We start from the raw sequence: 71,076 nt of genomic DNA, 5'->3' as shown, positions 1-71,076 counted from the left end.
CAATAATTAAGTAAGCCTCACCTCTTTGTTCGAGCTTGAACCATCTTCCGCTATATTATCAAGCACATCAAGTCTTGAACTATAATAACTGTTTATCATGCCAAGAAGTGTATAATAGTGTGAGCCCCATCGAGTGTCACCAGATCGTTTAAGACTAGTCTCTTGATTCAACTCTTTACCACTTGAAATTTCTCCGCTTTGTAAGGCTGCAACAACTCTAGCCTTCATTGCTTCGCGTAACATATCTCATCGCTTACATGATGCTCCAACAGTATTTACCACATTAGAGAGAACACTAAAAAGGTTAGCAATTGACTCATGGTTCTTTGCAACTGATACAAGGGTTAACTGAAGCTGATAAGCGAAACAATGAACATAAAATGCAAACTCATTCTCTTTCATTATAAGTGTTTTTAGGCCATTCAAATCACCTTGCATATTGCTGGCCCCATCATACCCTTGTCCACGCAGTCTAGATATACTTAACCCATACTTAGAGAACAACTTATCAATTGCCTTTTTAAGTGTTACTGCACTAGTTTCCTTAACATGCACAACTCCAAAAAATCTCTCAATCACGTAACCTTTCTTGTCGACATAACGCAAAACAACTGTCATTTGCTTTTTAATTGATATATCACGTGCTTCATCGACTAAAATAGCAAATAATGAATTTCCATAATCCTTTAAAATAGCATTTGTAGTTTCCACAGTAGCTGCATTCACAATCTTTTTTTGTATATCAGGCGAGGTCAATTTTTGATTTTTAGAAGCATTATCAAGAACGTTCTTAATGACTTCGTTATGATCTTTCAAAAATCGTATAAGTTCAAGAAAATTGCCTTTACTGATCGATTCCTCTGATTCATCATGGCCACGGAAAGCTAAACCTTGTTTCAAAAGAAACCTAATACAATCAGTTATTGCAGTTAGATGTATTCGATAATCCCTTCGAACTTGGTCAGATTGTCTATAAAGAAATGTTTCGATATGCTGCTCTTGATTTAGCAATGCCCCGCTGCCTCAGTAAAGCAATATTATGAGCACTATTTGGTCCTCCAACATGCTCTTTTAATTTGGTTTTCCTTTCCCAATTAGTAAACCCCTTGTAAGAAAAAACATCTCCGCCTCCTTGTGCCCCCTGATCAGATTTAAAAAGATAACAATAGTGACAAAACGCGGCATCTTTGTGAATGCTATATTCCAACCAACTAAACTTTCCATACCACTCTTTTCGAAAGCGACGGTTCCTCTTGCCTATTGTCCTTGGAGGAAAAGTATGATTAGGCTGGCAAGGACCCCTAAGCAAATATGTTCTTCTCACTGAGTCACGATCATTAGGATGATAATCTGAAATCTTGTTCCTCAATCCAGGGTCTCCCGGAAGACTAGACAAGTCAAGTTCTTCACGATTTCCATGTTGAACCCGCTTTGATGTAGGTTGTTCAACACCACCATCCTCAGTTTCTTGGTGACTTCACTTTGAAGAGGATCCTACTTCAACACTAACAACATGATCTGTGTTACTAGTTGGTTAAGCGGGCAACGACTTTTCTTTGATCAAATACTTTAGCATAGCTATTTAAACAATTAAAATAAACCACCAATCAATTTAATTGAAATTGCACGAATTAAAATAAACCACCAATAATATTCACAAAATAAAATAATAATCACAAACATATAAAAAATCTAAATAATATGATTTATGAATCAGTAAAAGACGACAAAAAATTAAATAATATAAGGGTTACCTAGTTACCTCCACAAAACCGGTAGGTGTAAGGTTATTTGTTTGGGTAGAAAAGTAGAAGACTTAAATTTTAATATAGAGTAATATAGAATGGAGGAGAAAAGAAGTAGAGTATGTAAAGGGGTTTTTTTCTTTCTATTTTTTTTAATAGATACAAGATGGTTTCTGTTTGGGTTTATATATGGGTGGATAAATACGAGATAAAGAGGAACACAAGTAGTATTGGTTTTCTATTTGCTTTTTTGGTACTATTTGCTTTAACTGAATCAAATTTGTACATCAAGTACATCACATGACATCAGCATATCTCTTTTGTTTCCTCTCTCATGACTCATGAGCACATGCCGCACTTTTCTTTTTCTTTTTTGTCTTTTACTTACCACTTAGCAGTTAGCACTTCTGCAGTTGCACCATAACTTTTTTTTTTGGGTCAGGTGAGGGTATGCCATGGTGTATGATGGGCCCCCTGGCTCCGCCACTGATTGTTTGTACTAGAAGAAAGACGTTAGGTGGGTTGTATGTATGCTACATAACGTATGGTGTTTGTAAAGGTTTGGTGTGTTTACTGGACAACGACCTAATGATTTGCATGATAGGAAATGGCTGCACTCTTCTTGGGATAAGAGTTGCCTACATATCAAGTTTCTTGGGGTAAACTCGAATCAAGCCTTACGTAGTTTGCGGATGGTGATAAACTCCAAGTACTGTAGTCCCTCATGCACATTTGATGTTTGCGGATGATATTTTTCTTTTCTGCAATGCAAACATGAGATGTATTAAGCAAGTTGTGAAGGTTCTTAACATGTATCAAGACACCTCAGGACAGCTCATAAATAAGGAGAAATGCAAGATTTTTCTAAGCCCAATGCAAAGCAGAAAGAAGGATTTGATTCAGGAAACAATGGGAATCAAAGAGGGGAGCTTACCAGAGAAATATCTTGGAGTACCATTGATCATGGGTAGAGTAACAAAGGCGGCACTAGCACCGCTAGTAGACAAGATTAGGAAAAGAGCGGCAGGATGGGCGGGGAAAATGCTATCATTTCAAGGAAGGGTTGTTTTAGCGAGACATGTTCTAAATAGTATTCCAGTCCACAATATGGCGATCTACAGATGGCCACAATCAGTGATCAAAGAATGTGAGAGAATCATCAGGAATTTCATATGGAGTGGTAACCCGGCTGAGAGGAAATCTTTTACGGTGTCTTGGGAAAAAACTTGCAAACCTTTAGAGGAAGGTGGACTAGGCATTCAGAGACTAAAAGATATCAACCTCTCCATGCTCATGAAACAAGCGTGGGGAATTTGGCTACTGAGAGGAGAATGACTGGTCGAAGTTTATGAGAGGAAAATACACAAATCGATCTGGCAACTGGAACAATTACAAGACATCGACAGTTTGGGGGTATCAGATGGGCTCTTAAGGAAATGACCGAACTTCATGGATGGATAGTGGGTAATGGGGCTTCTAATAATAATCTGGCGGTTCTGTGAGAAACCCATTTGCGATTTCTTCCCAGCTGAAAGTAAAGATATCAAGAAATTCCAAGGAAGATTACAGGAGTTCATTCAGGGTCGGTATTGGGAATTCTCAGGTAACTTCTCACAAGTGCTTTAGGCAATCGGTATTAACCTCCTCTCTCTCCAACAACCTGATGACTCTAAGGCAGATGAGAGAGTATGGCTTTCTGATGGCAAGGGTTTATTTTCGGTAGCAGCAGCACACGAGGACATCAGGAAGAAAGCAGTGAAGCATAAGGGCTGCAAGTTCATATGGAGCGCCATGACACTTCCTAAAACACAAGGCATTGCATGGAAGCTAGTAAGAGGGACATCGAGAACAGATGATCGGTTACAAAAAGAGGAAGATCACGACTTGCCCAGCGATCTTTGTATATGTAAGCAGGAAGAAGAAACTCTCGGCCACATTTTGTACCACTGTCCTCTGGCAAAAAGAGTTTGGAATCATGCACGACAAATTTTCAGTATTCGACCATGTATCGAATCTTTCAACGATATTATGCAACAAAGCAAGCATCATAGCGCATTGATCTTGGATATGTGGAAAGCTTGCTCGCTGACTTGCATGGTCAGTTTGTGGAAAAATCGGAACAAGCTGATATATGAACAGAAGAAATCCAGTTTTTCGAATATCTGCTTCCTAGCCAGGAGAGCCATCATTAGAGCCTACCACTGTTCATCAGGTACTATGAATAACTGCATGAAGGACATGAAAGCTCTGCACACCTTCCATCTTCCACATAAGGCCAGAAGAGCTCCTCAAATTATCGAATGCTACTGGCTTCCCCCAACACCGGGATCCTAAAAGTGAATGTAGGCTAAAGCTCGGGGAAATCCGGTATGGCGGTGGGGAATAGTGCTAAGGGACTACAAAGGAGAATTCTTGGGGGTAGCAGCAGGGGGTTTAGGTATTGCTACTAACTATATGGCAGAAACTGTTGCGGTTATTGAAGGAATTCAGAGAGCTCTGGAATTGGACTGGAAATATATATGGGTTGAATCGGATTCTTCCTTAGTGGTTAAAGCCTTTCAAGAGGACACAGTACATTGGAAAGTTAGAACCAAATAGAGGCAGCTGAAGGAGAAAGCCAAATGGATAAATGTAACTGCAACATGGCGAGAAACTAACTTAGGAGCGGACAGTTGTTCGAGACATGGAACAGCACTACAAAGGGGGGAAAGTAAATGGTGGGACACAAGGCCTCTTTTCATGAGAAACTTGGAGAACCATTTCACTACCTATTTTTGATTCTCTTATTGATTTTGGGCTGTAATAGGTGGGTGCACATATGATGTTACTCACACTAGACAACTTTTCTCTACTTATTCTTTTCCTTTGTATCTTTTCAAATTATCTTTTTAATCAATTATCTTTTAAAAAAAAAAAAAAAAAAAAAAAAATCTTACGTAGTTCATCTCTCTCTATTTATAGATGCTTGAGCTGACTTTCCTTATTTACTCCAGGCCGTTATGAAGTATAGATCCACATTGTGTGCTATCTTAATGATTCCTCGTTACTCTGATGTTACAAAGTAAATGACTCCTTAATTGTTAAGTTGACTGAGCTCCAGAATTGCACTAGATGATTTGCTTTCATATATGGCTGTAATTGATGTTGGGGACGACATGGGTTCGGGTTGTTGGTACGTTCTAATAGAGTGGTACAAGTTGATGGAGAACAACCTGGTGTATGAACATATGTACTGTAGTGCAAAACGGAGGGTACTTACACAACCCCCTTTATTTGATCCGTTCTTTGGACAACTGTGATGTAAAAAGGAAGGGTAAAATAAAGTTTTTGAAAACACGTGTCGGACAGCTGGTAGGTTTAATTGGCTTTTGAAAAATGTGTGGGAACTGTTGGGCTGAATTTGTGGGCCCGAAATCACGGCGATTTGTGGGCGAGTGATGATTATGTTATGTGGGAACACGAAACGTTTTGTATTCTCTTGAGGTTTTGGCAACTGAGGGGTTTTGATGTGTTAAGGTGTTTCACTCCCTCATTTCTTTAATCTAGGAAAAAGCAGAGCGAAAGAAAGAAAGAGAGAAAAGAAAAAAAAAAAACTTTTCCAATCTTTGGTATCAGGTGCGTCTTTTGATCTTGCAAAATTTGATCTTTTGTTTATTTTTTTGAACTCATAATATCTGCTACCCATGATAGTTTGAGTGGGGAAGTTAAAGTTGATTAGTGGAGAGAGAGAACTTTGAGTGGAGATAATGTTGAAGTTAGGGTTCATAGTGGAGATGGGGCTTCATCGTCTTCTTCAATGGAGACGGTGGCTGAGGAGGTGGGGCCTAGGTCGCTTTATGCTGATATGAAGGAGGAGTTTGGTTGGGTAGATGCCGACCTGGGTGAGAAGAGGAGGATATATAACAAGGATTATGTTCCTCCGAATGGTGGAGTGGTGGTTTGTTATGGGTAGTTGAAGGCTGGGATGAGGTTGTCGTTTTCCCGTCTTACTGTTGAGGTTTTGAACTATTGTGATGACAAAGGCCCATGCTAGTTCATAGGGAATAGTTGGAGGGTTTTCCATGTGTTGGATTTATTGAATGAGCGGGATTATAATATCCGCTTAGGGGATGTTTTGGAGCATTTTTCTGTGAAGAGATCGTCTGTACTGAACTGTAGTTTGCAGGTCGTAAGGGGGAAGTCATCTGTGATTGTGGGGGTGAGTAAGGAGGAATGGGGGCGTAGGCCGTTGTTGGTTGTGGGTAATTACACCCCCTCTGGGTGTGAGCTGAATACCCGCTCTGTAAAGTGGGCTGGTAGGTAGCTCTATTGTAGGTCGTATGTAAATCTTGTGTTTGATATGTTGTACGTTATGATATTTTTGTTTTCTTTTGTGCAGAGGTTTCCATTCGGGGTCGTTCTCAGCTTGACGTTATAGAAAAGTTTGCTTGCTTGAGTTGGGAGGAGAAACAAGCTTTGTTGGGGGAGGTTGCTCATTATTTTAAGAGGCGTGGTTGTGTGAAGATTAACAAGAAGAAAGCTGAGCAGAAGAAGAAGGCTCGAAAGCTTGTTCTTGATATCTCTGATTCTAGCTCGGATAAGAGGATGGAGAGGGAGAGCCAAAGGAAGGCACCTATTTCTGGAGTGAGAATGGTTAGAGGGGCTGCTGATAGCTGTTCTACTTCGGTGAGGACGTCTGGAGGGGCTGTAGAAAGCCGTTTTGCATCTAAACGCTCCGAAGTGGGTGATGGTGAACATTCTGCATCCAAACGCTTTGAAGTTGGTGATGGTGAACATTCTGTTCACGGTGGTAGGAGTGCTGGTGGTAGTGGTGATGCTCCCACTCAGTTCTGGAGGCCTAATTTGAAAAGGTGCTCTAAAGTGGTTGAGACGGAGGGATCGAAGAAGTCCCGAACTGAATCTGAGGAATGACCTAGTACTGGTGGAGGTCGTTCTTCTGCAGGTCGAGCTCCATTGAAGAGGATGGATTTGAAGGAACTTGCTGTTGATGTGGGGGTTGCTGATACCCGGGGCAAGAAGAAGGCTAGTGAGAATGAGCCTGTTGCCCAGAAGTTGAAGGGATCGAGGAGTACGGCCCCACGTGACAAGAGTGCTGATGACATTCTGGATAGACTTGTCACTTATGAGGACCCAGTGAGTGGGTTGAGTAAGTTTGTGAAGAATGGGGACTGTAGTTTCAAGAACTATTTAGTTGCTGGAGAGCGTTGCCCTAGATGGAGATAGACATCAGTTAGAGACTGGGAAGAACTTAGGGATGAATATTAAAGATATGGATCACTCCCTGTGCTTTGTAAGTGCCTCTCCGACCTAGGTATTATATTGTTTTCCACTTTTACTGCTTTGTGATTTACTCTGTTTGTTGTCAGGTCTTGGCTATGTATAGGAAGCTGAAAGAGATGGCACTTATCTCCGACCTATACAAGAAGGAGTTGGATGCTACCAAGGAGGCTTATGACAAGCTGCTTGTTGTTCAAGAGGTGGAGCGAGCTGAAATGTCTGGGTTGAGGTCGCAGGTCGGAGATCTTGCTTGTAAGGTGGCCTTGTTGCAACCGTCTCTTGATGCTTCAAAGGTGGAAGTGCAGAACTGGATTGGTGAGTGCAGGAATGTGCAGGTTGTTGCTGAAAGGGCTCAGAAGGAATATAACGACCTGGTCGACTTGGTAGAGAGCGATGATACTTACGTTCTGGTGGATGACTTCCTGGAGCTAAAATGTAAGTATAAAACCCTAAAGAGGTTGGTTGAAAGTGGGGCTACAACAGTAGTTGTGGAAAGTACTGTTGCAGATGCTAGTAGACAACCTGATCTACCATCCGACCTTGCTGCTGCTCTAGACATTCACCCAACTGAAGAGGTCTCCACAGAAGTTGTGAATGTGAGTGGTGATTCAACTAGGGGCCCTGTTGGTGAAGAGGATGGCCCACTGGAGGCTTTGAATGTGGAGAATTTTTCTCGTGTCCTCTGACTGTGCCTTTTTACTCTTTGCTATTGATTTGTTTGAATGATGATGAACTATGTTTTCTCACTTGCTTTGGATGATACTGATAACTGATATTGATAACTTTGATTTTTGATGATGGGGGTGCTGAGGTTGTTTTCTCAGGATAACCTGGGGGCCTCTAGTATCCAACCAAAATTTCTAAGTAGTAAAGTATTTAAATTACTTACTTGTTCTGCCTTGATGTTGTCTTTGAATTTTTTGTGGATGTGATTGCTTTTATTGTTGTTTGATTCGTTGTATGACGACCTGTACTGCATAGTGATAGTCCTGATGACTTGTTGTACTATAGTAGATCATCTAATGTCCTGTATGACCTGGTGAGATGATTGTAGCTATCACCTAGGTCGCATTTTGATTGTGCGTTTGATTGGGTCGTTTCTTTTGGGGGAACTCCGATTGCCTAATAACTAGCCTTTGATTGGTAGTTACAATTGAGCCAAGCTTAACCCTGTTCAAAGGCCTTAAGTTGATTGTGGGTCATTTTAGGATATGTTTGAATTTGACTGATAATTGCGTAGAATTTATAGTTGAATCATGCTTAACCCTGGCCATGTGTTGGTGTTAAGTTGATTTAGGGTCCTTTTGGTGGACCTTGGGTTAGATTGATTGATAATTTACCACTGTGTGGTAATTGTAGTTGAGTCATTTTTTACTCCGTCTTTGATGTATGGCCTGACATCGTGATGTCCTAGGTCGGGTTGGGTAGTGCGAGATGCATGGTACTCATGTAATGAAAAAGGTGACATTTGTACTCGAAATGTTGATGAAATTTTATTCATATTGACTGATACATCTGGGGAAAAAAAATTATTGATATAATCGCTTAAGGAGAGCTGTATTCCAAGGTCGGGGAAGCGTATCACCAAGCTATGTTTTGATCCAGTATGCTCCATTTCCAACGACTTTGTCAACGATGTAGGGGCCTTCCCATGTTGGGTCGAGCTTGGCTAGAGCTAGAGTCTTTTTGAGGACTAGGTCACCAGCTTGGAAAGATCTTGAGATGACCTTCTTGTTGTAAGATCGTTGGATTATTTGGTGGTACCGAGCTAGGGATATTGCAGCTGTTTCCCTTCGCTCTTCTAGGAGATCAACTTCTTTTGCGAAGATGGTGTCATTATCTCCTGTTTCGACGATGTCAGAACGTGTGGTTGTGATTGTGAGTTTTGATGGTATGACTGCCTCTGTTCCGAAGCAAAGTGTGAAAGGAGATTCATTGGTACTGACTCTGGTTGTTGTTCTATAAGCCCATAGAATGTTTTCGAGTTGCTCCGGCCATTGGCTTTTCTTGCTCTCCAACTTTTTTTGGAGATTTTCCTTGATTGCTATGTTGGTAGCCTCTGCTTGACCATTGCTTTGTGCATATGTAGGTGTAGAAAATGCTTGAATGATGCGCCATTTTTGCAGAAATACCTTGACTTGTGAGCTAGCAAATTGAGTTTCGTTGTCCATGACAAGGGTGTGGACGAGATCAAATCTTGTAATGATATTGGTCCATATGAAGTTAATGGCGTGGACTTCTTTGACTTGGACTAGTGGGATTGCTTCAACCCATTTGGTGAAGTAATATGTGGCTGCTATGATGTATTTGAGTAATGTTTTCTTTTGTGGGATAAATGGTCCCATGATGTCTAGCCCATACATATGGAAGGGTCATGGGCTGGCTATGTTGATCAACTCTCGTGCTGGACTCAGATGGTTGTGTCCAAATGTTTGACATTGGTGGCATTTGAGAACGTATGTCTTTGCCTCGATGTGTATGCCTGGCTAATAATACCCTTGAGAGATTGCTTTGTGAGCCAGAGATCTTGCTCCTGCATGGCTGCCACATTCGCCTTTGTGAATCTCGTCAAAGATGAGTTGGCCTTCACGTGGAGTTATGCACCTTAAGTGAGGTCCACCTGCGGATTTGCGGAACAATCGTCCGTTGATTATGGTGTATCTGGGAGCTCGAAATTTTATGGCACGAGCGTTCTTTGCTTATGCTGGGAGCTCCCTATGTAGGATAAATTGCAGAAATGGGCCCATCCAAGATTGAGTGATCTCTTCTTCGGATGAGGGCTGAAAGTCTGTGAGGCTGTTGTCACTTTCTTACTGGTATGCAGGCTTCTCTAGGATGTCAATGTTCGTAGACTGTGGTTGGACATGTCTCTTGGGTCTTCGAGGCTAGGAAAGCTAGGCTATCTGCATGTCTATTGTCCTTTCGAGGAATGTGTGCTAATGAGAATGTTTTGAACGAGCTGATGATGTCATTGATGACCTGGGCGTATTTGGCCAAGTTTGCTCTGTTTGTTACATACTATTTGGTGAGCTGCTTGACGATTAGCTGTGAGCTTTGATTTTCTAGACTTGCAGTTGATGTGCCATGCAGAGGCCTATGATTAATGCTTCGCACTCCGCTTCATTGTTGGATGTTACGAAGTCGATCTTAATTGACTTTTGTAGCTGTGTTCCTTCTGGTGAAGTTAACACAACCCCCAGTCCATTATCACTGTTGTTGCATGCTCCATCTACATAGAGGTGACATGTGTCTGGGGTGGATGGTTGATGAAATGAAGTAATTGGCTCGGGTTCCCAATTGACATCTTCGACGGGGAAATCTGCCAAGAAATCAAAGAATGACGACCTTTGCGAAGAGACGTTCGGGGGCTTAAGTCGATGTGATGTTCTCCGAGTTCTTCAGCCCATTTGGCCATGCGAGCTGTTTTGTTGCTAGAACTTAAGACTTGTTTGATGGGTACATCTATGATGACCTTGATGCTGTGAGCCTAGAAGTAAGGTTGGAACTTCCGAACTAAGTACAGTAAAGCTAACATTGTTTTCTCCATTGGGGAGTAATGTTTTTCTAAGTCGGCCAATGTCTTGCTGGTGAAATAGACTGGCTTTTCGATTCCTTCGTGCTCGCGAAAGAGAACCGAGCTGATAGCAAAGTTAGTAGTCGCAAGGTAAATCCCCCGTGTCTCTCCTTCCGTTGGTTTGGACAGGACGGGAGGAGTTGATAGGTAAGCTTTTAGGTCGTTGAAAGCTTTTTGGCATTCATCTATCCATGTGAATGTTGCGCCCTTCTTCAGTATTTGCAGGAACGGTCTGCACTTGTCAGATGCACGTGAGATAAATCTGTTGAGGGCTGAGACCATGCCAGATAACTTGTAGATTTGTTGATTGGGGGCCGGTTCTGGCATCTCGAGGAGAGCTCGTATCTATTTTAGGTTTGCTTTGATGCGCCTTTGTAAGATGAGGTATCCTAGGAACTTCTCTGAAGCTACTCCGAATATGCATTTTGCTAGGTTGAGCTTTATTTTGTTTTGGCGCAGTCGTTCAAAGGCTTCTTGTAGGTGAGAAATGTGATCTCTAGCTTTTTGCGTTTTAGACTACCATATCGTCTATGTAGACTTCCATAGTGTCACTCAGCAAGTCTTTGAACATTTTTGTGACCAGTCTTTGGTAGGTCACGTATGAGTTCTTCAAGCCGAATGGTAGGACGTTGTAGCAAAACGTTCCCTGTTCGCTGATGAAAGACGTCTTTTCCTGGTCTTCCTCTGCCAGTGGTATTTGATTGTATCCACTGTAGGCATCCATGAACGAAAGGAGTTTGTGACCGCATGTTTGATCGACTAGAACGTCAATTCTTGGCAGGGGGAAGCTGTCCTTGAGGCAGTGCTTGTTGACGTTGGTGAAGTCTATGCAAAGTCGTACCTGCTTGTTCTTCTTGGGAACGGCTACGATGTTAGCTAGCCAGGTTGGGTACTCGACTTCTCTGATGAATCCCACATTTTTGAACTTTTTTATCTCTTCATTGATGGCTTTCTGAAATTTGAGAGCCATTTTGTGAGGTCGTTGTTTGATAGGCTTTACTTTTGGATTGACATTTAATTTGTGGGATGCGACCTGTGGGTCGATTCCAGACATATCGATATACGACCAAGCAAAAACATCTTTATTGAGAGATAAAAATTTGACAAGTTGCTCCTTGAGCTTGGGGTCTAAATCTGCCCCGACATAGACAAACTTTGGGTCATCATTTGTGCCCAGATTGACTTTTTCTCCAGGTTCTATTTTTGTTTGTTTCCTTTGAGCTTGTCTACTGCTGCTGGTGGAGGGTGGAAGCTTGAGGATCTTGCTTCTTTGGGACGTCCTTGCTTTCGACGACCTGAGGCTTTGGTGTGGTTGTTGTGCTGATGTGATTGCATCGGTGAGCTTCTAGTTGGTTGTTTCTAAGCTCCATGATGCCTTGGGGTCCGGGGAATCGCAGGACCTGGTGTAGGGTTGATAGAATTTCTTGGATCTTGTGAATCTATCGGCGTCCGAGAATGGCAGTGTAGGACGACTTGACATCGATCACACTGAAGCGTGTTGAAGTTTTGACCATGTCTTCCTTTTCGCCAATGGAGACTGGTAGGATGACGTCTCCAATGGCATCTGTGCGATCTCCGTTGAACCCATAGAGCGGTGCATTTGATTCTATCATCACTGAGTATGGCAGGTATGCCTTGTATGTTTGATAGAAAAGTATGTCACACGAGCTACCTAGATCGATGATGACTCTTTTGACTGTCCACCCATTGATTTTGACGTGCACTACCAGGGCATCATTGTGGGGTAGGCACACCTTGTCTAGATCGTCCTCTATGAATGTTGTGGAGGTCTTTGGCTGAGAGCTGGTAGCAGTGATGACTTCAGCTTTGTGGGAGAGGTGGTAGATCTCCTGAAGCGCTCCTACCCTTCTGTGCTTTTCCCGACCTGAGATTTCGTCGTTGGAGGTATCAGTAATCATGTTGATCACCTTTTCCTCGTCGTTGTCGGAGGAGTGCTGTCTCCTGTTGTGCCTCGACCGACTTGGAGATTTAGATCGTCGGGCTGTTCTGCTCCTGTTTCTGTTGTTAGCATGTCGTTCATGGCTGTAGTTCCTGCTTCTGTGGCGTTTGGCATCCAGTTTATGCCTGAGGTCGCTTTCTGGCAGGAACTCTTTCAATTTGCCCTCCTCAACTAAGTCTTGGAGGTAGTGCTTGAGGCTCCAGCATTCATTGGTGTCATGGTGATGGAGCTTGTGAAAATGGCAGTATGGACGCTCTGGTATGGCGATCACCTTGCTGATGTTGGGTTTAAAGTATAGTGTTGTATAGATCTTCTTTAGGATCTGGCTCAGCGTCCTGGAGAAGTTGGAGAATTCCCTTTTTATGTAAGAGGGGTTGTGGGAGCTGGAGCCCTTGTTGTTGTTGTTGTTGCCCGAGTGGTGTTTGTTTTCTTTGGGTTCTCGCTTGTCGCTTACTGCGAGAACTTTTTTGCCCTTGCGCTGGGCCACCCACTCTTCATACTTGATGTACTTATCAATTCTGTGATACAGGTTGTCTAAGCGTTCTGGTCTGTTGCGCATCAGAGATCCTGCTAGGTCAGAGTCATCCAAGAGAGTATTGGTGAATGCCGAAGTTGCAAAACTATCCTTTAAGCCTGGCTCCATTGAGAGGAGCTCCTTTTTGAAACGTCCTAGGAATACATAGATCGTCTCGCCATGTGCTTGCTTTAGTTGAAACAAGGAGTCTAGGTCGGCTTGTTTCTTCCTGTTGCGGGATCTAACTCGCTGCGAACGCGTCTCGCCTAGCTTTGTCGGGTTGCCGATTGAGTCGAGGGAGTGGCGTGTAGAACCATTCTAAAGCTCCGTCCTCCAGGCCGGCTGGAAAGAGCTTGCACTTCAGGTAGTCGTACTCTAGAGCGCTGTGGAGTGTGAGAGTCTGGCTGAAACAAGCTACGTGTTGGCCTAGACACGAGCTGTTATCGTACAGCGGGAACGTTGGTTGGATGAACTCTGAAGGAGGTTGTTTATCCCTGATTTCAGTTGTGAATGATGACGCTTTGTACGTCTGGAGTATTTTCTAAGCGATCTGGATCGCGCTTGTCTTGTTGTTCGACTTCTCCAACTTTTGTGCTAAGTCTTCTAGCCTTTGATTGGTGGTGGTGGTGAGGGCTGCGACGGCGTTGTTCTTTACTGCGTCTGGAGTGTCGTTGTTGGCGTTGGAGGTGGCCTGCTCGCGCATCGTTTGGTTTTCTTGCTACAAGGTGATGAAAGCTTCTTGGAGTGCCCTCATCTGATCTGCCAACATTTGAAGTGAGGGGTCCATGGTGGTTTTTCTGACCAATTTCGTGGGCTTAAGAAAAGAGTGTGTGTTCTTTTCTTAAGGAAACAAACCGGCAGATGGCGCCAATGTAGAGGTTTGGTGTTTACTGGACAACGACCTGATGATTTGCATGATAGAAAATGGCTGCACTCTTCTTGGGATAAGAGTTGCCTACGTATCAAGTTTCTTGGGGTAAACTCGAATCAAATCTTACGTAGTTCATCTCTCTCTATTTATAGATGTTTGAGTTGACTTTCCTTATTTGCTCCAGGCCGTTATGAAGTGTAGATCCACCTTGTGTGCTATCTTGATGATTCGTCATTACTCTGATATTATAAAATAAATGACTCTTTGATTGTTGAGTTGACTGAGCTCCAGGATTGCGCTAGATGATTTGCTTCCATATATGGCTGGAACTGATGCTGGGGACGACCTGGGTTCGGGTTGTTGGTATGTTCTGATAGAGTGGTACGAATTGATGGAGAACGACCTGGTGTATGGACACGTGTACTGTAGTGCAGAATGGAGGGTACTTACAATGTTGAAGAGATGAAAGCTTTAAGATCCGGATGGGACAAGCACATAAAATGAAGCAGCATTGCGAATTAGAGGTTATTTGTTTCACATTCTTTATACATTTGAACTATTTTCTTGGTTCTCCTCTAGCAGATTTAGAACAGAACATCGATAGATAATTACTTGATGCGTCAGTTGGTTTTTCTTTTTTTACCCGCAGAGCTTCAAGTACTGGTAAACTATATTTGCATGTGTAGTCGGGGGCATAGCTAGTAATTCGCCGAATTATTCACGAATTATTCGCGAATTATAAGGTTTGGCGAATAAAACGAATAATTAATTCGGCGAATTTTTGAATGATACGGTTTAATTCGCAAATTGGTTGGGTCGGGCTTATAATTGCCGAATTATTCACGAATTATAAGGTTTGGAAAGTAAAATGACATTTGTATTATTTTTTTCATGAATAAAATTGTAAAAATAAAAATAAAAACGTTATATACTTATATATCAAAATTTTAAATGTAAAATATATAGCCAAATTTTAAAGAAATATATTCGTATTATACCCGTTTAAAACACGTATATCGTATTTTTACCGTTAGCGTTTTATTGGACCGAATATTTAAAAGTATTATTGTTGAAAATTTCGAATCTTAGGCGAATAATTGACCTATCAAACTTTTGCCGTCCACGAATTTACTAGCTATGGTCGGGGGCAAGGCTGCCAGAGTTTATGTAGCCTACATGGGGGACGCTTCTTTAATTTTTGAGGTGATGAAAGTGTGAAACCTCGTTTTTTGGGATATTGGCTGCTAATCAGTGTTAGTGGATGATATTCCCGTCATTATAATAACACTTACGGAATCAAATGCCCTAGAAAGTAGAAAGCATCATATTCTTGTGAACTTCTGTAGTGCACAAATCTAGGAACTGCAATACAGGCTGTACATTTTTGGCATTTTAATTGCCCGAGTCAAGTTGAGAACTTGAGGTTCATCAAAAATTTGCCAAGATCCACAGGCAGCATCAAGTCCTTCAACCATACACCGTCCTAGTTCTAGTTTCGATTTTTGACATAAATGTGTGTCCCATTCCCATCCCCCCAACACACACACACAACCAAACCTCCACCAGAGTGAATGTCAGAGCCAGTGTCTTCTGAAACACTTTGGGGAGTTCTTTCACCGAGACGGTTGTCTCAGTCGTCCGTCTCCTTAAAGGCTTGAACTATGTCAGCGTCGAGATTATAAACTATGGCTGAAAGGGCTTAAAGTTATCATCTTGATACCACTTCATATGAATGTTGGTCAAGTACATATCATCATGCTTAGTATTCCTATTTTTCACGACCTGTGCGCCCAGGCATAAACTTGGTTCAAGACTAAAAGGTGTGAGTTTTCCAGTACAACTTCGACAAAATGCAAGAGATCGAGCATTCCTCCATATCCAGGATCTAGGACAACTCCGTGATGATGCAAGGCTAAACTCCAATAGTTACCTCCACTCCACAGTTATTCATAAGGATCCTATATACAGATCAAATGTTACGTGAAGGATGAAGCTCCATACAATCCAATGCACATGATGAAAAAGAAAGTCTAAGTGTCTAACCCGTGGAATGGAGTGGATATAGACTACGCTGTTGGTGAATCAATGAGCTAGGAGGTACCTCCCAGAATCATAGTCACAATCTTCAAATGCATATACAACTTTTGGAAGTTTTTTTTGTGCAGTGAACTTAGGCCCTGAACCAGTCTGTTGTATCTTGTATGACATGTAGTAGTTACTATGGAATGAATCCTAGAATCTAAATTAACACGATGGTTGTAGTGAAAATTCATTCAGAGGATGTGGGCTTATAATGTTGTACTATAAAAAATAAAATTAGTAATAACAGTAACAAATCACAACCACGTACAGTCGAAATGTTGTGAGTGGAGTTTACAAAAATATCTGTGGTTACTCAATGTACAGAGTGTTCATCTCAAAGTCATGAACATCGTTATCAAACTTACTGGACAAAAAAATTCCGTGCTCTACTGAATGATCGAATCAAATCACTATCATTCCATGGAAATCTAGAATGGTCTACATGAACCAAATAGGCAATACTAGACAAGCTTAATAACCATAGGAAATTAATCACAAGATTAAGAAGAAAAGAGAATTGGTAAAGAAAATTAAGAACTATAAGAAAACAATCATTTTCATCTACTATGAATTTGATAATAAAAATTGCAATTCATTCTTTCCCCATCAATTACAAATCCTTCCTATCTCTAAAATTTACTTCATAGAATGAGACTTTTACCCACCCTAATAACACTACTACAATTATAACAACTATAATCCTATACTCTTTGAAGACACAAAAGTCGTATTGTATACCGTATACAGTACAGGGACACATTATTATCCCATTTCTTCCCTATACGGTATACCAAAAAAAAAAAATGTAAACCCAAAAATTTTCACCTTCCACCACTACTCTGGCATATTCTCCATCCTCTTCAGTATATTCACAGGTCACAAAAACTGAGTATAACACCCAAATCAATGAGAACCCTTAGATGGCCTCGCGATTGGTCCAGCTGGCGAACGAAACCACCCTGCAGTTATCGGTGGATCATAAACACACAAATGAAACGGAACTGGCCCTCTGCCTTTTGCATTCATACACACTTCACACATTGCCGTAGAAGTACTTCTAAAACTACGCTCTCTACCGTATTTATACTCGTATAAATCCTCAGCCTTTGTATACGGATACGAATTAAGCGACATAAGATAATTTTCTTTCTGCAACTGCAACTCATTCTCGTAATCTCGATACCCTATATTCAAACCAAGATTTCCATACAAATTTTGTTGCTGGGGCTGAACCGGAGAATCGCGACGTAGAAGAAGTTTCTGTGGTGGGTCAATTGAAAATCTGTTTTGAAGATTTTGGACTTGTGGTGGTGATGTGCAATAATCACCTTTTCTTGATTGTTTGAGTGAAGCAAGAAAATAACAATCTCTAAACTGTTGTTGTCCTTGAACTAAAGCTCCGAGATTTACCTTGTCGTTAATCTGAATCTTCCGAGTAGTCAATTTCTTCCGGTAAACTAATGAAACAGTGAGTTGATGAGGAGAAATACCGATTTTCTGAGAAAGAATCGATTGGAGTTTGTTGAAATCAAGTGTGGAGTATATTCCGATATTACCGATATCAATTTCACACTCCCCATCGAAAAATACTACCGGAAAATACACTGTTGGTCTGAATTCCGTCATCTTGTTCGTCGAAATAATTTTGATTGGGAGGAGTAGTTGAGGAATGAAAGGTGTGAAGGGCTTTTTAAATATAGAAAGATATGAGGTTTTTAAGGCGGTGGGATTGTTTTTGGTATACAAAATTTACCTCTGTAACTGAAAAGTAGCTTGACTACTCTTTATTACGTCGTACGACCTAATTGTAGCTTGGGGACCAAGGAATTACTATTTGTTCTTGTGTATGGTGTAAACACTTTTCCTGGTAGAGTTTGTGTCTATAATTAGGCTGTGATTGCAAATGTAAATAAATGACACTATTCATTGACCCATGACAAATTTTTTTTGGATTTGTCACAAGTTGTGATTTGCCATGATTTTGGTGCCAAAATTTTCTCTGGAGGAGTTGAGAAGAGTAAATTTTGCCACAACAAATTTACACAGATTTGCCACCAACCCAAAAAGAAGAAAACAAAAACCCAAAAACATCTCTCTCTGCCTTTGTGAAAACGGTAAAGAACTCTCTGGTATACTAAGCTCGTCTGACTAATTGCATGTTGATTTTGATATCTAGTTAAGCAGTTCCTTTAGTTGGGACTGTGAAATTGGGTCTTTAGTAGCGGAGTAATACTTTCGTTGTAATTTCTGGTGCAAATTTGAATTGCCGATCAATCCAAGAGGCGGAACTTCTCTCACATGGGTTTCAGAATTTTGGTGGTCTTTAAACAGATTGATTGTGTTCTTGGAGTCGGGCTTTAAGTGGTGTACTTGAGGAAATTTGGTAAAGATCATAGCTTTGCCATTTTAATTCAACTACTCGTCTTCATTGTCCATACAGATACAATTTGGTCATGTTTTGATGCTGACAATTTAAGACTATTGAAATTAGTTTTCTGGATGTACCCAGTTGGAAATTAGTAGTTTACTGAGGAGTGTTGTTGTTAGTGGATGTTCTAGCTTTGTTTCTGCTTTGATTGATGCAGGTGGTGATGTTAATGAGAGGGATTCTGATGGGGGGTCAATGTTATCATTTGCAGTTAATTCAGGTAATATTGATGTTGTTAAGGCTTTATTTGATTCGGGTTGTCGTGTGGATGATTGGGGTGACTTGTTTTTACATAATGCTGCAGAAATGAATAGAATTGATTTATTGGAGGTTTTTGTGTGAAAATGGAGATTCTGTTAAGTTAGTTAATTCAGTTGATTCTGTTGGTAGGATGTCGATTCATGTATAGGCGGTTAATGGGAATGTTGAGGCGTTAAGGTTTTATATTGAGATGAATGGGGATCTTGATTGTGTTGATTATAATGGATTGACTCCACTTCATTATGCGGCGGCTGAAGGGCATGAGTGTGTGGAGTTTTTGTTGGAGTGTTGTTTGTATTCTAAATAAGCAATTAATAAAGATGGGAAGACGCCTTATATGGTGGGAAGGAGGAATCACATTTACTTGATTTGCTTCACGTGGGGGATGTTTTACATCGAGCATCGAGTCTGGATGATGTGAATGCGATAAAGAGTTGTATAGCTCAAGGGATGAAGGTGAACGGGAGAGATCAAAATTGTTGGACTCCTCTTCACCGAGTTGCATTCAAAGGTCGATCGGATTGAAAGTGTGAAAGCCTTACTTAGTCATGGAGTTCAAGTTGATCTTGTTGATAATTTGGGGTATACATCACTGCATTGTGCAATAGAAGCTGGGCACACGAAGGTGGCGTTGTCTCTTATTTCATATTCTCATGGAGCAAAGGGGAATTTGAAGAGCATCCAAGGTTTGTCTACTTTGAACTTGGATCCTCTTAAGAACCATGCTGCTTTTGTTTCTCCGTTATGTGGAAATACGGAACAAGTGTAATGTGAGTTAACGATACTTTTTTGCAATTTTTTGTGTTGTTTACTGCTCGGGAATCTGTACATATATAGTTCACATGTATCCATTTGTAATGTATGGTGTTTGTTTTGTTGAAAGGGAGTTGAGAACTGATCTTGTTCCACTCCAACAAGACTGTACTGTACACCATGAAACTTCACGTTCACTCCCATTTGCTTAAAAAGGAAATAGTTTTGAGCTCTCTATTCTGTTCTTCATTGTTACACTAGCTAGTTATTTGTACTTCTTTAGTAATCACCCATTTGTAAACTTTTTCGGTTATAATTATTAAGGTTATCGAACTGATTACAAGATCCATTCAGTAGACTAAATCACTCCTGTGAATTAAATATATATTGCTTGAATCTATTTTACTTGTGATACCATTTGCTGCCACTGTAAGGCACTGCTATCTATCTCAGCTGCATCGGATACAAGTCACAATAAGGAATGACCTTTCTTGCTGTCAACTCCTGCTACTAGTACATATATAACCTCAAAAATTGTTGGACTCCTCTTCACCGAGATGCTCCAAGAACATCAATCCGTTTCTTGAGGACTCATCTTTATCCAGATCTCATCCTTATCATATGGATCTCAAAACTTCTCCTAAAACTAACATGAAACACTAATGGGTGAACAATGTCAACATTATCCAATATATTTATTGATAGTTACGCTCAAGTGCTTTAGATATATGCCTTCTAACATGCATAGCTAGATTCGTGTCTTGAACATGCCACACAAGACATACACTGGAGGGACCGAATCATCAAATGTAGCCTTTAACCAAATTGAACCAGATTTTGGTACATTTTATGTTTTTGTGGCAAGTCTTTATACTTTTTTTTAGTGTGATATAGGTGAAACCATATACAAATAAAATAAATTTACAAATAAGAGTAGCTATCATTTTTAAATCTTAAATATTTTAAAAGCACAAAAAATGAAAAAAAATGAAATATTTGCCGTGTCAAATTTGGACAATCAAACAGTAGCAAACGGTTGCAAATCAGGGCAAATGATATTTACCACAGTATCATCAAACTTAAATTTGCCACAAGTTATTTTCAATTGTCACATTGCAAATTTGTTAGTGGCAAATGGTGACAAAATTTGCATTTGTCATAGCTCCTATCAAACATAGCCTAGTCGTGCACTCATACTATATAGTAATGCTACCTTTCAAAAAAAATCGCTACGTGCAAATTGAAAAATGAAAGAGGAAAACTCTCAGAAGTAAAACACAGTGTTTCAGAAACCTAAAGAATGTTTGCCAAGGTATTATGAATCCTTTGGGAAATAATGTATCCTCACAAATCTTTTTGGATTGCTTTGGAATCGATAAACCTAGCTATAACTAAAGGAAACTTTTCTGTCTTTCATTGTATTTTCATTGCCTGTCAACAATATAAACAGAAATGCAAAATTAAAGTCACTTTCTTTAAGAATTTCATATTTTCATCCAAGGCCCAAAATATCGATATCGATCAATATATCGGTGTACCCAAAAACCGATATATATCGGATATTTCGGATATATCCATTTTTTTAGTAACCAGTTCAAACTATTTAAAATATCGGAAATATCGGATATATATCGGAAATATATTGGAAATATCGGATTTATATTTTAAAATGGTCAAAAAGTCAACCGATATATATCGATTATATCGGAAATATCGATTATATCGGCGATATAAAGTTTCATATCGGAAATTCCGATATATATCGGGAAAAAAAAAGTTCTATATTCGGTGGATATATGTCGGAAATATCGATGTCGGTGTACCAAAATACCAATATATATCGGCGATATATCGGATATATCGGCGATATTTTGGTCCATGTTTTCATCAAGGAATTGAACCCTAAGCCGCACAAGGCCCCATGTTATAAAGGGCCCCAGATACTGTAAAAAGCCAACTCATATTTCCATTCCATTTTCATTATGAAGATGTATCACGTCAGTAGGGTAGAGAATGGTTCGGGTCAGATATGCATAGGGGACAAAACTGAAAAGGGCAAAATTCCGAAATAACGAACTGAAAAACCCACTCTCATTTCAAAAACACTCTCAAAGACAATAGTTGACTTTTGTCCAAAAAAGATAATAGTACCCTAGTATACACAGGTGTCAGTGTATACCAAACATCACAAAGAAAATAGTATGCACAAGTGTTAGTGTATACCACCTCTTGGTATGCGAGGTATGCACAGACATCTGTGCATACCAAACATCACAAGGAAAATGGTATGCACAGGTGTCAGTGCATACCACCTCTTGGTATGCTTGGTATGCACAAACTTCTGTGCATACCAAACATCACAAAGAAAATAGTATGCACAAGTGTCGGTGCATACCACCTCTTGGTATGCGAAGTATGCACAGACGTCAATACATACACCAAACATAGAAGGGTAAAATTGGAAAGAGTAAAAAATTAAAAAGTCGAGTCTGTCCTTATTAATAATTAAAACGTGAAATCTAGTTTTTTTAGTAGTTATAACTTATAAGCCAAAAAATGTCCTTATCAATGGTTTCAAAACCAAGCTGACCTAGACTATAATTAAAATTGGAAATTTGGCATTTTGGCTTATTTTTTGGATATACCAATATGCGAATTCGAATTCGAATTTTTTCATAGTATCCGAACAATAAACCTAATCGGGTAACACTAGAAATGTGTAAAATTACCCAAAATATGTATCCGAATCCGAACCCGAATTATCCATATCCGACCCAAATTTAAATACGGTTAGAGAAATGTATCCGAACCAGACATATTCGGGTCAGATTCAATTCTTATCAACAATATAAACATAAATGCAAAATTAAAGGCACTTTCTTTAAGAAATTTCATATTTTTATCAAGAAATTGAACCTTAAACCGCACAAGGCCCCATGTTATAAAGGGCCAAGATATTGTAAAAAACCAACTCATGTTTCCATTCCATTTTCGTTACGAAGATATATCACGTCAGTAGGGTAGGGAACGGTATTTGAATTCGAATTTGAATTTTTTCATAGTATCCGAACAATAAACCCGATCGGATAACACTAAAGAAATGTGTAAAATTACCCAAAACATGTATCCGAATCCAAATCTGAACCTGAATTATCCGTATCCAACCCGAATTTAAATATGGTTAGAGATCGAAATGTATCTGAACCCGACATATTCAGGTCGAGTTCAATTCCCTACCTTACACGTCAGGATCCGTTACTCAAACCGAATCACACCAAGCAAGAACCATAATGACACATGGAAAATGAATTTATGAGAAGTTTTTTTAAAAAAACAACAACAACTAACTGTGATTTATTTATCTACTTTCGTGTTTTAGCTTTATCTAATTAGGAATTCAACCAAATGAGCCAATAAGTGAGTGCCAACTTTTATGATAAAATAGGAAGCTAATCATATTTAGATATACCCTCCTACTTTGTAGAAAAAAACAGCTATAATTATCAATGTTTTCCATTTTGCACAGGGCCCATTAGATCTCATAGCCGCCCCTTGCAATTCGGTGGGTTGGTACCCCATATGCGAAAACCAAATATTCTTCTAGTAGTGTGATATCTAAGAACCCTTTCTCTCTTATGCTCTAAGATCACACAATTAAAATAAATGTCTAAAACATAATTAAGGAAGAAGATGAGTTGAATCTATGTTTATTGATTTTCAATAACAGTTTACAACCTCTCTTTGTTTCTCTCTCTCTTTCTCTCTCCTCTTTGTAATGATTTTTCCTAATCATGAATGAATCCTCTTCTGATGTTCTTCCGGTCTTTATATAGTGCCCTGATTTGGCTTAGACCCAATCAATCTTTGACACGTGTCCCTTGTCTTGCTCCTCTTTCCCGCTCAATCCCTGCAAATGTTTAAACATAACTCCAAAATATATTGAAACATTGACCTTTATGTCAATGTTTCAAGTTTTGAAATATCAGATATAATGCTTTTAGGCACGATATTTGTCCACTACATCGCCCCCTCTCGAAACTTTGAAATTTACTTAACAATTTCAATTTTTCGAGAAGCGGTTATATCACTTTGGGTCCAAATATCAACCCGGTCCATATTATTAGGCAAAAATTTAAAACCAACTGTTCAGCTTTCCCACAACTTCCAGCTTCTCCAATACACTGCATATCTTCCAGAAAACAATTTTCTTTGCTGCATTCTTGCCTTCCAATTCTTAGACAAAAATCCAACTCTTACAGGTATGTTTGTAACTTCCTGCATTTTGTTAGTTTTGCTATGCCATATCTTGCTATAACTCACGCAAGTATAAATCACACCCTCATAATTATCGCTAGGGTTTTTTAGAGATTGTTAAAATTTGAATGTCGTAAGCTTGAATATGTTTATATTTATACTATTGTACACAACACTATAAAATGTTTGATACTCTTTAAAAGCTTATGTCCTTACCCTTTTAAAACTTTCGAGTTAGATATCCTTCACCATACTGTTTTGCCCACCGAATATATTCATTGTTTATGTCTGTATATCGAACTTTGCGAAATAACACTATTTATATCGCAATTTCCGATAATCTGATAACTCTATTACTGATAATATGATATATATATTAAATTGACTATACTAAAAATACATTTGTCCTCGCCCCTTTGTTTATAGTCCTCCCAATGGCTAGTGAAGATACCCTTTTGACGATAGTCTTAGTAGTGACTGTATAGTCATAATCTCGCCTCTATTTCTTCGAAGTGCTATCGACCCCAAACTTCTTGGGATCTGTCTTATGTTGTAGAAGGGATCCCTTGTTATCCTTTTGAAACCACCGCCTTAGAATCTGAGTGCAATACTGTTGAAGATACAAGTCAATGGAAGCATGGACTTAGCCATTTCTTCATCAAAAGACCCAATCTGATGTTAGTTCAGACTGCTTATCAAATTCCCACTTCCCTTTATCTGCAACACTATGCTGGTACTCGGACTTTCACCAAATGTCAAAGTGGTATGAGACGAGCAATCATTATCACTGTTGGTCAACTCGCCGCTGGATTGAGATTTCCTCTGACCAATCTCGATCGCGAAGTATTAAACCATCTGAACATTTCCCTTGGTCAAGGAATGGGGAATTTCTGGAGGTTAATGTTTATCTGCAATTACTACAATAGCCACTTTTCCCTAGAAAAGCATGAAACCGATAGAATCAGACTATCCGATATCCTTAAGCACTATAAATTCAGTGAAAAACTTCCTGGATATTTTTACCCTAGAAAGCACAACAAATCAAACATCAAGGGTATTATCCGTAAAAACCGAAAAAGTGACAAGGAATGGACCAAGTATCCCATCATTGTTTTAGGTGACTGGAAAAGTGCCGATCCTCCAGCAAAACCTCCTTTGAAGCATCAAGTCTTCAATTCTTCAGGTATACCCTCCTTTTGACTTAACTTCGATAATTATATATATCGGAGTCCCACTCTGACCCCAGCCTTTCTGTATATTTTTAGTACTCCTCCCTCATTTTGAAAAAGCTCGTGGGAAATCTAACAGAGTGTTTAAACTATTAGAAGGAATTGATGAAGAAATCGATATTAGAACTGGGACTAACAAAGAAGGGAACCCTCGCCTTACTGTTGCTCTTCCCGATATAAAAAATTATCGGGCACCTCTTTATGTTCTTCAAATTCGGGATCTTCATAAAATGGGTCAGTCGCCAATTCCCACTCAATCTCCTCTAACACTTTAAACGATCCTTCTTTTCTTATGTCTTCCTTTGCTTTGCATGAACTCCCACATAGTTTTCCCCAAAGTTTCTTCGATTACTTAGATAACAATCTTACCATGACTCCAAATCTTTTTCTCCAAATTAAAAAGAAGTTCCTAACTTTTATGAGTATCCGCTTTTACAAAATATATTTGACCAACATCGTTTATTGTATACAGATTTGGTCCCTCGATTGTCAGCGAACCCAAATGTTAGTTGCTAATTTCCTTCAAAAGGAAAAGAGAAAGCTGTTGACATACACTACATCGGCCAAAGCTCCACAAGCCAAGCATCCTACTCATCCTCAGATATTCTGACCTCTTCTTCCAGAGATAAGCAGAATGCTCCTCCTAAAGACACATCTCATACTTCCTTGCTAGATACCCATACTCACTCTAGTTCGAAGAAACGCAAACACACCTGGGGGGAGAGTGGGCTTGCTGAAGGACAAACACTCGAATCACTTCCTTCTGATACCGCTGAACTTTTCAAGCCTGTATTTCCTCTATGCGATAACAACTATATTCCTTTAACCGCCTCGCTTTTTGGTGATGATCCTTCTGAAGATTTAGGCGTGTCTCTGTCTTCCAGCTGTGTTCTTCCAAAGGATAAGGTTGTTATGTGCGTTGTATCTCCTTTACAACGCTTAACAACCTTCTGTGATTCTATGGAAAAAGTATTCATCCTCTTTTCTTGACTACATATCCTTTACTTTATTTCCTATTTCTATCTGCTTATCCATTTTCGTTCCTTTTTTAGGCTAAAGTTGCTACTCTAGCCCAATTTGACTCTCACTATCAGCAGGACCGTACCATTGGTCGGTTGAAAAAAATAGTTGATAGTCAACAGTTGGAAGTTGACAAACTAAACCAAGAAGTAACTCACTTGAAACGAGAGAACAGCCAACTGACAAGCGACTTGAAAAAAAATGTCGAAACTGCTGAACAAACCCTTCAACAAAAGATTGCAGCTCATACGAAAATTCTGAAAAAAGAACATGCAAAATAACTGAAGAAAATCACCGAAGACTTTGCTATCATAGAAGCGAAGTATAAAGAAGCTTCAGAAGCTGCCAATGATGAATTTAATGGTGTTATGACATCTTTGAACACTCTTGCTGATCGGCGTGAAGCCTTCAGACCATATGTTCCTCCTGCTATTCTTGCTGAGCATGGGCTTCTTAGCGATAATGCTCCTACCGAGGATCTTCCAACTACAACTCCCACTACTCCTGCTGCTGCAACTACCACAACTACTTGTCCTGCTGCTGATGCCACCCCTCATCTTGCTACTGAGTTCAGCGACATAGATGATCTGCTTAATACCCCTCCTGCTTGAATTTTGTCTCATATGTGTAATACAATTTTGTTACTATTTCCTTTTTTCCTTGCCAAACTTCTCTCTACTTAACTGTTTTTGTACTATCTTTGCTTGTAATACCTTTTAATACCTATGAAATTTGAAATCTGAAACATTTTTGCAATGTACCATCCATATATTTATATATTGTAACCAGACACTTCAAAAGAGAGTATCATCTATACTTAAATTACCACCAGAAAATGAAATTTTCGATACTCAACAAAAAACTAGAGTATCGGCGATACTAAGACTTGTATAATCAGCAAAATGAAATTTTTGATACTCTCAACCAACAGAGAGTATCGGCAATACTTAAACTTATATCATCAGAAAAATGAAATTTTTGATACCCTCAACCAACAGAGAGTATCGGTGATACTTAAACTTATATCATCAGAAGAATGAAAATTTTGATACCCTCAACCAACAGAGAGTATCGGCAATACTTAAACTTATATCATCAGAAAAATGAAATTTTTTATACCCTCAACCAACATAAAAATATTGGCGATACTTAAATTTATATCATCAGAAAAATGAAATTTTTGATACCCTCAACCAACAGAGAGTATCGGCGATACTTAAACTTATATCATCAGAAAAATGAAAATTTTGATACCCTCAACCAACAGAGAGTATCGGCGATACTTAAATTTATATCATCAGCAAAATGAAATTTTTGACACCCTCAACCAACAGAGAGTATCGGCGATACTTAAATTTATATCATCAAAAAAATGAAAATTTTGATACCCTCAACCAATAGAGAGTATCGACGATACTTAAACTTATTTCATCAGAAAAATGAAATTTTTGATACCCTCAACCAACAGAAAATATCGGCGATACTTAAATTTATATCATTAGAAAAATAAAATTTTTGATACCCTCAACCAACAGAGAGTATCAACGATACTTAAACTTATATCATCAGAAAAATGAAATTTTTGATACCCTCAACCAACAGAGAGTATCGGCGATACTTAAATTTATATCATCAGCAAAATGAAAATTTTGATACCTTCAACCAACAAAGAGTATCGGTGATACTTAAATTTATATCATCAGAAAAATAAAATTTTTGATACCCTCAACCAACAGAGAGTATCGGCGATACTTAAATTTATATCATCAGAAAAATAAAATTTTTGATACCCTCAACCAACAGAGAGTATCGGCGATACTTAAATTTATATCATCAGAAAAATGAAAATTTTGATTTGGTTAAACCCCTGTATTAAATGACCATAAATCAACAAATTAATTCAAACCCCAACATGCATTAAAACTCTATTTAAACTTATTAAATAACAATTAAATGGCTTACTCCTTCCCAAACATTTATTGCACAGATAACCACAAAATTACTTTTTCCACTGACTTTATTTACCAACTCCTCGTTTCCTGCTAATCTCCCTTAATCTTTCTTGTTTTCATGCTAATACCATTTATTTTTCTCGTTTTCACCATCTTTCTACTTATATAAAAACCCATTTTTTTTACATTATGCTTCAACTTACTTTTTACAAACTATCTTACTGAACATAACCAACGTAAAAAACAAAAACATCCATCCTTTCTCCTCCTATCTTATCACTCTTGTCCTGCTTATGGTTCTTCCAGAGTGATTCAACTAGTCAGATTGCCCAACCACGGAGTACTCTGATGATGATGATGAAGAAGAAGAAGAAAAAGAAAATGAAGAAAATGAAGAAGAAGAAGAAGATGAATGGCTCCGAGATCCTTATTGTTATGACTATAATAATGACGGATCTCCCACTGATGGAGACGACGGTGATGATGAGGATGAAGATGAAAATGATGATGAAGATGAAGACGAAGATGATGATGAAAATGAAAACTGACTTTACATTTCTGTCTATGCTATGTATCAATGTTTTGACCACAACTGTTAAAAATCAACTATCATCATTTATGTTTTGACATTATTATTGCACCTTTCTAATTATGAATAACTACAATTACACATGCCATTGTTGCCAAAATTAACAATTGAAACAACGCACCTTTATTATTAATACGATATCTACGCCTCCTCCTTGCTGCCGATATGATCCACTTTATGTGCCTGGTATCGGCCAATGTTTATGATACCAAGACTTTTGACAATATGCCTAATATCAACATTTCTGCTAATATCAGGACTTTATATGCCTGGTATCGGCCATTGTTTTTGATACCAGGACTTTTGATAATATGCCTAATACTAACATTTCTGCTGATATCAGGACTTTATGTGCCTAAAAACAACACATATGTTGGTGATAGGGCTTTTGACGATGTGCCTGGTATCAATACATCTATCGATACCAGGACTTTTGACGATATGCCTGATACCAATACGTCTATCGATACTAGGACTTTTGGCAATATGTCTGGTATCTGCCATTGTTTCTGATACCAGGACTTTTTGACAATATGCCTGGTGCCAACATTCCTGCCGATAACAGGACTTTATGTGCCTAGTATCTGCCATTGTTTTTTATACTAGGACTTTTGACGATATGCCTGATGCCAACATTTATGTCGATAACAGGACTTTTTGTGCCTGGTATCTGCCATTGTTTATGATACCATGACTTTATGACAATATGCTTGATACCAATATTTCTGCCGATAACAGGACTTTTTGTGCCTGGTATCTTCCATTGTTTCTGATACCAGGACTTTTTGACAATATGTCTGATACCAACATTTCTACCGATAACAGGACTTTCATACACAATATTATAACATCATTGCATTATGAATTCAAAACTTTTATTATCATGAATATTCTTGCTACATAGCTCATCCTTCTGATAAAATTGAAACATTATTGATAAAATACCTTCAAATTATTGACATTCTGAGGTTTTGGAAGTAAATCACCATCAACATTCTTCAAATAATATGCTCCATTTATTCCCACCTTGTGCACAATATAGGCCCCCTCCTAATTTGCTGATAATTTTCTAGCTCCCTTTTCTTTTGTTGCTTGAGTGACTTCTTTCAATACTAAGTCGCCTTCTTGGAAACTTCTTCCTCTGACTTTCTTATTGAAAGTTTTCCTTAGCTGTCTATGGTAGCAATCAAGCTGAATTCTTGCTTGCTCCAGTTTTTCCTCTAAGTTTAAGATCTCTGTATGCATCCCTTGTCCATTCAACCCTTTTTCCACAAGCAATGTTCTGGATATAGATACTACCATCTCAGCTGGAGTTACTACTTCCATCCCATAGGCTAGAGTAAATGGCGACTCTCCTGTAGCTACTCTTGGAGTTGTTCGGTATGCCCATAGCACACTGTTTAGCTCATCGACCCATAAGCTTTTCTTATCCTCCAATTTCTTTTTGGTATTATCCATAATAGTCTTATTTGTCGCTTCAGCTTGCCCATTCCCCTGAGCATAATAAGGTGCCGATGTAAAGTGTTTGATCTTATATGATTCTAGGAAATCTCTCACCTTGCTTCCAATGAATTGAGGACCATTATCCGATATGATGGCATACGGTACACCATATCGACATACCACTCTTTCAAATAAAAAACCGATAATATCCTATTCTCTGATATGTTGCAAAGCTATCGCTTTGCTTTGCAACATAACGGGTGGAACTCATATAGAGTTGCGTCTGTTTTTTCTTTTTCTATATTAGTATGTTTTAACCTTGTTTTGCAAATGTTCCAGAATTTCATGCATTTCCATGGTATTTTTCTACCCTTTTTTATTTTAATACTTTGAGAACAAAGCATGCTTCTTATTTGGGGGTGGCATAGAAACACGTGTAATTAAGGCATCTGATAGGATATAGATTTATATAATATGCACTTGTTTTCTAGTAAAAATTTAAAAATTTCAAAAATATAAATAAAAAGTTTATGCTATACACTTAGGAATATTGGTATTGTTTTCTTTCTCTATGCTCTTAATAATCTAGAAGTCTCACGTTAGCTTTTGCATTAGAATAGTTTTTAGAAACTTAGGTTAATATATAGGTAATAATCTTTGCATCTATCTATAAATATATTACATGAGTATCTATGATTGTTTTGGCATTAAGTTTCTAAAATTTAGGCTAGAGTACTTATTCTACAAATCTGTGAGAATATAGCCTAAAGCCTTATATGAGTGAAACATTTGAGAAATGACACAAGGGAGAAGTAAAATCCAGATAGAGAAATCACACGCCCACTTGCTTGATCACTATACCATATCCTAAGCGAGAATTTAGGCCCTCTTTGGATCGATATAGCTAGAAATTCAAACCTATGAATTATTTTCTGCTAGTCGCCCCTTTGAACCTTTCTTTAGCCTTTCATAAACCGCAAATCCTTTACTCTGTTACAAAAACAAAACAAAACAAAAAATCAACCTACCCATTATAGAATGAGTCTGAGAATAGGATGAGTGAAAAAAAGAGAAAGGAAAAACATGTGTAAACAAAAATTAGCTAGTTGCTTCAGAAAAGAAAAAGAAAAGAAGTTTCCATCCAAAGAAAATAAAAATAAAAATAGAAACAAAATAAAAACTCCAAAAATAGAATAGAAGAATTCAAAAAGCCAAAATAAAAAGGCTAAGGATGGAAACAAAGTATAGAAGCAAAAGTAAAGAACAAGGTTTTCTCTAGTTACATAATATGAAGACTCTATTATCTCAGACTTGTCCTTTTTGAATATCCATTTCCTTCCTTCTTAAATCATCTCCAAATCCCCGCAACACCTAATAAAGACCTCTAGCTCAATTAGGAATAGGTTAGTGTGATAGCAAGTGGCAGATGTGTTTGATCGAACCCGGCTTTATTGTGTGTCATTGAGATTGTAAGGTAAAGTGTGCCCACTGCGCACTGGAGTAGCGAAACTTTAGCAGAAAAATCAGAGTGGTTTTTGTCTTGGCATTTATGTGAGGACCTACTTAAGGACGTTATTTCGAGTTTTCAGAAACGGACCTGCTAGTGCATTTCATAGTATTACTCATTGTATATATGTTTATTCATAGATGATTGATTATTATGCATATATTAGTGTAGGTTTCGACTTGATTATTATGTATTCATTGCTAGTGAGATGTATAGATAATTGGGAGCATAAAAAAAGAAACAATAGTTTTATTTCTTAGTCGTTGTAATATATATGAAGTTTGTGAGTACTTTCACTGGAAAACTCTCACAAGGCTATAACTCGTCCACTAGAGAATTCTTAGTGGTTTAAGGCTTTGTTGCATATGGTCAATGCAATCGCACTCGGCGAAACAAGAGTAGTTAGAACTCTATTTTTTGTCATTTATTCTAATTTCTCATATTTGCTTGAGGACAAGCAAAATGCTGTTTGGGGGTGGTTTGATAAGAGCCCAAAACTGTAGTTTTAACCCCCTAATAATAATACTTTTAGACCAATTATGCGAGTAATAAATAAGAGTTAATGCTGATTACGTGCTTTTATGTATTTTAGGCATTGGAGTCAATTATGTGCTGAAATATGTCACTTTTGCGAGATAAAGGAGCAAAGATTGGTTGCTAAGAAGTTTTGTGATTAAAGACCAAGATTCAAGGAGAAAAAGCCTTTTTAAAACCCGGTCAAAGCTGAAAAGTCAAAGTCAACGCGGGCAGAAACAGCACACAAAAGTCAGCAGAACTTCCAAAGACCGTATCTTTTGACTCAGACCTCGGAATTGGGCCTACCTTATGTCAAAACGACCGTCTTGGAAAGATCTTTCCAATGGTCCAAACTTTAACCAAATCAGAGGAGCAGAAGTTGAAGAAAAGTATGTTGAATAAAAATCCAACTGCCTATGTGGACTGAAGAAATTGGGTTTTAGGCTCGATTTTTCGGTCCAAAACATGGCTCCTCAGCCCATGCATGAAAAAATGGATCTTGTCTCCTCCATTTCAAGACACAAGACTTAACTCTTAAGCATCTAGTTTTTAGGTAGCCATTAGCCAATAATTTTTAGATCTAGTTTTAGACTCCATTAATTAGTTTCAATAGCTTGTTTTAGAACTAGTTTTTTACATTCCATTAATTAGTTTTAGAACAAAGTAGATTATTATTTTAGAATCATATTTAGTTTTATAATAAAGTATTAGTTTTCATTTCCATTTAGTCCTTGATTTAATTCTTATTTAGAATTAGTTTGCCTTCATTGATAATTAGTATTCATGATCTTAGTGCTAATTTAGTTTCAATTCTTGTTTAATTCGATTGAAATCATTACTATTGTTGTTCAAATTAGATTTATCAGTTAATCATTTATACCAATAATGGGTTGTTCTATGAGTTCTTGTTTGAGAAATGATAGCGTAATAATTCAAGGCTAAAACCTCCATTAGAGGGGGTTGAAGAAGCCTTGATAAAGCTTGATTTTTATTAGCGTAGAATAGTTCGTGATTTTCCATTCCATTCTAGAAAACAATTAGTTCACCATGAGAATGGATTTGATTGTTTCACATGCTAGTTGTTAGTTGGTAGAGATTACCATGAACAACTAGGGATTAGAAAACCCAATTGTTATTCGAAAGCATTTCAACTCGGATTACGACGATTCTTCGTTAGTAAATTAAGTCAAGTTAAGGTGGAATCAAACCCCCCTAATTCCTTATCATAATATCAATTTAGTATTAGTTTGATTGAATTATCGTATCTTGTTAATCTAATTTCCATCGTAGTATAATTTATGTATTACTCTCATTAACTTTGGTAGAACCGATAATCTTAGTAAACGTGAATTCTAAAGAACTAGGAGTGGAACGAATCTTCTACTCCACTTAGTGCAATAGCATCAAGAGTGTAGAAAACTTTGATAATTAGCACACAAAATAGTTCTAGTTTTACTTGCGTTGAGTTTAATCGCTTATTCGTAGGTAAAACTATCATTTTACGTTTATCAATTTCCGCACTCCCCTTCATGTATCTCTGCGATGATTTGATTAGCATCGGCCGCCGATATACATTTCAAATGCAGTCCCCCAGGATTTTTCCAATACAAATCATCCTCTATTAGCAGATATCTTTCAGCTCCAGATTTTATTCTTCTAGCTTCATTTTTATCCTTGGATAACTCACCTTTGGATAAAAATAAAATATAAGTGCTTAACCATGACTCCCCTAGCGTATCTATCTCCATAATCTCAGGATGTTTTATATCGATACTTGGGTTCTGCTGGACACCCACTTGCAATACACGTCCTTCTATATTTTCTAGCATAGCAGCGACATATGCCAAAGCATCTGCATGTCAGTTTTCTCCTCGATCAAGGTGCTGAACTTTGACTCTGTTGAAATTCTGAAGCTTCTCTTTGACGAAGTTCAAATAATCAATCATATTATCGCATTTAGCAACATATCCTCCATTGATTTGACTTACTACTAGCTGAGAATCACTGAATACCGATAATTCATCCATTGACATTTAACAATGTAGCCATTTTCAATCCTGTAATCAATGCCTCATATTCTGCTTCGTTATTAGACGCGTGGAATCCTAAGGTAACTGCTGATTCCAATCTCTGATTGTCTGGTGTTATCATAACCGTTCCGATACCACATCCCTTTTGACCTAATGACCCATCGACAAAAAGTCTCCATCCATTTGTACCAGCCCATGGATAATCCTCATCCATCACATCATCAGGTTCTTTCAACTGTAAACCACTACCTTCTTCGATATCCCAATTTTCATCTTCAGTAGGAAAATTTGCTAGAAAATCCGCTAATACTTGACTCTTTTCTGAAACCCTATTCCAATACTTAATTCCAAATTCATCTATAAGAACCGACCAATTTACCATTCTCCCTGACTTGGCTGTTTTGGCCAAAGTATGCTTTAATGGAAGATTTGTCATAACAATGACTGAATGAGCTTGAAAATAAGGCTTCAATCTTTGAGTGGAATAAAGAAGAGCTAATGCGTATTTCTCCAACATCGAATATCGAGTTTCAGCCTCCAACATGGTTTTAGATTAAAAATAAACAGGTCGCTCAGACCCATTTTCCACTTTTACTAATACCAAGCTAATAGCAAAATCCGATACTGCTAAATATAAAAATAAAGTGTCACCTTCCTCCGGCTTTATCAAAGTTGGAACTTCTTGGAGATACTTCTTTAAATCTGAGAAAGCCTTTTCACACTCTTCTTCCCATATGAACTTTGTATTCTTCTTCAGCAATTTGAATAAATGTTTCCATCGGTCGGAAGTTCTTGATATGAACTTATTTAAAGCTACAATTCTTCCTGTTAGCTTTTGTATATGCATCCTAGTACTCGGAGAAGGCATCTACTGCATAGCTCGAATTTGGTTGGGATTCACATCTATTCCTCTTTTTGTTACTATATACCCATAAATTATCCTGAACTGACATCGAAAGTACATTTCTCTGGGTTGAGCTTCATATTAAATTGTTTGAATATCCGAAACACTGTATCGAGGTCTTTAACATGATCTTCCGCTTTTTTCGATTTAATTACCATATCATCGATATAGACTTCCACAATCTGTTTAATCAAATGCCTAAACATTTTCTCCACCAATCACTGATATGTTGCTCCAGCATTTTTTAGACCAAATGGCATTCGAACAAAACAGTAAATACCTCCTTCCATAACAAATGCTATTTTTAACTGATCTAAAACTGTCATGACAACTTGAAAATATCCTGAATGCCCATCATAAAAACTCAACAATTCAAAACCCGCTGTTCTATTGACCAATTCATCAATTCTGGGCATCAGATAATAATCTTTCGGACATTCTTTGTTAACATCTGTAAAATCCACACAGATCCTAACCTTGCCATTCTTTTTTTGAATAACAACAATATTTCCCACCCATTATGAGTTATCGATTTCTTTGATGATTCCACATTCCAACATCTTTTTTATCTCATTTTGCACCGAATCTGCATATATCAGCCGAACCTTCCTATGTTTCTGATGCACAGGAACTGCTCCTTCTCGCATATTCAACTTATGAGAACATATAAGAGGGTCCATACCTGGAAGATCTGCCATCGACCAAGCGAAATATCTTTATTTGTCCTTAAGAAATCTACCAAATCTTGTCTGGCCCCAGCACTTATCTCCGTTCCCATAAAGGTGAAACAACTTTCATCATTCTGACTGATATTAACTTTTTGTACCTCCTCCATTGTTTTGATTGGAACCACTTCCATCTCTGTCTTTAGCTCTAACGTAAATCTAAAATCCTACTGATGCTTCATGGTATCGGATTTTAGAGATAAATTGTCTGCTAATTGCTATTTGGTGTCTTCCAAGATGCCCCCAGTATCTATTTTCTTCTCTTTCATCATCCCCTTCACTGTGACGAAATTGCATTTCTCAGATTCTGACTAATCACCTAGTATCTCATGTGGTCCATAAGCAGTCGGAAATCTGATAACCTGATAAAAAGTACTGAGAACTGCTCTCATAGCATGTATCCATTTTCTTCCTAATATAGCATTATGATCCGAATGATGCTTGATGACTATGAACTTAGTCATTATTGTTTGTGGACCTGACCTTACTGGCAATTTTATTTCTCCAGCTGGTTTAGTTGAAGTTCCATTGAAGCCATACAAATTGAACTGCGGCTCCTTCAAATGCGACTCATCAAATCCGATACCTATATATGCTTTCCAAAATAGAATATTGACCGAACTTCCGCAATCCACCAATATTTTCTGCACATCATAGCCAAATATTCTTAACGTAATTAGAAATGCATTATCATGAGATAACATCACCTTTGACAAATCATCAGGAACAAACATAATAGCTCCAGGTATGCTCGCCGCTACTAATGATGGGTTCACTGGTATCGGCTCTATGTTCACCTCTAGCACTTCCTTCACTGTTGATATTTTTCTGATCTTATCCCTTATAATCTTCTTCTATGGGATAACTCCTTTGTAAATCATGTTGATCACTCCCAAAGGCTTATCATTCACCATATTTGCATTTCCGCCGAAGCATCGCCTGAATTCACGAAGCTTCCCATCTCGCATTAATCTGTCCGCCTCTCTGAGCAACTGTAAACATTTATTGGTTTCATGATTTTTGACCTTATGGAAATTACAAAAAGGTTTATCTGCTATTTCCCTAGGCTTGTGAACCGGATGCTGGAAGTAAGGTTCTTTCCCCACCCTCCTTAAGATATCATCCACTGTTGTATTAATGGCAATATAATTGCTCGGGTCTAACTCTTCTTTCAGCGACCTTTCAAACCTCTTTTTCTGCGATGGTTAGTTTTCCACCTTTGCATAAGAATCTACTGTCTTCCTCTTATCAGACTTATTGTAGCTATCCTATTTAGCTGACTTACTTGATTCCGATACCTGTAATACTGACTGATTCGATGCTGCCATAGTTCCCTCCTCAACTTGCACATCTTTTTCAGTCTTATCATACAACTCTCTTAGAGTTTTGATCTCTTTCCTAAGCATATACTTGTGCATGTCAGAACCTGGAATAAGCCCTGTCTGGAACACCATTACTGCTGTCATTTCTGATTGATCTAAATGTTCCACTAGCTGTGCCTTTGCCTTGAACCGAGATAAGAAAGTTTTTAAAGATTCCTTCTTTCCTTGCTTAAGCTGGAACAAGACTGACACCTGCTTCGGTTTTACTCGCTGATGACCATAGTTTGACAAAAACTTCTCTTCAATCTCTCGATAACATGATATCGACCATTCCGGTAGAAAACAGAACCACTTCAACGCTTTCCCCTTCATGCTCGCAGAAAAAGATTTACATAATAATGAATCCAGATAAGCTGTACCTTTGTATATCAAAAATTGATGCCGGTATCCGAATAGATGGTCCATCGGATCTGATGTGCCATCATATTGGGTGAACTTAGGAAGTTTGAACTTTGGTGGAATGGGCATCATCTCAACATTCTGATGTATCAGATTTCTACTAACATCGTCCGCTAGTTTCCTTATCGAAGCAGAAGTCTTTTCCAGAAGCTGGTTTTGCATCATCTATTTAGTGATGGATTGTGGTATCAACATTTCCAGTATCGGCGAAGCTTCTGTAGTTCTTTCATGTTTTTCTGATGCTCTTTCCACAAAATGACTACCTGATTTAGAACTACATTCCTCTTCCTCTTCTCCCTGGACATCCTTAACAACCACACTCGGACTCCCCTTCTTCATCTCTTGGTTCTCCTTTAGTAATATTGCATTTAGTTTTTCCACTTCCTCCAACCTTTTTAGAATTGCCTGAATTGAAGTACTACCTTCCATGTTCTCCTCCTGATATCGCCGACTCCTAGAAGCCCTTGTATTTCTTGTTTGCGACTGATTATCGTTATCCACTCGTTTGCTGTTTGTTTTCTTCCTTGGAGTTATTATGATTCAAAGCTCATTATATCACTCACCTTTCTTCACTCTTCTGTTCTTCAAACAAAGAACAAAACTATGGATTCTATATCGAAGAAGAAGAAAACCTTAATTTTTCTTGTTCTCGATGCACAGATGGCGCCAATGTGATATCTAAGAACCTTTTCTCTCTTATGCTCTAAGATCACACAATTAGAATAAATGCCTGAAACAGAAGTAAGGAAGAAGATGAGTTGAATCTATGTTTATTGATTTTCGATAACAGTTTACAATCTCTCTTTGTTTCTCTCTCTCTCTTTCTCTCTCCTCTTTGTAATGATTTTTCCTGATCATGAATGAATCCTATTTTGATGCTCTTCCGGTCTTTATATAGTGTCCTGATTTGGCTTAGACCCTATCAATCTTTGACACGTGTCCCTTGTCTTCCTCCTCTTTCCCGCTCAATCCCTGTAAATGTTTAAACATAACTCCGAAATATACCAAAACATTGACCTTTATGTCAATGTTTCAAGTTTTGAAATATTAGATATAATGCCTTTAGGCACGATATTTTCCCACTACAAGTAGTTCATTAGCTTTGTCCATAAAATCCACATATCTATGTCTTCCTTTGTTATGCCTTTGGAAACACCAAATATTGTTTCTATTTTATTCTTACGCTAATTTTCAATTTTGAAAACTTTTTTTAGGACCAGAATTGAAGCACATCTCCACTCAATATACTCAAAAATAAGGAAAACATTCTCATCACACAATTGAACAAAAGATATACTAAATAAAATGATAAAATTCAGAATGAAATAAGAAGAGGTTGGATGTACAATAAAGCAATCTAGTTTCAATTTGTTGACTTGCACATTTTTTTGGTAAAGGAAACTAATACTTTAGATACAATGCAAAACTGGACGTTACTAATTAGTTTAGGAATATTTTTACATATTACTAAAAATGGTGCAAGTGCAACGCCTTGTGTTGGGCTAAATTTGTAATTATAACAAAACTATAGGGGCAAAATAGTCATGAAAAAGTGACCAACAGTCGCACTTTTTTTATTATAAATTCACTATTGCTAAACTGTAGCTGGGAGTGGGATTTTTAAGGTAGTAAAGATATAATGGAAGGTTGTAAATACTTTTTAAAGTTAGCTTGACTGTTGAGTGAGATTTATAAATTGCAAATCACTTTTAGTTTGAAATTATCTTGTACATTTTGTGGTATAACTCTCACGCGCTAATTATATTTGAAATTATTTTAAGACTGGAGTAAGATCTAGCTAATCATTTTGTTTTGTCTTTTTACTTTGTTTTTTGTTGTTATCATCGATTGCGTAAAGTAGTATCATGTTTGGACTCTGAACTGGAGGGGATTAACCAAATTTTGTGCAAGATCTTTGTGGTGATCCATCTGCAGGATTCAAGAATGGTAATTGGGCATTGTTAACAACAACACTTATTGAAATGATTAAGGTGAAACATGCGGAAGCTTATGGAGGAAATGGGCACTATATATTCTCATCACTGTGGCTTCTTGAGAATCATCTCTACAGTTGTCATTTTGTTAAATTCCATGTTAGTGGTGATGTTAGGAGAGTTATGACATTGAGAGATAGAGAGATACCAAGAAGAAGAATAGAGATTGATTAATTAACAGAGATTGAGTTGGTTAGAGATTGATTAGGGGTTAGAGTTATTGCTCTCTACCCAGAGTTACATATTTATACTAACCTACCTTGGGTGTGAAGTTACTCAAAATATGAGAATAGAAACTACTAGATACGGATGAATTTGACTTATAGTCCACACTTATAGAAATGTGGGACTTTACATATGTCAATTACGTATAGAGGCACACGCCCTCAAACCAAGAGCAAACATGGGGCGCACGCCCTCATAGTCTAATACATTTCTCTTTCCGCTCTTCTATTTACTATATCTTCAAGATGGGTTGCGATGGTAAAGACAAATCCCACATTACCGACTCAAATCCTGATCCGATCAACAATCTCTCAACAACTTTTGCTAGTAAAATGAGGTTACCTATCCAGGCAATTTCAACGGCCACTTTCAATGATCGCATGAAAAACAAAGTTAAGGAGTATAATTGCCTTAGCGTGGTTGGCCGAGTCCTTGATGGAAAACTTAATTACAAGACTATAAAGTCGGCACTGGAAATGTTATGGAATGCTAATGCAATTCTGCATATGGAGACACTCGAGCCTAATTTATATCAAATATGGTTATCCTCTCATGACCATATGGAATCTCTACTCAGGGAGCAACCTTGGATAGTGTCAAATCATATTTTCCAGATTGTATCCTGAGAGGAATTCAATGATATTGGAGAAGAAGCTTTCTTACAATTTTCTGTTTGGATTAACTTGTTGAACTATCCATCTATATTTATGGACTCTCATATTGTGAAGGATGATAACTTTGATTATGAGCTTTTAACACCAACACAGATCAAGTTAATTGAACTTTATAAACAACAAGGTAACGAACCTGCTTTTGTGCGCACCAAGGCCGTGTTAGATGCAAGCCACCTAGTTTTCTTATGCCAGTCCCTTTCAAGGGCAATCAAACCCAGTGGATACAGTTTGCATATGAATTCCTGCCGATGTTTTGCTTCAGGTGTAGATTTTTGGGACATATCATCGCAAATTATGCTGTTGGAGCTTATGTAATGCAAACTTTAGCATTATCTAGCAAGTCTGAAGATAATGTTGAGCTATATAATCCTCGTAGTAGGGTTATCCCTCGCTCTCTGGTACTTAGGAAGGCTGACCGGTTCAATATTGATGATGAATTTGTTGCTCAACCAGAACAGTTTAGTAGCTCATCTCACCACACCAACATGCACTGGACTAATGCTGAATTAAATGTTGCACGCCCAAATATTATTCCATGCCCCCCGTGTTGAAACTCACTTTCTCGCACCACCATCTGTTCAACATGTATATAGAAATGAGAACTTCAGACACCCTACAATTGTGGATCTTTCATCACCTGACCCAAGTGAAGTTCATGTCAATTGGGCACTCACCGAGTATGAATCAACTATATCTGCACCACTTCCATCACCACTGACATCAGCACTTCTAGATCTATTCCCTCAACAAATTCTCTCGAGTCCTTTGGAATATTCAAGCTCTTATTTGGACTTGATCATGGGTGAAAACAAAGAGCAACTCTCATCTTTAGAATTTCTGATCCCACCTCCTGGGTCTGTCGAAGCATTTTCAGCTTCTATTCCTTCACATGTAGAAAAACAGAGTGCACAAGATTGTTAGATACACAAACAGTTGGAAATTGGAAAAGTAATAACATGTGAAGATTACCATGGCAAGCTAAACCAAATACAAGATGCTAAAAATGTGGAAGATTTCCTTGATCATGAGGAGTATGGGAAGACACTAGTTCAAGTTAGACAAAAAGCTTAGAAAACTGTGGCAGGGTCTTCATAGGTTCAGAAAGATGGAGCACGTACTATGTATAAGAAGGCGAGGGGCGCTGTCCGTAAACAACCCCCAGTTGATCAATGAGGATATTAGCTTGGAATTGTCGAGGAGTCAGTCTCGACTCGACAATACAGTGTTTAAAATATCATATCATAGTGGAGAGGCCAAACATTATATTTCTATGTGAAACTAAGTCTGATGTACATAAGTCGTCTAGTATTTTGCTTACTTTTGCTAGCTCCTATAAGTCTTTTGTAATAGGATCAAGAGGGTTATCTGGGGGATTATGGTGTTTATGGCAACATGACCTTGATGTACAAATTGTATGGTCCAACAGTTGGATCATACATGCTACTGTTAATGACATGAATGACAACTTTTGGTATCTGTCTTGATATAGTAACCCACATCCCCAACCCCGTCGAAGTCAGTGGAACTTCCTGCAAAATCTTATTCTAGCAAATGACGTTCCTTGGCTATGTATTGGTGATTTCAATGATGTGTCCAGTCAAGAGGAAAAGAGAGGAGGACCTCCGGCTCCAATTAATGTCTCATATAAAGTATTTCAATGATATGATTCATAAATGTGCTCTGATGGACCTGGGATGTAGAGGAGCAACTTTTACATGGTGTAACAACCAACAAGGATGCAAAAGAGTACTCAAACGACTCGATCGAGGTCTGTGTAATTCTCCATGGCGAAGCTTATTTCCAAATGCACATGTTACTCACTTACCTACATTGGATTCGGATCATAAGGTACTACTATTAGATTGTGCTCCACAACCTCAAATTTTTTTGCAAACCTTTTCGATTCGAAATCATGTGGCTTTCCGATCCTACCTGCACTAATATAGTAAAAAAGGCACTACAATCAAATTTTCATGGATCTCCTTCTTATACACTATGCAAAACTTTGGCCAACTGTAGGAAAATTTTATAGACATGGAATTCCAAGCATTTTGGTAATATCCACCATCAAATGTCAGAGCTCAGAGTACAAATTCATGTACTACTTAAATGGCTGACTATTTTCTTCAACAAGACATTTTACTCACAAGATATAATGTCCTATCAAAGAGAATTCATGTACACTGGGCTCAAAAAGCAAGAGTAGACAAATTACTCTATAATGAGTTGAATACCAAGTACTTTCATGCAACTGTCGCGATAAGGAGACACCGAACATATATTAGTAGAATCTTCGATTCTGATGGAAGTTTACTACAATCTCAAGATTTTATCAAAGCTCACATGGTACATTATTTCCAAAACTTGTTGTCTACTTCGCAACCAACAATGGATGCTAACATTCTAGATTTAATTCCTTCTAAGGTCACTCCTACTGAGGATGATAGTCTCCTAGCCCCAATGACTGATGGCGAGATATGGGATGCAGTGAAAAGTATTGGTTCCTTCAAATCACTGGGTCCGGATGGGTTCCAATCTATTTTTTATAAAAAAAATTATGGAAGGAAGCTAGCCCAAAGGCAATTTATATGGTGAAAGAATTCTTTTTGTACATATCATTTACAAAGGAGATCAATCAGACATATTATCTTGATCTCAAATATTGGCAATCCAACTGAAGCAGGACATTTTAGACCCATCAGTCTTACAAATGTCACCTACAAAGTTATTTCTAAGATTATGGTGAGCAGAATGCGACCTATATTGCAAGCTCTTATTAGTCCAAATCAAAGTGCATTTCTACTGGGAAGATTAATATATATCAACGTCCTGCTTGCCCATGAGACTTTCCATCATATTAGAGCTAAGTCTAATAGAAAGCATCATTATTATGCTATAAAATTTGACATGCAAAAATCCTATGATCGATTGGAACGGAATTTCATCAAAGAAGTTTTAGTAAGATTTGGCTTTCATGCTCAATGGGTACAACGGATTATGTTATGTATTAGCACTCCTTCTTGTGCGGTCCTGATTAATGGTACACCTTCGAGTCTCTTCACACCCACTTGTGGCATTCGATAGGGTGACCCTTTATCGCCCTATCTTTTTATTCTTTGCGCTGAAGTTCTATCGTTGAAGTTACATCAGCTGATGACCATAAAAAAGGTGAGAGGACTTAAATTCACGGCAAATTGTGATCCATTAAGCCACTTAATGTATGCAAATGATCTATTAATTTTTGCAAAAGCTAACCTTCAAGAGGCACATGAGATTGATACAACCATTCAATCATATTGCAATATCTCTGGCCAGAAGATTAATATATCAAAATCAGCTCATACATTACAAAGCCATGCCACGAACTCTGATGCTACAGCTACATGGTCTGCATAAGGTGCCTTGTACTACAAAGTTCCCACATTATTTGGGAGTGCCATCCATTCTGGGAAGAGCATCTATGGATGACTTTGCTCCTTTAGTCCAACGTTTTCAATCTCAACTTGCTAGGTGGAAATCCCCACTTCTATCAAAGGGAGGTAGAATTACATTAATCAACTCGGTTTTATCTGCTTTACCGACTCATGTGATGTCTTGTATTCGTCTACTAGTGTATATTATTGAAGAATTGGATAGGTATAGAAAATGTTTCTTTTGGAATCATGATAGAGATCATCGCAAAATGCACTATTTTTCATGGAATTTGGCATGCAAGTATGTTACCCAAGGTGGTTTGGGCATTAAGGATCTTGAAGTTCAAAATGTTGTTCTCTTAGGGAAACAAGCATGGTCTCTTCTACAGCCTAACTCTATGTGCGTGGGCCACATACATGCAAGCCAAATATTTTTCAAATACAAATTTTCTCAGAGCTCGCTGTCCTAAAAGTGCCTCACTTGTGTGGAAATCCATATATAAACTGCGACATTTGTTTGCTCACGACATTCACTGGCAGATTGGGATGGACTGAAAATATGAGCATGGGCTGATTCATGGGTACCTGATACCTCTATTATCTCAACCACCTGGATCAATCTTGATCGAGTAGTTGATTTTATTAATCCAGCTTGTCGTTGTTGGAACCACAAGCTTATTGTAAATCACTGGCCTGAAAACTATACTCGTAGAATCCTATCTCTCTCACTCAGATTTCAACCACATGAAGATACGCTTTTCTGGGCACCTGATAAGCATGGAGTATACATTGTCAAGAGCGCATATGCCATTGTCATGAAGTCTCTTCCAATTGACGATGCTCATCATGCTTCTTTCTATAAGAGAATTTGGTCCATGAAGGTACCTTATAAGCTCTGTTTCTTCATTTGGCAAGGTACTCAAAGTGTTATTCCCACTCCTGATTTTTTGGCAACGAAAACTTTTTTTGTTAATTCTATGTGCTATCTTTGTGATCAACATGATGAATCACTATTCCATTTATTTGCCAATTGTCCTTTTACTCGAGCAATTTGGTATGGAGCAAATTTATCACAAGCCATCAATTCAGCTCAAAGAGATCAATTTAAGTCTTGGTTGTTCGATATATACCAATGTGTAAGCCACACAAATGAGGCGGAGTACCTACAAAATCTTTTCACTTCGATTCTGTGGTTAATCTGGTTAGAGAGAAACAAATATTGTTTCCAACCCACGTCGGGACCGCCCAATCCACTTGAACTGATTCAACTGCCACCACATATGCACCTGCCATATCAACTATTGCTATATCTTAGCAATCACTCCCTCCTCTGTTTCTAAAATTTAATGTGGATGGATCGTCATATGGTAATCCATGACCTTCGGGTGCAGGCGGTGTCCTAAGGAATACTGATAGTGCTTTTCTACTTGGTTTCACTACACCAATTTGTAGAGGATCAGCCCTACTAGCTGAAACAACTGCATTGAGAACCAATTTATACTTAGCTCACAAGTTAAATATGTCGAATGTGATTTTTGAAACGGACTCACAATATATGTACAATTGCATTGTGAGGAATTCTCAATCATTCCTTGGGATGTTCAATCAGTAATCACATATATTAAGAAATTACTAGCAACAAACACAAGTTTTAAATTTAACTGGAGCTATAGAGAGAACAATTTTGTGGCTGGCAAGTTTGCGAAAATTGGTTCAGATCATACAGCAGATGATATTTGGTGGACAAATCCTATTCCTATTCGGGAGGAATTATCACTGTGTCTAGTTTATTGCCCTTAATGATATAACTGCTGTATGGACATTTAGAAATATAAGATAAATAAATTGCAGTTACAGAAAAAAAACAAAACTCTCATGCGCTTCAAACCACAAGTAACTAACGAGTACCGAAATATATGAAACCAATAAATCTAGGCTTAATTCTAAGCAGGGCCGGCTCATCCATGTAGCAAAATAAGCAACGACTTAGGGCCCCGCAGCTTAAGGGGCCCCCAATATATTCCAGTCCAGTTCACTATCCAGTCCACTATCGGTAAGAGAAAAAAAAAACGTTTTTACATTGGAAAAGAAAAAAAAAACGGTATACAGAGAACAGACCCTTCGTTTCTCTCGCCTTCAGCTTCTCCACCATTTCCCACGCCTTCAATTCTCAAGCAAAATAATGCACGCCTCCATAACTAATCAACGTTCTTCTTCATCTCTTTATAAAACTAATAATACACTCTTACCTCTATCATCTTCTTTTTGCTTTCTTTGGTTTTATAATCCCTCATTCTTTCTGACTCTCTATATTCTTCTTCTTCTCTCCATTTTCAAGAAAGATAAAAGAAAAGAAAAGGTTGGTATCTTTTTTTACTTTAATTGTTAAATTGTTATATTCTAAATTCTAATTTAATTCCACTCAAACTCATTCTTTTCTTTTTTGGATAGTGGATAGTGGTTTTAACAGGTATAATTGGACTAGTTGCTTACTTGCTTAGCCAAAGTGATTGTCGTGGTCCCGTGGATTGTCTACTTTTTTACCCTATACTTCAAACGCGACTTCGCCTATCAATTAAGCTTCGTCTCACGGTGATTGTTTCCATTTTATTTTATTTTTTGGTATGTTATGTGACTATGTGAGGACTTATTGCTTATTGCTTCTTTGCTTGCATATTATTTTACTGTTTTGACATGAACCGAAAGTATAAATCCGGTAATAAAAACGTCAAGAAAAGAGAAAAGTAGATGAGGCGATTGAATCTCAAAGAGGAGCTATTTTTAAATTTATAAAAAAACTATAAACAAAGTGAATCGGTTAGTTCAAGTGATAATGTAGTAAATGAACAACCTGACCAACCAATAGAAGTGGATAATAATGAAAATATAGAACACATTGATACTGATCCTAATGTAAATTTTGCTCCTAGTGTTTATGTTCAAGATAACATTGAAGAAAATCAAACAAATGAAAGAAATGATAACTCAACAGAAGATTTGCTTGCTAGTATTGATGAGAACCTCAATGAACAATCCAACTCTTTAGTTCAAGATATTTATGACCCTAGACAATGGGGTAAAATTGATACAAAACTAAGAGATTTGTTAGTTAAGAAGGGTCCAATTAGAGTTAGTGACATAGAATTTCCTATTGATATGAAGACAAAAAGAAAATTTTCAGCTAAATTTTATACCCAAGTAGCACCAAATGGAGAGAAGTTTGATAGAAATTGGTTAGTTTATTCAAAATATTGCAATAAGGTCTTTTGTTTCTGTTACAAGTTATTTAACTCAAGTTGCACCCAATTTCAATTAAATGGTGAAGGGACTGATGATTGGCAAAATATTGGAACCAAACTTAAAAAACATGAACTTTCTACTGGTCACATTGATAATTTGACACTTTGGGATGAGTTAAGCGAAAGATTAAACAACAAAACAACAATTGATAAACATATCCAAGAGCAAATTGATAGGGAAAAAGAGCATTGGAGTAATGTACTATTAAGAATTATTGTTGTTGTTAAGACAATTTCTAAAACAATATGGCATTTCGTGGAAAGAATGAGAAAATTTATGAAGCTAATAATGGTCTATTTTTTAGCTTAATTGAAATGATTGCAGAGTTTGACCCAATTATGCAAGAACATCTCCGGCGAATCAAATATGATAAATTAAAGGTTCATTATCTTAGTCACAATATACAAAATGAATTGATACAATTGTTGGCATCTGAAATAAAAAATAAAATTATTCTGAAAATTAAGGAAGCAAAATATTATTCTGTTATACTTGATTGCACTCCTGATATTAGTCACCAAGAACAAATGACTGTCATATTACGTTGTGTAGATGTTTCCTCAAGTCTCATAAGAATCGAAGAGTATTTTCTAGACTTTATAATAGTAGAAGACACGTCGGGTAAATGACTTTTTAATGAGCTATTACGTGTTTTAGAAGAATATAAATTAGATTTTAACGACATAAGAGGTAAAGGGTATGATAATGGATCAAATATGAAAGGTAAAAATCAAGGCGTCCAAAAAAGATTGTTAGATATAAATCCTAGAGCATTTTACTCTCCATGTGGATGTCATAGTCTTAACTTAGTATTATGTGATATGGCGAATTCTTGTTCAAAGGCAATATCATTTTTTGGAATTTTGCAACGTATTTATTGTTTGTTTTCTTCCTCTACAAAACGATGGGATGTTTTATGTAAGTATTTAACTAAATATACGGTGAAGACTTTGTCACCAACACGTTGGGAAAGTCGAGTTGAGAGTGCTAAAGCATTGATTACTCAAGCACCAGAAATTAGGGATGCTCTACTTGAGCTAGCAAAAATTAGCGAGGATCCAAAAACAAAGAGTGAAGCCGAAAGTCTAGCATTGCATGATTTAGAAAATTATGAGTTTTTGTTTGGAATGGTTATTTGGTATGATATATTAGCTACTGTGAATTTGGTTAGTAAGAATTTACAATCTAAAGATATGCCCATTGACATGGCTATAAATCAAATAAAAGGTCTAATCACATTTTTTAAAAAGTACAGAGAATAAGGATTTGAAAAAGCTAAAATAGTATCTATGGATATTGCACGTCAAATGGATATAGAATCGATATTTCGTGAAAAACGTGTAATTCGGAGAAAGAGACAATTTGATGAGAATGTTGACAATGAAGTAACTCAAACACTTGAAGAGTCATTTAGAACTAATTTTTTCTTATATATAATTGATCAAGCGATATCATCTTTTAATAATAGATTTGAACAGTTAAAAAGTTTTGAAGAAACGTTCGGATTTTTATTTGACGTGAAAAAATTGAAATCAATAGATGATGATAGGTTAAAAGAATATTGTCTTAATCTTGAAAGTTTTTTGAAACATGGAGAGAGTTGTGATATTGATGGTACAGATTTGTTTTTAGAATTAAGACTACTAAGAGAAATTTTAGATACCAAAACTGAATCCGCAATTAAAATATTGAACTATCTAAAAAGAATACAATCTTTTCCAAATGCTTATATAGCTTATAGAATATTGTTGGATGATTACACATGAACCGTTGCTTTTCCAGAAAGGAGTTTTTCAAAACTAAAGTTAATTAAATTTTACTTAAGATCAACCATGTCACAAGAAAGATTGAGTAGATTAGCTACATTATCTATAGAAAGAGATTTTCTAGAAGAACTTAAATACAAATATTTAATTAGTGATTTTGCAGCTCAAAAAGTAAGAAAAATGATATTTAATTGAAGTTTGTGACATGTAAAAATTTCTTTGCAAAAAAAAAAAAAAAAAAAAACTTTTAAATCCGCCAAAGTATTTTGATAATACATTGCCGGTCCCAAGCCCGGATAAAAGATGAGGGTTTGCACTCATATGATGAAATAACATAAATAAAACAATAAGTTGTAAACAATTTTTATTGGTATTAATTGTAGAAGGCCCCCTATTCGAACTTGCTTAGGGCCCGAATAGCCTTGAGCCGCCCCTGATTCTAAGTTTCTAATTAAGTTAGACTCTGAGACGTCTTCTAAAATCAATTGCATGAACTTCAAAACTTTTTAGCAGGACTGGCATGTAGAGAAGATTCTGCAACAATATTCGAACTTAGACTACCATGCTTTACACTCTTATTATTCTCTCTTACCAAGTTGATTCTTCAAAAGAAAACCGTGAGATTGGATGAGGCCAACTTCTATATTTTTTCCAATTTTTTCAAAGATATATGACCAAAATCAAATGCAAGCTTATTTCACCAAGCGTTTAGTGATGCGCTTGAGCAACAAACCGAGCCACCTCATTTCCAAAGTTGTGGGGATTCCAAAAAATAACCTCAAATCTCAAAACAAAGTGTCCAAAACCCATGGATTTTGACGTCATTTTACTATCTGCCCCTTCGAAATCAATACACACAAAAGACGGATATAATTTTCCAGCTCACATCAAATAAAATGGTTACTGCTTTAAGCAGACTAGTCTTCATAAACTCCACTGCTTATCTTCACCCTCTCCCACTTCTTCAGAAGCACAATTTATCTTTCCAATTTTATCCCTCAAAGTCACAAAAATTTACAACCCTGACCCTCCAGAAGCTCATCTCTTCATCATCCATGGAAACTGCTCCAGAAGGTTATAGAAGGAATGTTGGAATTTGTCTAGTTGATCTGTCTAATAAGGTATAGTCTATTATTATCTTCTAAGGTTGGCTAATTTTATCGAAATTATGATTTAATCATTAACAATATGATTTTATCTCTCTTAGATATTCTCTGCGTCAAGGCTTGATATTCCTGGTGCTTGGCAAATGCCACAGGTGATTTTCTCTTCTGTTTTTGTGTGTGCGTGTTTTTGCTACTTAATTTACAGTTTTGCCCCTTAACTATATATTGATCAATTGTGTCAGAGGTTGATTTTAACTTGATAACATAGATATAGGTGTGACTGTGTGAGGAGTGTAGAGCCTATCTGCACTCGTGAGAGAGCATTTTGGATGCTCACAAACTACTGTCTAACCTCGATAATGTAGTGTAAACACGGGTGAAAATCTCTATATTGTTTGCTTTTGAGCATGATGACTTGGGTATATTCTGTATTCCTGCTGTTTATTCAGCTCACAAAAGTTAACATATTTGTTCACTTTTTTTACGAACAATTTTGCTCTCCCTTTCCAGAAAGTCTCTACTCTCTTTCTTTGAAATATTAGTACTCATGAATTATGAACCTTACCTGTGGATGAATAAATTAGGTTTGTATTCAACTCGCAGAAGTTAACGTATTTGTTGACATTTTGTATAAACAATTTTGCTTTCCCTTTTCAGAAAGTCTCCACTCTCTTTCTTTGAAATATTAGTATTCATGAATTTTGTATACAGGGTGGTGTCGATGAAGGTGAAGAATTAAGAACAGCAGCGTTCAGAGAATTGAAGGAAGAGACTGGAGTTACATCTGCAGAAATTCTTGCAGAGGTTTGATTTAGTAATCCACTTTTGTTATTTCATGTTGGGATCTTAGTGCTTTAGGGTATGCCTTTCGACGGGCCACTAATAAGTATAAGCACCTCATAATGCACTTCTTTTTAGCTATTGACTGTTTTCTACCATCTTGTCACGTCATCATTTAGCCCACTAGAATCCTGAGAGATTTATCTATTTGAGTGGTATCTATTTCGACCCCCACCTACGTGGCAAACGTCCATTAGTAGGGCTAAAGCCCAATTCGCAATATCATGGATCAATGTACAGGCCCATTAACTCATGTGTCTAAGGCTGAACCTTAGCCACATGGCTTGCCACTAATATACGTTGATTTATGTCTAGATTCATTTCTTATCAAAGAGATAGTTATCGGTTAGCCGGTTATACTTTCTATCACAATTACTCAAGATACAAGATTACTTCGAGCTACAAGGACTCTCTACTCTACCTCTATAAATATCAAACTATTTTTCATAAGGAACTACGTGGAAACTTGATCCCTAGAGAATAGATCTTGGGTAACGAAGGCGACCCATTATTTGGTTCGGTTTCATCTCTTCCAACATCAAATTCCTCTCTGTTTCTTAGTGCGTTCTTTACTATTGCTCTCGTTATGTCAGCAGGTTTATCCGAAACATAATTGGCGCCGTCGTCTGGGGGGAGAGAATTCATTATCACGTGAAACAATCAAGATGGTAAGTAACGAGAAGTAGACCAAATAGTCAACATATTCCTCCTACTAACAAGAATCGCAACCTCGAAATTCAAATCGGCCGATGATGAACCGTTGAACAATCAAGTTGCTTTCATAGTAGTAGGATCAATTCTCAACATCCGATCAGAAGAAATAAGAATCGCCATCTCGGCCTCCGAAAAGGCAAGATAAGTGCCGCGAACCTTAACGCTTTTGCAACAAGAAAATCGACAAGTCAAGTAATCCTCCATGCGGTCCGCCGTGCGTCCATGTCGATCCTTCGGTTGACATGGATATGGGCGTGGACATTACTTTCACGCCAACTAGCGGAAAAGGTGATAGTAATGTACCAATTCACCCCTAATACGGTTGAAAGCGGGGAGTTACGACGAGTCAAAAAATTTAAATAGAAATTTGAGAAGGAAGGCAAAGAGGCAAAGGCCGATTGGGCGATGTTGCAAATTCAACAACATTCAAGGCGACCACGGCGGACGCAGCCATTCCGATTGTATGGGACCGTCTTGACGATCCACTTCGTCCGCCTTCAAGAACGCATCTATTTCTCAAGACAATCAACCGATTACTAATTTCTAGGAGTAATGACCCTATTACCAGACTTATGGGAGAATCGGATTGGCGGGGATAACTACTACCCTAGACATGTCCGATCTCAAAAGGAAGATTTACCGAGAAGCAATTTCATGGAAGATCGCCGTCCGAGATATGTCCGACATGACTGGGAAGCGGCATCCCGCGAACAAGAGCAACAAAACATGGAGAAGTGGTATAATTATTCCGACCACCCGGCTAATGGTGACTACCGCCTAGACAGTCGGTTTGAGGGATAGACAAAGACAATCACCGGTCGGAGAATGATCGTATGCGCATCGCCAAAGATCTCTAACTCCAATAAGAGATAATGGAAGGTATCCTTCTCCATATTGGCACGACCGGGCGCCCAGGGCGTCCGTTCGAGCCAATACTTTAACTCTAACGTAACAATAGGCCGAAAGAGTTGATTGGAAAGTTAACTTAACGATAGAGAGTCGAGGGATGTAAGAATGAAAAACTCGATACCAACGATGATGGCATTACTTGATAAGTTTTCGGTCGACATTCGAGAAGCTTTACCACCATCTCGACTTCAAACAACCCGATTTTGAACTTTATGATGAGTCGAAAGGAGATCCCGGCTTGCATGTTCTATCGTTCAAAAATAAGTTGGTGTTATGGGGTGGAGATGATCCGCTTCATATGTAAGCTCTTTCCATCGACTCTAAAGCGGGAGAAGCATTTTTGGTTTAGTGAGTTGCCTTCAAGATCAATTCACCAATTCAATGAACTAGAAAATCGGTTTGTTAATCGCGTTTCGCCACAATTGCAAGGCGCCAAAGGATGTCGACTCACGACTCGAACATCAAGCAACAACGTGACGAAGTTACGTACTTTTGTTACTAGGTTCCAGAAGGCGCCAGAGATGTTCGAAGTTTTCGATGGGATGCTTTTTTCGCTTTAAAGAAGCATTATTATATTATGAAAGAGACGTGGTTCGAACTTCATCAGAAGGGATCTTTACCTCTAATTAAAGATGTCCCTTAAAACTCGACACGATCGTATGTTATGTTAGGAACGAACAACACATCCAGATCGAGGAGAACCTATCGCCGAAAGTAGCAAGGGACAAAGATATTCTGAGTAAAGATTTTCCGAAAACAAAAATTTTAAAGTTCGGCAAGCGACGGTCGGATCAACAACATAACGATGGAAAGAATGACAAATGGAAGCAAGTCAATTTCAATCGTGGATGGAAAAACTCTACCGAGCTAAAACCGACCCGCCAATGCCAAGTACTCTGTTATATATGAAAAGTTGAAAAGTGGGAATCTTCTTTTCCCACCTTATCCACTTTCAGAAGATACCAAAGCGACAAGGGACAAAGTTTTGTGGTGTAAATTCCATAATGACTATGGCCATGAGACAGAACTTTGTCGCTCTCTCCGGGGTCGGATTCAAAAATTAGTGGAGAAAAGACTTTTAAATGAATATCTTATTAAAAACTCTCAACAAGCAGTTGCTGCAACTTATGAGCATGTCATTAATGTTTCCCATTCTCATGTTGAGTCTCTTTCCAAAAGTCAGAGTAAGAATCAAAAGCGTTTGAAAGTTAGTTATGTTGGTGAGTTTAATCAGATCAACAAAGTCGATTTTGTCAAAGGAATCCGGACCCAAACTTCGAAGAAGAGCCCTCCGATTCATCGATGATAATCTCCGTGGTGTATATCACCCTCACTATGACGCAGCTTATAATTTCGTGGTTCATAGGTGCTTCTCGTGTTCAACGGGTAATGATCGACCACAGGGGGCCACTTTCCGGTCATTTTTGGATGTTATTCTCGATGCAACTTTCGGAGGGTATGATCATCGCCAAGACAATCCTATCATCGGTTTTGGCGGACAACATCTTCGGTTGGAAGAATTACCTTACCAATCAAATTAATGAACAAAGAAGTTGAGCTCGATTTCTTATTGATGGATGCCGATCCCACTATAACGCAATTTGGGCGTAGATGGATACATTCCATGGGGTCGTAGTCTCCACATTTCATCGTGTGTCAAGTTCCCATTCTCCGGGCATATTTGCAAGGTTCAGAGTGACGGTGTATCCCGCCCATTCTCGTCATGACAAAGCAATGGATGACTATAAAAAATGAAGTTCGAGGTAATATCTGATCCTTGCAAAGTGCCGCCTAAGTTTCTGATTTGCCGGGTGCCCTCCATCTATAATATTGAGGCTCATGCGAGGGCACGACGAAAGTGGATCGACTTTTGGAAGTGCAAGTAGGAGATTCGCCAGAAGAAACCACTTTTATTTCATTTGAACTTTCGAAATTAGAACAACAAGAGTTGGTTTCCCTTTACAAATGTGAAATAAGCGTATCTTACTTGGAAAATCGAGGAAATCTGGGGAATAGACCCTTCATTCAGCTTCTGTCATAAACTTGACATCGATCCAAGTTTCGAGGCCGGTTAAGCCAAAACCAAGAAGAATGGCACCGACGAAGCTCAAAGTTAAAGAGGAGATTGATAAGCTACTTTGCGGTTAACTTTATCCGACGAAGTTACTTACCCGATATGGCTTGCTAATGTCGCCGCAGATACAAAAAGAACGGACAAATCAGAATTTGTATTGATTTTACAAACCTTAACGCAGCCTTTGTCCGATTCATCCAGATCCATTGCCACGAATTTCGAACTAGTGGATGCCAGCGGATTCCAACACCTATCTTTCATGGATGCTTCTTCAGAGTACTACTCATCGATCTCTTTGAATGTTGATGATCAAGAGTTCACCGCTTTCATTACCGACCAAGGCATTTTACGCTATTAATCGTTATGCCTTTTGGTCCGAAAAAATGCCGCAACCTACCAAAAGCTTGTCAATACAATTTTTTCCGACCGCTAGGGATAATAATGGAGGCTTATATTGATGATATAGTCGTTAAATCGAAGCTTCATCGATGATCATCTTTCCGATCTTCAACTTGTTTTGATAGGCTTAACAAGTATAACATGAGACTCAATCCCGCCAAATGTTCTTTTGGCCTCTCTTCGAAAATTTCTCGATACCTCATGACTCGTAGAGGTATCGAGGCTAATCGATCGATATCGCGTGCGTTATTGATATGCCATCACCAAAAATAAGAAAGAAATTCAACGGCTTTATCGGGTGATTTGCGCTTCTTCATTGATTTATTTCTAAATATTCGATCGTTGTCATCCCTTCTTCCATACTTTAAAGGGGCTTGGAACTTGAACATTGATTGAGATGACATTGCAACAACCGAAGAAATACTTGGTCGGGCCCCTCCTATATTGACAAGTCCTTCAACGGTCAACCGATTGGCATGTACCTAGCAGCCTACAACTCAAGCTATTAGTCTTTCGTTTTTTTCGTCGATGATGGTAGACCCGTCTTTTTATCAAGAAGACGTTAACCGAGTCGAAGTCTCGTTATTCAAAGATGGAAAAATGGCACTCAGATTGGTTCATGCCATTTCGTCGGTTAAAACCATACTTTCGGGGAGCTTGGTCGAGTTTATATCGAGTATCCCTTTATGCAAAATCTTTTCAGAATGCACGTGAATCAAGCAGATAAGCCGAATGGAAAAGTTATCTTAGTGCATATAGCCTTGTCTTTGAAAGTCGTCATCACTGAAAAAGGACATGCTCTAGCTTCTTTGATAGCTGATTTTTCGATTGATGATTCTCCTATCGACGATTTCTTACGCCAAGAAGAATCTATGGAAGACATTCTCGCCACCAATAATCGGGGCTTAACGAAGATCAACTTGCAAACGCAATTCCTAATCCCATTGACCTATGGATTGTTTATTCGGATGGCCCCATAATAAACTGGTCCGAATGGATCGTTTTTGTTAAACCCGGGCGGAGAGAAGATTGAGAAATCAGGCGACTTGGCTTCGCCGCTTCAAATAACGGCCGAGTATGAGGTCGCCGTTTGTGTTTTGAGAACATCTTTGAACCGGGGCTGAAAGCTCCGGTTATACACGGATTTCGCCTTGTGGCCAATCGGTTTGGGGGGTCTTTTGAAGCAAGAGATGACCGTATCGCGGCTTATCTTGGTTTGATACATAGCCTTGCTCGACAATTTGATAGCATCTCTATCACTCAAAGACTCCGAAATGACATACGTCATGCCGATTCATTGGGCTTATCTCTCCGCCGTTAAGCGAAGAGTCAAGACACATCACCGTGGAGTTCCGTGAAAAGAGCCAAGCATTGACTTTTTACCGAAAAAGAATTGCATGACTTGTATGTACATGAAAGCAATTACTTGTTTTGCTTAGACGCTAAATAAATAAATATCGAATTCCACGATAATCGCACCAATCATGACTTCGAAGCGGAAAAGGGAGATAGAAAATTCACAACATGACCATACTTTGGATCTTCCATTAGAATCGTAGATCCGTTTGTTCCTCCCGAATTCCGCCCCAAAACGGATAGTGAGTTGGTACATGAAGCGGATGATAGTCCCGAAGTTCCCGATATGATACTATCGAGCGGTGATGATCTCCGATGCACAAGATTGGCGTCTTTCCTTATATCCACTACTTGCAAGTTTCTTCACTTCCGCCGGAAACCAAAACTCACCGAAAGAATCAAACGCAATGCATGGAAGTTTTGGTGATATCCACATCGACGGAAGTTTGACTTATATCGCGAAAGGCTCGGACTTAAACCCTATGTTGCAATGCCTCTCAAAACGGGAAAGGACTTCAAGTTTTGGAAGAGATTCACTCCGGCTTACGGAAGCCACCCCGCGGGCTTAAGTTTAGCTCATAAGCATGATACGGGGCTATTGGTGGCCGAGATGCAAAAGGATGCAAAACACCTATCCGAAGGTGTGAGCCATGCCAAAAAAGCACGATAATATGAGTAAACTAATTGGCATCGAAGTTGCATCCCATGCTTAGCCCATGGCCCATTTGCCAAATGGGGCTTAGACATTATTAGCCCTTTACCTAAAGCTCCAAGTAGTATAACGATTCCTTCTTGGGCAAACCGACATTTTACCAAATGAGTAGAAGCAAAGCCTTTGGTCCAAATCCATGCTTCCAACGCCAAAATATTTTTATGGAGAAATATTGTTTGTCGTTTTGGCATTCCTCGCGACTTGTATCGGATAATGGTAAACAATTTGATGTCAAGAAATTCGCGATTCTGCTAATTTGAAGATACTGGCATAATTTCTCCGCGACCTTATCATCCAGAAGTTAATGGGCAGCCGGGCCACCAATAAGGTGATTTTGGCCAACCTAAAGAGGCGCTTTGATCGGCGCCAAAGGAAATTGGGTTAAGGAGTTACCGGTTGCCTTGTGGGCTTATAGACAACGCCAAAATATTCAATCAGATTATCACCTTTTAACCTTGCATATGGTCCGGGCAGATCTTTTACCTACGTAACCGATTTCCAAGACATCTCGGTCGATTCTTTGTTGTTGAAACAGTTCCAATGACACTACTTTGGCTCGGTCAAAAGCTCTTATTGATGAGGTTCGCTCGAGAGGGACTACAATGCCTTATTAAGTATCAAGTCGACATGAAACGGAACTACGACAAGAAGATCCGCCCTAAGTCTTTTTGTTCCTCAAGACTGGTTCTTTTGTAGAAACCCAAAGCTTATAGAATCGGGGAAAGTTTGGGGAAAATTGGCAAGGACCCTACATCATAGATCGCCCAAAGATCTAAGGGGTCATATTTCCTCCGCACTATTTCTCGGAAGAATAATAGAGAAGTCATGGAATGCTTACCACCTTCGCAAGTTTTTACCGTTAGGAAATTTTTGCAATTTTACATTACTCCATCAATAATAAATCTATCCATCTATGTAGTTCGCTCTATTTTATCCATCAATAAAGGCATTCAACATCCATTCTCTTAGTTTGGTTGTCATTTTACATTTCTATTGATGCGTACTTTTACCTTCAACAATGTCATTCATTAACGTTCATTCTAGGGAAGTCATTCATATTATGCTTTTTTCGGTCCAAGTAAGTCGATTCATGCCTACTTGACGGAAACCGAAGTCAATAAGATGGTTATTTTTGCTCGGAACAATTATTGCAATACTCCCACAATATAATATCCGTGCTAATTCCACTACTAAGGCAATGGTGTTGTGTTTTAGTTTGGTCCTGTGGCACGGGTGGACGACTTTGAACTCAGTAAAACTCCAACGGTTTGTCGCCTTGCTTCACGCGTTCGGTACAAATATTTTAACACTGAATAGCTAGGTTCAAAGGGGACGATCATGTCCCTTTGCGCTTTCAATAACTTTCTCCAATGGTTCTATATCGGGAGGTTTTTCTCTACATGGGGCGCGCCTCGTTCTTTTACATTCATAAATCCACAACACTAAGTTTTATACGTGTATGTTATCCGACATCACAATGATATTCAATAGCCAACACATACTTTATTTTTATTTTCATAAAAGAATTTTTAGCTCTACGATATTACATACTCGCAATCACATGATCATTGGTTTGGGAAAATCCAATGGTTTCTTCCCAACTTTTCGTGATATACAACTTCGTACAAATCCTTGTAATTCATCTTCTCACGTTCTAGTTCATCGCCCGTTTCTATTAAAGTCTATGTCGGTTGTCTTATGGGACGATTCACGGTGTGCCATTTGCACGCGTGATCTTGGCCGAAGCTTCGTTTAAATGGTCATTCGCTTGTTATTTTTGTCTACCTCTTTTGCACACGTTTAAGTTCGATCTTTGGTCGCCACGAAAGTGACTTCAATTCTATCACATCCGCTTTTAAGTGTTTGTGTTCCTCTATTATCTCACGAGCTTTCCCAAATTCTTCAGACGATCTCTCCTCCGCTTCTTCCATCCTTTCGGTAAGTTTTTGTTTTCGTCTTCTAACTCTTCGATGGTTCCGCTTTAACGCTTGTTTTTGCCTCTTCCAATTTTTGGTTGAGTATCTTCACTTTTCTATCTCTTCTAAGGCATTGACTTCATTCGAACGATATTTTTCTTCGCGATTTTTTCATGAATTTCTTTTTTGGCTGCATTTCATCGCCGCTTTTTAACTCAAGGGCAAAAATATCGATTTCATCATCTTTCGGACTTAAACACAAGTTTGCAATAACCGATAAAAATAATACTATCATACCCGGTTTATACTATCGAAAATCATTGACATTGCTCATTATATTCTCCGATGTTCTCCGTGATTTCGGTCACATTTTTGATATTTTTCGAGCCCCTTCCATTGGCGTAATCCCGGGCGATCCCTTCACTTTGTCTTCCAAGCTTGAACATCTCTGCTTCATCTGATATTTTCATCGGTTTAGTGTTGGACACAAATTTCTTTACCGTCCTAACGCAATAGTAAAAATCAACGATATCATCAAAGTAGCTCAAATCTACCAATATTTCGTCAGAACATTCATGAAAGAAGAAACGAAGGTTGCTCTCCACTTCCTTGTCCAATTCAATGTCTGGTAGTGTACTCGCGTTCTCTGTTAAACACAATAATAACTCGTGTTAGTCAACAGTTTACTAGTACTACAATTTTCTATATTTATGTTTTGGCTTACTTCAAATTTGTTCTAAGACTTTAAACTCTGGCCGGATTCCACTTCCCTCATGGCCGTATGTAAATCTATCCCATCCGGTGTATACTTTTGGGAACCCTTTAAAACTTTTGTTTGAATCCTTGAATTCAACTTCAAATTTTATGTACCCTTTTCGTCAATTATGGCTTTTCGGTCGTATCAACGCGAAGATTTCTTGCCCCGAACCTTCGTTAAATTCATTTTGTAAGCGGTGCGCTCTCGTAAAGATTAACGAACGATATTGGCGGTTGTCCGGTGCTATTTGCCACCACTCCAATAATGCGCCAATTTCTTTGCTTTCAACGGAATGACATTCCCGCAATTTAATTGTGTGTAAGCCATTACTACTTCATCTTCTTCGACTTTCGTTTCAAATTCATACACTTCATCAATCTCAAATTTTTCAGGCCCAAGTTTTTCTTGTATTTCCTTAAGCGACCATCGACGCGGTTCCAGGTAGTCGCTGTACCTGTCACCTTCTTTCCACCTCACCAAGTCTGCAATCGTCATCGAGTTTTCTTCTCGGTTATTTTTCGCCCGTATAGTACGGTAGTTCTATCTCTAAAAAAAAAAAAAAAACGGGTCAGAAAGCACAAAAACCGGGTTCCATATTAAAGAAGGGCAAGTATGGTGCCCCTCCTTTACTGGAGATGCACTAGATCGTGTTTGTTGTTTCACTTTTCAATTTTAAAACCGCCAGCACAACGTCTTCTTCCACATTCGTTTTCAGTCCAAAGCTTCCACATAAGTCTAAATGGCAAGCTCTCAACAAAACAAGGATTACATTGTTGCATCAAGTCATAAACGCAACAAGTGGAAGAACCAACTTCAGAGTGCTACAGCAGTAACAGCTGCAAGAACTCAAGATGAAGTAACGAGGTCCACGTTTTTCCAACTCTGTTTGTTTGTTTCTCCTTGTGGTTCCTCATCATCTCTAGCCTCACGAAGAGAAGCCTCACAGTCCGCTGAATCGCTTGCCACAGGAAGAAACTACCTATATCATCATAGCTCCAAAGCCACCAGTTCGTACAACATCGTCAGATGTTATAGCGGCTTCCATGTTCGCTCTCCTGTGATCTGTCGATGCCTAAAACCGTATGTATAGATAAACAATGACAACAGTACTAACCTTTTCTTCGTCTACCCGCAACTTTTCTTCAGCGAAACTAACGCCCCGACGGAAACTTCCTGTCACAATGGTTTGGTACTTTGGAGAACACGGTGGTGTTTACTTTTGTTTTCTACCGTTTGTCAGTGCTAGATCGTGACTTTTCTCTAAGATTTATGCTAAGCATGTGTTTCTCTGTGTTATCGGTTTATATATACGCTGGTCCAGTGTTTAAGTCCGTATGTAATTCTATTTAGCCAAACCAACTTCATGTGCAAGACTTGATGATAAGCATTATCCAATCCGGATTTAATTTTGGAGTCCTAGTTTATGTGGTATTTTCACGTGCACATCTTCTCATTATTTCGGACATCTATCGAATTTCAATTATTTCGTTCACAGTAATTCGCCGATTTTTATACATCATTGTGTCCCGTAACTACGTCATTGCGTCCCGTATACGTTAATTTGACATTTTTTCATTTCCGCTAATTCACGAATTTTTCCCGATTGTCCATTTTTCTTATCGTTTACGTTCATACGACACTTTGTTATACACTCCGCTTACTCTTTTATTAATTCACGTTTTCCGCGGATTTATCTTCTCTTCTTTGCCATGTGAACTTTGTTTCGCCGACAAAGAGGTGGTGTTCGACCCCCACCTACGTGGCAAACGCCCATTAGTAGGGGTCTCTATTTTATTCATTTAATCAACGAGGGGCTAAAGCCCGATTCGCAATATCATGGATCAATGTACAGGCCCATTAACTCATGTGTCTCAGGCTGAACCTTAGCCACATGGCTTGCCACTAATATACGTTGATTTATGTCCAGATTCATTTCTTATCAAAGAGATAGTTATTAGTTGACAGTTATACTCTATCACAATTACTCAAGATACAAGATTACTTGAGCTACAAGGACTCTCTACTCTACCTCTATAAATATCAAACTATTTTTCATAAGGAACTACGTGGAAACTTGATCCCTAGATAATAGATCTTGGGTACGTAGGCAGCCATTATTTGGTTCAGTTTCATCTCTCCCAACATCAAATTCCTCTGTTTCTTAGTGCGTTCTTTACCATTGCTCTCGTTGTGTTGAAGCAGTTTACTGCTGAAACAGTATCTTTTGAGTTGTCAAAAGGTTGTGAGGCGATGAATATATTTTAGACAGATGAATCTTTTGCGAAGTATCAAACGAAATGCTGAATGTTTAAATACTTCCTTTCCAATACTTGTGTATCAACTACCGTACATAATGGCAATTGATTTCAAATTTAAAAGAAAAGATCAGTAGAATGACCTCCCTCTGATTGTTCTCAGTTTTTTTGGTTTAAAATGTTCATTTTGCTATGTATATACTCTATATTACAATATACTTGGTACAATGTCAGATTTCCTTAAGATATTGTTGGAATAACCAATGATTGGAGCACTAGCTATTAAGTATTAACCATGTCAAGTTTTCAACCAATAAGGTGGGATATTAATTTACAAAGAAAATCGAAAGATGGAATATGGATGAACTTAATATTTCTCAACTTGGAGCGTGATTTCATTGCCTTGAGTCAGTGTCTTGGGCTAAATGGGTTCTCACCATGTGACTCTTGGGGCCATGGACATATTAGCTTTTGACACTTGTTTACTGAACTGGTTTCTAAATTCAAATTTCTTGTGCAGGTTCCATATTGGATGACCTATGATTTTCCACCACAAGTCAGGGAAAACCTTAACAAGCGATGGGGAACAAACTGGAAAGGTCAAGCACAGAAGTGGTAAGAAATTGGAAGCACATTATACTCACTTAAAATATATTGTCTGTAATTTGCTTCCGATTTAAATAAAGTACTGTGGTCACATGAGGTGGTGTCTGGGATGGATCATCTTATCCCCATAATACTTGATTCGGAAATCCTGCTGCTTTAAACTTCTCCTCGTTCTTCCTTTCCGTCCTTCAAAGATAAGGAATGGATCAGATGGTTTTAAATAGTGATGACACGCCAACTCTGCTCTTGGTGTTGATGCTAAAGATATTTCTTCCTATCTTTAGGAGCAGTCAGTAGAGCCTCTGCACCAAATGGAAGATCTGTCATGTGTAATAGAGGATTTTGAGGCAAATCGTTACAAGGCCCCTGATGGGGCATTGGACTTGTATTGTTTCACGAAGGAAGTGCCCACATGGGACCTGCTCAAGTGAGCTTGTGTCACCCTTCATATTTTGTGAAATGCTGATGTACCTAGCTCGTCTATTTAAGTTACACACTGAACTTGAAAAACTGATCAGTGGATCACTCTTTCAAAAATTCCTTCTACTTCTATCCAATACGTTGAATAGCTTGTCTCAACTAAACTTAAGTGGTTTTTATGTTCTGACATCCTGAATGGGCATATGTACTTCCTTTAGGATGAGTTGAATGGCCACTCTTTAGTCTTTATGTACATATACAGTATATTGGAATTTTGGAACTTGCAGAACTTCATACTTCAGGTTACTGTATTTTATCTGATCCTTTATCTCTTGATCAAGCAGGTTTCTTTTTAGATTCACTGGCAATGATGAAGAAATCAATCTTTTGGGAGATGGGACTGAGAAGCCAGAGTTTGCAGAGTGGTCATGGGTGACACCCCAGCAAGTGATAGAACTTGTAAGTTGAACCTACATTGATGTTGATACGTCGTAAGATAATGATCATTGTTATATTTATGCTCTCCTTTCTTTTGTTGGTTGACCAGGCTGTGGATTTTAAGAAACCTGTTTACGAGGAAGTTTTGAAGGTCTTTGCACCCCATCTTCAATTGGGTTCAGCTGGATCTCTATAGACTGTTGAACTGCTGGACCAAGATCTCTTGATTTAACTTCATGGATGAAATAATGGCTTGTTCTCCTGCAAGTATGAGACAACTAACTTTTGTCTTCCTCTTCATTGTACCAAATTACAGGACAGTCTATCATGAGTTATTGCAGTATGCTTATTTTTGAAATGTTGGTTACCCTTTTGGTCTGAGACCAAGGAAGAACACTACATCAATAAATTTGTCTTGTATTCCATTTGTTTCTATACTAGACTTCTTGACACTAAAGCCGTTACGTATGTATATCAATGTAAAGGGCCATTTGATATTTTACAAAGCAGAGAATGAGATTAAAAAAAAAAACTATTATCCTTTTCTCAATCAGTGATATGATACTATACTGATTATTTAGAATCATTGAGTTTGGCATTGAAAATACTATCCATTCTTATCCCAGAAATAATCAAGAGAGTAAATCTATCAATGATTAGCTGTTCAAACCAATATCATAGACCAAGAATGATTCAGTACAACAATAATTTGACGCCAATGCCTTCCCTGCAGACGTAGGCTGAGAGAATGCCAACTGAGATTGTTCTAAAACATAACCTGTGCAGAAACTCGTCCTGCATAAAAGCAAAAAACGTACCACAAGTCAAAAGCCAAACAGATAGAGAAATACTGGTTATTACTGACAAGAAAGGAAACACATCTTACCTCGCAGCATCCAGCAATTTGGTGGCAACATGTTTTCTTCTGTTCGAAGGTGTAACCCAAATGGCTCTAATGCCACAAGAAGCTGGTACAGTTACTTCCTCGCAAATTATTGCTCCAATGTGGTCTTCAGATAAATATGTTTTATGAACAGAAGGGACTCTTTTTATAACTTCACGCCGAAAATTCACAGTTCCAAACTGGAGCACATTCGAAATTGATTCATCAGCTTTTGAGTTACTGCAGCTGAAGCTTTTCCGAACTGCGCAATCTGAGCTCTTCTGAACTGCTGAGCATGGGAGAACTTTGTAAGCAGATACTATTGGTTCTGCAACTAGACATCCAGCAATTCTCTGAGCAGAGATGAAAAGATATACCTGAAAACAATATAAAGTAAGATCACATGGAGAGATGTAAGCCTCAACATCCTAATCAAATGGGAGAGCATAGAGTACCTTGCAGAGTTTATTTAGAAGCCATCCATCGCTCGAACCAAGCTCTTCTTCCATCATCTTTGCGACCTCCTGAAGCTGCTAACACAAAATTGTCCAAATCAGACATTTCATTTTTATTTGCCTAGTTTAGATAGAAGAACAATGAGAAAACAAGCCGAACCTTGTTCTTTTGAGCAGGTGGATCAGAATCTAACACCAAAATGATGCGCGATCCCTCACTCAAATTCATTGGAATCACTCTTTCGTTGCGCCAACCCTGCAAAGAGATGATTAAGAGACAAACAAAGTACTACAATGGATATAGCAATTATAAAAATTATCACAGAAAAGAGATGAATGACCTTGAATGGGATTCCATGAGTGAATTTCTTATGAAACTCCTTATGAACCTTCTCATCTCCTTCCTCGCCACGCGCATACTTTAGCCCACATATCGAACAGTCATGTAGAACGAAATTAGACTGCCCAAAATCCAAATGAAACTGAGCATAACTTCTCTTATTATTCAAAACTTTCCCTATCGGCTTTACAAGTCCACCAACCGAACCAAAACCACTTCGCTTTTCCCCAGTGTCTTCTTCTCCCTCTTTCTCATCACTTCTGCGTTGACCAAACAACCGAGAAAAAGCAACATTGAAACAAGTACTCAAACACCTCAAGTGCATAACTTAAAATTTAAAACGGAATGAGATGTAAGAAAAAGTTACCTGGAGAGATCGTCTGTCTTTGGTGTTCGACGTGTGTAGGTTATACGAATTTCTGGCTCCTTTGTTGTATTGAAGAGTGGGATGTCATCGATTGGGTCTGTAAGTGGAGATGGATTGGTGAGTGTCTGAGAAGAGGAAGAAGGTTTGAAGAAACAACTTATTTTGGATTGCATTGTTTTTATTGATGGAATTTTTAAGTAATTGATTTCAAAGTTCGGCTTTTTGTTTTTATATTTAAGTTCACTTGAAAATTCACATTTTCCCGCCTGTTGACGGGTGCCAAACGGAAATGGAATTTTGCCGAAAACTTTTGTATGGAAAGTTGGAAAAACAATAAACGATATATATTGTTTTTTATATATATTTTTGTGTCTTTGTGCCTAGGCCCTAGAGCCCTAGATCCGTTTGATTTTTCTGATATACTGGCGATATATATCAAAAACTCAGGATCCAATATATAGCAAAATATGCATGTCAAATTTCTAGCTGCCGCACCATAAGCCAACTGCATGATTGGCTAAATAAACCGAAACATGTGTCAAGACGCACTCAGGACGCGGTCAAAATAGTCAGAATGCGGATTTTGACCTAAAAAAATAAAAAATAAATCAAAATAATATTAAAAAATTCAATTTTTTCATTTTTTGTTTTGTTAAGACTTATGAGATGTTTTTAAAGTTTGATTAGAAAATATTAAATTTAATTTTGTGGCTATTTATCTTTAATAGTTTTAAATTTATAAATGTTGATACATTTAATTTAGTTTTTAATATTTAATTTATATAAAATAAAATTATAAATATTAATTAATTTCCGCGTCCTACCTTTTTGAGATATAACTTGGTCGCTGCGTCTGTGTCCGTGCACTGGCTACATATTAGTGGGGACATATGCTGCAGATACACTATCTAAGCATTTGAACCCACAATGAAGCATGTTTCTCCATACAGCACTGAGCGTCACTGTGAATGACTTGGAATACATTTTCCTTCATCGTCTCGCCTCTTCACAAGTATTATGAACATGCTGAAAGTCAATTAAATCCAAACCACACGGGAAGCCGGGAACACTCCCTTCACCTCACTACAGTTCATCATCTGTAGCACTCAAATCTTGTTAACTATAATGCCATACACGGGAAAGGTGGTTACACCCTCTATATAGTGTATGCATATTTTGTTCAATGAGATATCAGGATTCAGGACAGTAGATACTTTCTACCATACTCTATGTACATATTAAACTGACCTTACAAAAAAGTTACACACCAAAAGCGCCCCCTAAACAGGCACAGTGCACACACAAGACCCTTAATGATGTAAGAAACAAAGAGCTTGCTTATTATGTGAGAACCGAGACAAACAGAACAGGAAGAGGCAAATTTGAGTTGGAAGAGTAGTAGATGCAAGTTATCCAAAACTGGGACAGTGCAAAATTGCAACAATTCTAATAAACTCCAAGTTCAAATGTAAGTTGGAAGACAGGAAGAGTAGCGAGCCACGCTTAAGGATAAAGTAACCATTGCAAAAATTGTAAATACGCTTTGTCCGAGAATAGAGAACATACAGAGAGAATGAAAAAAGAGACTCGCAGGAAATCCAGAGGAAGCTAAGAGTTAGAATGATAGAAACAACAAACTGAGATAGAGAAAAAGTATATAGAGGTCAGGAAACAACAGATAAGCGTAAAACAAGTTTTCCTTGGCTAGTTCATGGTACAAAAAGTCTTTACATTTCTCTACACTGGATTTCTATCTTTCTATCTTTCTACCATGTGAATGCTGGTTGTTATACTTGCACAAAGGTTCTACTGGCTCATTAACAGGCCTTCAGTTGTCCATCTACTGCACATAAGCATAGATACCTCTTCAAATTTGCAGCTTAATCAAAGTTCTCAGTCTTCTTTACTTTGAACTATAACGAAGCATCTAGAAAGTGTTCCACAGCAATAATCTACTTTAAGTTCCTACTGAATATCTTCATTATATGACCAGCAACAAGATCTGCTACAACCTCAGGAGAGAACCTCCTTATCATGTCTTCCCTAGCCTTCATACCTTTACCCTTAGCTTCCTCAGGATTGCTCATCGCATGCCTCATCAACACTTGAAGCTTCTCAACTGAAGGTTCTGCCCAATTATGACCCTTGAATGGGCCTTCCCTTACTTCGCTCATTTCATCCACAGGCAGGGGGTAGCTGTTCTCCATTGTCAAATACTCAGTCGGGCCAGACCAATTCATTGCAAGGACTGGCAACGACATTGCCATGGCCTCCACAAGGGGACGACCCCAACCTTCTCCTCTCGATGGGAGCACAAATGCATCAGCTGCCTTGTAAATTCTAGGAAGATCCACCTGAGCAATGTGGGTATCTATCACATAAACTGGTGCCCAACCGTTAACCGGCTCCTCAAATAACGAATCCTTCACAAAGTCTAAAATCTTACTCCCAAAGTTACTATCAGAGTGGTAAGGATTCGTTAATAGATGCAAAGCAACTCTATCACTCTTACTAAATTCCTTCAAATATGACTTCAACAGCACATCCCATCCTTTCCTATACTCCCATTTGAAAATGCTCAAGAAAACAAACTTTCTCTCCTTCTGACCAGATAACGAACTTTTCGAACCTAAAACAAGTTTTGCTCTAGAACCAATATCCAATGCCTTATACTTTGATGGATCAAAGAAGTTCACATCAACAGGCTGTACAATCTTGGCAATCTTTGATGGAACAACCCCACTTTGAATAAATGTAGAAACATGAAAATCAGTAGGAACCCAAACAGAATCCATTCGATTACATCGCTTAACATGATTCTCATTAACCTTATCAGTCTCAAACATCGTTCGACCAATAACAAACAATGGCTCATCATAACCAGTAGGTGGACAAGGCATTGTTTGAAATAAAGGAGGATACCAAGCTCCTGGTTCACTATGACAAACAACAATAGTCTCATTCATCCTACATTGTGTATTATAAAGCTGAAAAGCCAACTTCTTACTCTCTTTCGACAAACCTTCCCAAAACTCTACAGACTCTAAATCTCCATGTTGTTCTATACCTAATCTAAACGTTGGGTTTTTAATAGTATCATGTATAGATGTAATGTAAGACCATGCTTCTGAACTATACCCACCACCTGAAAGGAAAGGTGCCATCCATAAAACACAATTGGATGGCAAGGAACTTGGTGTTCTTGAGTGGGCTTGTTTATCAAGTTGTGTTGAGTGAAAAAATGTTACAAGTCTATGAATCAAACCGGGGCTTAAAGGGTTGAAGTATTTGGTGTTGGGTAAAGTGAAAGAGAGAGCTAGAAATAGAACTAAAATAGCTGATGCCCAAAATGCAAAGGGTTTTAATTTTGGTAATGGGTTTTGGGGTGGGGAATTCATTTTGTTTAGGATTAGTTTGAAAGAGATATTGAATTTAGAGATGGGATAAGAGTGGAATTACCAGTTCATACGGAGAGGGATGCAAACGCGTAGATGAAGCAGGTGCACGGAGCGTTAGATTGAAGATGAACGCCCTTATAATATTCACGAGGCGCGATTATCCGAATGGCATATACTTCTCCCCACCCCAAAATATACACAAAATATACAAGTGTATATACGTCACTTAGGGCATCTCCAAAAGAGGGTGTAAATTGTTTAAAGTGTAAAATTTACACTCTAAATATCAAAAACATATTTCCAATCGGGGGTGTAAATCCCAGATGATAAGCTAATAGTTAACAGAGGGTGTGAGGAATTCCCCATCCGCCTATTAGTTAATAAACATCTCGGGAGTCACTTGAAGTAACGTCCCAATTAAAAAGAAATTCGTACATCACTTAAATTCACGTCTGTTGGTCCAGTTTTAATAAACTACGGATGTTACTCAAAGTGACGTGCGTTTTATTTATTTATTGGTTAAACCCCTTGCGACAGACTTTGACCGTTGGTTTTTCTCAATTTTTTAATTTTACATATTCTTAAACTTTGTTGCATTGGATACCATTATGGATATGGAAACTATTAATGTGTAAGAGGGGCCATAAAATCCTAGTGGCACCTATGTAGCACTTATGTAAAGATGTATATATACACTCTCCATTGGAGATACCCTTACAAAAGTAAAACAATAATGATTATTTCTTATATGTCTTTTTACACCCCACATGCCCGATAGTTCTACGACATCGGGTTGCCGCGAGATCCCATATCCCACGGCAGGCAGTTGCCGCGAGATCTCATATCCCATGGCAGGCAATTGTTGCGGAATATTTTTTTTGTGTTTTTTATTTTTTTTCACTTCAAATTTTACGTATTGAACACACACGACATATGGATATCTCATTTTCTTCTTTAAAGCTTCTTTATACACTCCAAGAACAACACACCAAAACCATGACAAAAAAATATGTACAATCAAGGCATAATTTTGTTATTTCGCGGCAAATATTTTCACATGCTATAAGAAAAATTTGTGATCAAATTAATGAATAAGAGTTTTGATAATTAACACAAGCAAAGACTCTATTTTAGGAATACAACCATCTCGTGGCAACTAATTTTTTTTACGGTGGCTATTAAAAAAACAAAAAAAATTAAAAAGACCCACATCAACTACCTTCCGTGGGACATAGGATCTCGCGGCAACCTGATGCCGTGGATTGTGCGATCCCGCGACAACTTCTTGCCGTGAGTATCTTTTATGTGATTAATGGAAGGATGCCAGTACCTTTGAATTGGTCAAAGGGGTGCCAATTCCATAAAGTGGAGTGTCAATACCGCGGCCATATATATATATATATACACCATCACCAACAATTTTTACTTTCGAATTGGATAGACTTCTTTCTTTTTTCTTTTTAATAATTAATCTCCTAGATTGGAACTGTGGTAAATTGTTTTATGACTATATTTATTTGTTTGTTTACAGATTTAAATTATTTTATGTTATTGGAGACTTGGAGTATCAGGTTATAACGATCAATCATCTCACAAAAACAAATTATTCAAAGTCTTGGGAAATCTTGAATGGTCTATTAAATAACATGAATAATACTAGCAAATCAGCCCGCCAATGGCTGGGCTTGCTACATATTTTTTATTAAATTAGTAGTTTTTGGTTTAACGATAGTTGTAAATTCTTATTTATTTATTTAGAATGTTGTTATCATCCGTGTCTAGTCCTGTACCCATCCATATGCAATCATAATTTTCAATGAAAATAACAACAACATGATTGTATGGTAATTTAGTGTCGCCTTTCTTTTTATATGGCACTATTCATCGAATAATAATAATAATAATAATAATAATAATAATAATAATAATAATAATAATAATAATAATAATAGTATGGTAACCATGTATAATAATACCGGCATCACTAATGATATGGTAATTCCTTTTGGACTTAAACCATTACATATTTGTAGTCATGCTTCATGGGAAACAATTTCCTCTTCCTGGAAAGTGATGGATAGTTATGTAAAAGAGAACCGATAAAAGGAAATGAAAATGGAAATAGTGGATAGATAATAAACAAGACACTTATATAATTTGATATTTAATTTTTCCTTGTAAGTGTCTATATTTAAAAGAGAGCAACTTTCTTTCTCCTTAAACGGGTGCAACAAATGGGATAGGACCAGTACGTCTCACAAGTTCAGTAGCAACAACCTCTTTCCATCCTCTATATAACAAAGAAGGGTGGAGTGGGTTGACAAATTCCAACTCACAAGGTGAG

General features: G+C 38.1%; 8 protein-coding genes and 1 pseudogene across 9 annotated transcripts in view; 2 read left to right on the top strand and 7 right to left on the bottom strand.

Moving 5' to 3' along the window:
* Positions 1-228, bottom strand: part of LOC147486239 (uncharacterized) — a 938-nt gene extending 710 nt beyond the window's left edge. The window contains exon 1 of the mRNA XM_086573688.1: positions 22-228. Coding sequence (XP_086429814.1) covers positions 22-228 — 207 coding nt within the window. The remainder of the gene's footprint in view (positions 1-21) is intronic.
* Positions 229-16,594: 16,366 nt separating this feature from the next.
* On the bottom strand, positions 16,595-19,484 carry LOC147486238 (uncharacterized). The gene has a single exon (XM_086573284.1). The coding sequence runs from the start codon at positions 17,647-17,649 to the stop codon at positions 16,927-16,929; it is 723 nt and encodes a 240-aa protein (XP_086429410.1). The 5' UTR covers positions 17,650-19,484; the 3' UTR covers positions 16,595-16,926.
* Positions 17,693-19,557, top strand: LOC147486237 (protein VAPYRIN-LIKE-like; annotated as a pseudogene).
* A 10,002-nt stretch (positions 19,558-29,559) lies between these two features.
* LOC147486236 (uncharacterized) lies at positions 29,560-29,967 on the bottom strand. The gene has a single exon (XM_086573687.1). The coding sequence runs from the start codon at positions 29,965-29,967 to the stop codon at positions 29,560-29,562; it is 408 nt and encodes a 135-aa protein (XP_086429813.1).
* A 4,027-nt stretch (positions 29,968-33,994) lies between these two features.
* Positions 33,995-34,549, bottom strand: LOC147486235 (uncharacterized). The gene has a single exon (XM_086573685.1). The coding sequence runs from the start codon at positions 34,547-34,549 to the stop codon at positions 33,995-33,997; it is 555 nt and encodes a 184-aa protein (XP_086429811.1).
* A 1,396-nt stretch (positions 34,550-35,945) lies between these two features.
* On the bottom strand, positions 35,946-37,580 carry LOC147486234 (uncharacterized). Its single transcript, XM_086573684.1, has 3 exons — positions 36,933-37,580; positions 36,546-36,626; positions 35,946-36,488 (listed from the first exon to the last, which is right to left on the bottom strand). The coding sequence occupies exons 1-3, from the start codon at positions 37,578-37,580 to the stop codon at positions 35,946-35,948; spliced, it is 1,272 nt and encodes a 423-aa protein (XP_086429810.1).
* An 11,642-nt stretch (positions 37,581-49,222) lies between these two features.
* On the top strand, positions 49,223-63,712 carry NUDX26 (nudix hydrolase homolog 26). Its single transcript, XM_086572182.1, has 6 exons — positions 49,223-49,908; positions 49,995-50,045; positions 50,605-50,697; positions 62,346-62,440; positions 63,196-63,310; positions 63,399-63,712. The coding sequence occupies exons 1-6, from the start codon at positions 49,684-49,686 to the stop codon at positions 63,483-63,485; spliced, it is 666 nt and encodes a 221-aa protein (XP_086428308.1). The 5' UTR covers positions 49,223-49,683; the 3' UTR covers positions 63,486-63,712.
* Positions 63,713-63,806: 94 nt separating this feature from the next.
* Positions 63,807-65,646, bottom strand: CTF7 (protein). Of its 2 annotated transcripts, XM_086572180.1 has the most exons (6): positions 65,335-65,646; positions 64,969-65,227; positions 64,788-64,883; positions 64,628-64,702; positions 64,176-64,549; positions 63,807-64,084 (listed from the first exon to the last, which is right to left on the bottom strand). In XM_086572180.1, the coding sequence occupies exons 1-6, from the start codon at positions 65,505-65,507 to the stop codon at positions 63,946-63,948; spliced, it is 1,116 nt and encodes a 371-aa protein (XP_086428306.1). In that variant the 5' UTR covers positions 65,508-65,646; the 3' UTR covers positions 63,807-63,945. The 2 variants fall into 2 exon arrangements, with proteins under 2 accessions (XP_086428306.1, XP_086428307.1); XM_086572181.1 differs by lacking the exon at positions 63,807-64,084 and having other exon boundaries at positions 64,172-64,549.
* Positions 65,647-66,955: 1,309 nt separating this feature from the next.
* LOC147486231 (UDP-Glycosyltransferase superfamily protein) lies at positions 66,956-68,918 on the bottom strand. Its single transcript, XM_086573472.1, has one exon. The coding sequence runs from the start codon at positions 68,730-68,732 to the stop codon at positions 67,287-67,289; it is 1,446 nt and encodes a 481-aa protein (XP_086429598.1). The 5' UTR covers positions 68,733-68,918; the 3' UTR covers positions 66,956-67,286.
* Positions 68,919-71,076: the final 2,158 nt, after the last annotated feature.

This window comes from Coptis chinensis, chromosome 7 (assembly GCF_015680905.1).
Source record: "Coptis chinensis isolate HL-2020 chromosome 7, ASM1568090v1, whole genome shotgun sequence".
Taxonomy (NCBI): Eukaryota; Viridiplantae; Streptophyta; class Magnoliopsida; order Ranunculales; family Ranunculaceae; genus Coptis; species Coptis chinensis.
This window is presented reverse-complemented; position numbering and strand designations above follow the sequence as displayed.

What these genes read in the sequence shown, in the direction of transcription:
- LOC147486238 (XM_086573284.1), bottom strand. Translation starts at nt 17,649, where the DNA reads ATGACGGAATTCAGACCAACAGTGTATTTTCCGGTAGTATTTTTCGAT.
- LOC147486236 (XM_086573687.1), bottom strand. Translation starts at nt 29,967, where the DNA reads ATGGATAATACCAAAAAGAAATTGGAGGATAAGAAAAGCTTATGGGTC.
- LOC147486235 (XM_086573685.1), bottom strand. Translation starts at nt 34,549, where the DNA reads ATGTTGGAGGCTGAAACTCGATATTCGATGTTGGAGAAATACGCATTA.
- LOC147486234 (XM_086573684.1), bottom strand. Translation starts at nt 37,580, where the DNA reads ATGATGCAAAACCAGCTTCTGGAAAAGACTTCTGCTTCGATAAGGAAA. An exon ending in CGAATCAGTCAGTATTACAG is followed by an intron (nt 36,627 to 36,932) that starts GTATCGGAATCA and finishes AAATGTTTACAG; the next exon opens with TTGCTCAGAGAGGCGGACAG. An exon ending in TCGGCGGAAATGCAAATATG is followed by an intron (nt 36,489 to 36,545) that starts GTGAATGATAAG and finishes GTTATCCCATAG; the next exon opens with AAGAAGATTATAAGGGATAA.
- NUDX26 (XM_086572182.1), top strand. Translation starts at nt 49,684, where the DNA reads ATGGTTACTGCTTTAAGCAGACTAGTCTTCATAAACTCCACTGCTTAT. An exon ending in TAGTTGATCTGTCTAATAAG is followed by an intron (nt 49,909 to 49,994) that starts GTATAGTCTATT and finishes TATCTCTCTTAG; the next exon opens with ATATTCTCTGCGTCAAGGCT. An exon ending in CTGCAGAAATTCTTGCAGAG is followed by an intron (nt 50,698 to 62,345) that starts GTTTGATTTAGT and finishes TTTCTTGTGCAG; the next exon opens with GTTCCATATTGGATGACCTA.
- CTF7 (XM_086572180.1), bottom strand. Translation starts at nt 65,507, where the DNA reads ATGCAATCCAAAATAAGTTGTTTCTTCAAACCTTCTTCCTCTTCTCAG. An exon ending in CTCATGGAATCCCATTCAAG is followed by an intron (nt 64,884 to 64,968) that starts GTCATTCATCTC and finishes ATCTCTTTGCAG; the next exon opens with GGTTGGCGCAACGAAAGAGT. An exon ending in TTCTAAATAAACTCTGCAAG is followed by an intron (nt 64,550 to 64,627) that starts GTACTCTATGCT and finishes TATTGTTTTCAG; the next exon opens with GTATATCTTTTCATCTCTGC.
- LOC147486231 (XM_086573472.1), bottom strand. Translation starts at nt 68,732, where the DNA reads ATGAATTCCCCACCCCAAAACCCATTACCAAAATTAAAACCCTTTGCA.